This window comes from Leptopilina heterotoma, unplaced genomic scaffold (genome assembly GCF_015476425.1).
Source record: "Leptopilina heterotoma isolate Lh14 unplaced genomic scaffold, ASM1547642v1 Lhet_307, whole genome shotgun sequence".
Lineage (NCBI taxonomy): Eukaryota > Metazoa > Arthropoda > Insecta > Hymenoptera > Figitidae > Leptopilina > Leptopilina heterotoma.
In genome coordinates this window covers 429335-501423 of record NW_025111010.1, presented here as the reverse complement: position 1 = coordinate 501423, position 72089 = coordinate 429335, and positions in this window count along the sequence as shown.

Sequence of the window (72089 nt, the reverse complement as noted above, 5' to 3'; positions counted from 1 at the left end):
TTCTTAAGAAGGGGCAGGATCTCACTGGATTCAGCAGTGCGCTGACCACTGCCCTGGATGGAAAAGCAGAGGTCAAGACAGTAGTCTCGACGAGGTCACTAGAAATCGTAGACCTCGATGAGACTATAGTCGTGGCAGACGTACAGAAGGCAATACGGGGATGTCTGGGCAAGCCTGAGTTGGAAACGCCTTGCCAACTAGTCACCCGGTATGGAGGTACGCAGATGGCGATTCTGCGTCTGCCAGATGCGGACGCGGAGTTGCTATTAAAGACCGGAAAGGTCAGGATCGGCTGGGTCAATTGCAGGGTCCGAGTCAGGGTGGAAGTAGACAGGTGTTTCAGATGCCTGTGCTACGGCCACTTGGCACGGGGCTGCACTGGCCCAGACAGAAGAGATGCTTGTTGGAAGTGTGGTGGTCTGGACCACAAAAGCAGGTCATGTAAGGGTTCTGCTCGTTGCATGACTTGCTCCGATAAGGGGTCAAAGGAGACAAGCCACCTTCCGGGAAGCAGGGCTTGCCCAGTTTATTGGGGAATCCTCTCAGGTCTAAAAGACAAAATACGAGGTTCTCCAGGTTAACCTCGGAAGGGGAAGAGCCGCGCTGGACCTTCTGATGCAGACTGCTAGACAGAGGAAGGCTGATATACTGATCTTCAGTGAGCAGTGTAGAAAGCCAGAATTCTCTGTCTGGTTCCAGGACGCATCGGGAAGGTCCGGAATACAAGTGTGTAACCCGGACATCGCTATTGGTGATTTCCTGGAGACAGATAAGGGCTTTGTTTGGGTAGAGGTGGCGGGTGTTCGTATCTACAGCTGCTACTTCTCCCCAAACGACCCCCTTAAAAAGTTCGATGCCGAGATTCGCTCTCTTGAAGAAAGCATAAGAGCTTTCGACGGGGATGTCCTCATTGCGGGGGATTTCAATAGTAAGTCCCCCGAGTGGGGAGAGACCCGTCAGGACAGGACGGGAATCTTGGTCACCGATATGGTCTCTGCGAATGACCTGGTGGTGATGAACCGGGGAAAAGAGCTCACTTTTAGGCGGGGAGCGTCAGGGTCAATTCTTGACCTGACATTTGCAACTCCCCACCTGGCCCGTAGAATCAGAAATTGGAAGGTATTGGATCAGGTGACCATGAGCGACCACCCGTACATTGAGTTTTCAGTCTCTTAGGAGAATATGGGAGGGTACAATTGCCCACAAATGGACAAAAAGAAACCCTCCTGGAACCTTAGGAGACTCGATAGGGAGAAGTTGGCAAAGTCCTTAGTTGAGGCTCGCCTTATTAGGAGACTCAACTGGCATAGGCAGCCAACGTCTGTAAAGTGCATAGTGCGAGAGGCGAGGCAAATAATAGTGGGTGCTTGCAACCACTCTATGCCCCGCCGGCACCAAACAAAAGCTAGGAAGGGTGCTCTGTACTGGTGAAGCGATGAATTAGCCCGCTTAAGGAGAGAATGCAATGCAGCGAGAAGGAAATATACCCACTCGAAGGGAGACTTCACGCTGCAAGAAGATTGGCATAAAGCCAGGCGAATCTTCAAGCGGGCTATAAGGAGTAGCCAACGAAAGTGCTGGAAGGACCTAATCGGGAAGACCGAGAATGATCCATGGGGTTTGGCGTTTAAAATTGTTACTAAGAAATTAGTTTCAAGACAAAAAACCCTGGGTCTAGGCAATCCGATTTGGGTCCAAAAAATCATAAGAGCGCTGTTTCCCCATGTGGAACCGAGCCACAGGGAGGACTATACTTGCGTAGTACAGATGGAGGAGCTTTTCACGCTTGAAGAACTAAAAAAGGCGGCAAGGGCGTTGAAAAATGGCAAGGCGCCAGGCAGGGATGGAATACCAAGCGAGATCCTAAAAGAGGTCGTCGCGGTATACCCAGAGTTGCTTCTCAACGTCTTTAATGCGTGTTTAAAATCCGGAGAGTTCCTCAGTGACTGGAAAGTGCAAAAGTTGGTTCTCCTTAGGAAAGGCGATAAACCTCTGGATAAAGTCTCATCGTTCAGACCAATTTGTTTATTGGACACGATGGGCAAACTTCTAGAGGGGATGGTTCTAGAAAGACTTCAGGGAATCCTGGTAGGCGAGAATAGCCTATCAGAGAACCAGTTTGGCTTCCGGAAAGGCCGGTCAACAGTTGATGCAATACTCTCTGTTGTGAAACTGGCAAAGGAAGTCAATCAGGGGAAGAGGAAGGGTTTCTGTGCTCTTGTTTCCATCGACATCCGGAATGCGTTCAATTCCGCGAGATGGGACATCTGCATTGAGTCAATGAGACGCATGTATAGGTAAACTATCTAGGTTAATGCCCAACATTGGTGGTCCCAGGGAAAAGAAGCGGCGCTTGGTGGCGACCGTGGGTCTAGCAAAGCAGCTTTATGCTGCCCCTGTATGGGCTGATGCCCTTAAGACCCACGCCATCTTGGACAGATTGCTCTCTGTGCAGACAGGGAGCGCACGGAGAGTAATCTCAGCCAACAGGACGGTGTCTGATTGCGCTGCTCTAGTTCTTGCGAGTACACCGCCAACAGATTTGTTGGCAAAAGAAAGACAGGAAGTCTTTCGGCTCAATAAAGAACGAGTTGTCTCGCAGGAACAACAGAGCGGCGGTAACCTAAAGATGGCTATCCGCAAATCGGCAAGAATCAGACTAGTCGATAGTTGGCAGGCAAGATGGGATGGGGAATCCAAAGGAAGGTGGACATACCGCCTGATTCCCCACCTCGCCACCTGGTTAGAAAGAAAGCACGGTTAGGTTGGCTATTACCTTACGCAGGCGATGACTGGTCACGGCTGCTTCGGTCAGTACCTTCATAGATTTAAGATCAGAGAAGAGGCGAAATGTGTGTATTGCGGCGCTGAAATAGACGACGCCGAACACACTCTCTTCTCCTGCGGGCAATGGTGTGAGTTAAGACGGGCCATGTTTGACGCGGTGAAAACTCAATTCACCGCTGATGACATGGTCTCAACTATGCTCCAAAGCGCGGACTCTTGGCGCCACATCGAGTTCTTTATTACCTCGGTAATGAAGACAAAAGATGTGGACGGAAGAAGAGGTTAACCTGGAGTAATCACTGGGGACGATTCGCGGGAGGGGGAGGAGGAACTAATTCTCGTTCCTCCTCCCACTCCCGCGACTCCCCCCCGGTGGTTAATGGAAAGATTGTTTTTTAACAATGGACAGAGAGGAGTAAGAGAGAGGACTTCCACTTGCGAAGTAAAGCCATTAGGTAGTTCCGCAAGTGGAAATAGAGTCCTGGAAATAGGGAGTTGGTTTTAGTAGGTCGATAGAGCCTAAGCTAAACTTAGTTTAGCCTATGCTACATGCGGCTCAATGTTCAACCCTGCAAAACTCGTGGTCCGGGCCACGAGGGATCTGATGAACAGATTTCCAACTTCCTTCGTAAAACAAAAAAAAAAAAAATAATAATAATAATAATAATAATAATAATAATAATAATAATAATCCCCGCCGATGGTTGTCCACTACCGAACATCATCGATGTCTTCGACGTGCTGGGAGAAGCGGATCCACTGCCAAATGTCATTGATTTCTTTGATGTACTGGGAGAAGTGGACCCACTGCCAAACATCATTGATTTCTTTGATGGGCTGGGAGAAGTGGGTCCGCTGCCAGACATGATTGATTTCTTTGATGAGTTGGGAGAAGTGGGTTCGCTGCCAGACACGACTGGCATCTTGGATATGTTCGGTAGACCTTGCCGTGGTGGCGGGGCTTTTCACTAAAGGACAACCAACAGGGTGGTACCCTGATTCTAAAACCAAAAAAAAAAAAATGATTATGAATCATAATATAAATGAATTACCCCAAGGAGGAACCCCGAAAGGGGTTACTCCCGACGGTGTCTCTTCGAACACCGCCGCAGGCCCCACGGATTTTGGGGGGGGCCAAAACAATAATCAGCCGTTAATATATGAGACAAATGTCTCAGACCAGTTCGTGGCTATTCCGGGAATCTTCAAAAGCTTGCGCCAGGGATTCAAGCGCCAAAAGAACGTCAGTCGGGAAATCCAGGATGGCGTGACGGTTTTGGAAGGTGCGTTTGAGATAATCTGTAGGAATTTACGTTTTATCCCCAAGCCTTTCATAGACCAGGAACCGCAACACCCAACTGTGGTAGCTCCACAGCAGACGGAGAGCACTACTGCACCTCTGAACGGCGCAAAGACATGTCCTAATAAGGCAAAAGGCGTTAATAAACGCCCCAGGGAAGGTACAAGCCCAGATTCGAGTCCGCGACGGGCGACTCAAGGCGGGAAGAGAATTAAGCGAAAGGAGGCTCCACAGCTTGGTTCTGAGTCGCTGGTTGGAGCAAGAGAGGCGCCCTCAAACAGTCCTGGCAAGTCGTATGCTGAGACCGTCTTGAGGGACGGAGCGGACAATGGAGACGGTTTCAAGGTTGTTAAAAACAAGGAGAAACGGACTCCAAAAGAGAAACCCTTAGGTGAGAAAAAGGAGCTTCCGAAGCCCCCTTTGTTGCTAAGGAGCACGGAAGCTGTTAAAATTACGGCAAGCGACCCAAAGTTTTATGAGGGTATCTTGCCGCTAATAAAAGCAAAGGTAAACCCAGAAGATACGGGTACCGTGATCCGGAAAATCAGGAGAACTTTTAAACAGGAGGTTCTCGTGATAGTGAAAAAGGGCGGAGAGATCTTAAAATTTGCAGATGCACTGTCTTCGGCCCTGCATGGTAAAGCTGAGGTCACACCTCTAGTGAATAAAAGGTCTCTAGAGATTAAGGATTTGGACGAAGCCACCTCAGAGGATGAGGTAAATGCAGCACTAAGAGAAAAGCTGGGTAAACCTGACCTGAAGATGGAGTGTCGACTTTTGCCGCGCTACAGAGGAACTAAGGTTGCTCTAGTACGTCTGACAGAGGCAGAAAGTAATACTCTGCTAAAGCTTGGTAAAATAAAAATCGGATGGATAAATGCTCCAATTCGCGAGCATGTTGAAGTAGCTAGGTGCCAAAAGTGCCTAGCATACGGACACTTAACCCGAACCTGCAAAGGCCCCGACAGAAGTAAAAACTGTCGGAGATGCGGCGGAGAGGGACACCTCGCGAAGAGCTGTAAAGTTAAGCCGAAGTGCCTTACGTGCTTGGACCTGGGGAAGCCAGAGACGGATCACGATTCCGGAAAGAGAGCCTGCCCGGTTTACAGAGAAGAACTGCAAAAGATTAAAAGGGCAAATCCTTAAAATTTTTGCAGGTCAACCTGCATACACGTAAGGATGCACAGTTACTCCTAATGCAAACAGCAAGGGAAAATGAGGTCGATATCCTGTTCTGCAGTGAGCAGTATCAAGGAAGCGACCTCGCCCCTTGGTATCAGGATAAGGCGAAGAGAGCCGCCATAAAGCTGTGCAACCCAGAATTGCGGGTTGACAAGTTTCTGGAGACGAGCAGTGGGTTCGTGTGGATAGAAGTGGCTAATATACGTATGTATAGCTGCTACTTCTCACCCAACGACCCACTGACAAACTTCGAAGCCAATATCGAAGACCTAGAAGCGAGCCTCACAGAATCCAGGCTGGATGTCATCATCACTGGTGATTTTAACGCAAAGTCGCCAGAGTGGGGTGAGACAAGACTTGACAAGAGAGGAATTCGTATTGGAGAAATGATCTCCAGAAACGACTTATTGGCAGTAAACCGAGGCAATACATGGACTTTTAGACGAGGTTTTAGACGAGGTGCGCCACTCCCGTAAGAAAATCCTTGCACTGGTGGTCAGAGGAGCTAGCCTCCTTGAGAAAGGAATGCCTCAAAGCAAGAAGGACATATACCCGATCTAAGGGAGATCCCTTGCTGAAAGAGGCTTTCAAGGAGGCAAAAAAGAACCTCAAGAAAGAGATCCGGAAGTCGCGACGCCATAGCTGGAAGGACCTAATCGAGGAAGTCGATAAGGACCCATGGGGTCTGGCTTTTAAAATCGTAACTAAGAAATTAGTGACGAGGCAAAAGACCCCCGGCCTGGACAATCCCGATTGGGTCAGAAAGATAATAAGTTCTTTGTTTCCTCCTGCGGAGCCATACCTTAGAAGGGACTGGAGTTTTTGCAAAGTCGAAGAGGAAGAACTCTTCACACTTAGTGAACTGCAAAAAGCAGGCAAAAGATTGAAAACAGGCAAGGCGCCTGGAATCGATGGGATAAGTAACGAGATCCTAAAGTTGGTAATCGACACTTCACCCCAGATTCTGCTTCAATGCTTCAATCTTTGCCTTGAGAGAGGAGAGTTCTTCCGCGACTGGAAGCGACAGAGGTTAGTCCTCCTAAGGAAAGGTGAAAAACCTCTAGATAAGGTTTCATCGTACAGGCCTATATGCCTGCTAGATACGATGGGTAAACTTCTAGAGGATATGGTTCTGCAGAGAATGCAAAGCCACTTGACCGAAGAGAATCGTCTATCCGATCACCAATTTGGTTTCCGTAAAGGCAAGTCCACGGTTGATGCCATCCAGGCAGTTGTGGACATAGCCAAAGCAGGAAAAAACAAATTGGGACCTGGGAAAAAGAAGAGCTTCTGCGCGTTGGTAGCAATTGACATACGCAACGCGTTTAATTCCGCAAGATGGAAAGATCTCATCGAGTCGATGGAAAAGAAAAACATGCCGCCCTACTTGTTGCGGACAATGGATAATTATCTTAGCGACAGGTGGGTTATATATGAGGGAGACACCTGCACTCTCAAGGAAGAGATGCAGCGTGGGGCTCCTCAAGGCTCGAGGGTGGGTCCATTTGTATGGAATGTATCTTACGATGATTTTCTGCGAATGGATCTGCCCGAAGGTGCGGTGATCATCGGCTTTGCGGACGACGCATTATTCGTGTGCACTGCCGAAAGTGAGGAGGCTCTTGGGACATTGGTGAACGAATGTCTGCGACTAGCTAAAAGCTGGCTGGATACCAGAGGTCTTGAAATGGCCCTGGAAAAGACCGAGGCACTGCTGGTCACAGACAGACGTGGTTATGAGCTCCCACGAATCGTGATAGACGGATTCGAGGTCAAGTGGAGTAAGCAAATTAAATATCTTGGTGTGGAGTTAGATGGAAGGTTAAACTTCCACCACCACATGGCTACGGCGTCAAATAAGGCGATCGAGTGTGCGGCTAATCTTTCACGGCTAATGCCAAATGTTGGCGGACCCCGTGAACAAAAAAGAAGACTGGTGGCGAGTGTCGCCCACGCTAAAATGCTCTATGCAGCACCAGCCTGGGCCCCATCCCTGAGGAGTAAAAGATGTGTGACCATCTGTGAAAAGATACTGTCTGCGCAGAGATCGATAACAACGCGTATCATCTCTGCATATAAGACGGTATCTACGAGTTTTGTGCAGGTCCTTGCAAGTGTCCCGCCAGCAGATCTTTTGGCGAGGGAAAGGGAAGAAATGTTTCTCTTTTCTAAAGAAAGCAGTTCCTTGAATGAGGAATTAAGACCAAGCAAGGGCCTGATCCGCAAAGAAGCGAGGCACAGGCTCATAGAAAGATGGCAAGAAAGATGGGATGGTGAGGAAAAAGGTCGATGGACTTATCGCCTTATCCCGGCACTCGCCACCTGGATAAATAGGAAACACGGTCAGGTTTCCTATTACTTGACTCAGGCGTTCACAGGTCACGGGTGTTTTAACTCGTACCTGTGTCGCTTTAAATTACGCGAGAACGAGGTGTGTGCATATTGCCAGTTCCCTGAGGACAACGCGGAGCACACCCTCTTCTCATGCAAGAAATGGGACTTGGAGAGGCGGGCCATGTTCGAAGGTGTAAACAGTCAAGTTACACCGGAGAACATGGTATCGCTGATGACCCAGTCGGAAGAGAATTGGCGGCAAGTCGAGAACTTCATAATCTCGGTTATGTCGAGGAAGGATCTCGACGGCCGCCAAAAAGCGTAATTTAAACAGCTTTTAATATTGATCGTTTGTTTTTTATTAATTTATTTTGTGATTTATTTGTCCTTATACATTTTTTTTTAATTGTTTGTGTTTTTTTTATTCATCTTTGTACAGTTTTATGTTTTCAATATTTTATACGCGTTTATTTTTTCTTTTTTTTTATATATCCGTTTGCAATTTTATCTTTTGACTGTTTACACTTAATTAAACATTTGTTTTATTATTGTTGTGCTGTTAATTCCGCTTTTATATTGAAATAATTTTAAATTTTTAACTATTAACGCAGGATAACCGCAGAGAAAAGCAGAAAGTCGCATTAGCGACAGAGTTGGAGCGCCACCCTCGAAGGCTAAAGTCTTACGACAGTTCCGAGGGAGGGTAAAGGGCTCCAGAAGAAGGGTTACGGGTTTTAGTGGGTCGGGCTGGCAGTAGGTCGCCAGTTTATTAAATTTACTATTTTATTTATTTATTTTTCTTTTTTTTATCTCCTTTTGTTTTATCACACCAACCCCACATAACTTCGGAGTGCGGAATCCAAGGTATCTGTAATCAGATTTCCCAAAAGTCCCTAAGCAAAAAAAAAAAATAATAATAATAATAATAATAATAATAATAATAATAAGAATAATAATAATAATAATAATAATAATAATAATAATAATAATAATAATAATAATAATAATAATAATAATAATAATAATCCTCGCCGATGGTTGTCCACTACCGAACATCATCGATGTCTTTGATGTGCTGGGAGAAGTGGATGCTTATCCACTGCCAGACATGATTGACATCATGGATATGTTCGGTAGACCTTGCCGTGGTGGCGGGGCTTTTCACTAAAGGGCAACCAACAGGGTGGTTCCCTGATTCTAAAACCAAAAAAAATGAATTAAATGGATAAAGATTCAAATAAATTACTCCAAGCGGGTACCTCAAATGAGGGTAATCCCGTCACCGATTCTGATCGGGTTCAAGCCCCGGTAGTCGGTGCAGACGGCTCCAAGGATTTTGGAGGGAGCCAAATAAAAAATTCTGAGGATGTGGGACTTAGCAGATTCGAAGAAAATGTTTTAGAACAGGTCGATCTGATCCCAATAATACTGGATAGTATGTGGCGTGCTTGCAAAAAGCAAAAAAACATTAGCAAGGATGTTAAGGATGGAATGGTGGCAATGGAGAAGGTGCACGAGGTGCTTTGCAGAAACCTGCGATTTATACCTAAGCCCTTCATTAGCCCAAGCAAACCAAGGTCGAATCCTGAAACTCCTAGATCGATGTCGCACGCCACATCCAGCGAGAGCAAGTCCATGGACCCAAGGAAGCGCCCTAGAGAGTTTGAAGGTCCGGAGACTGATTCTTCTGTGACCACTCCCAAGGGTAAGAGGGTTAAGAGCAAGGAGACCAAGGCAAACCCTACTGTTATGGAGACGGAGGTGAGTAAGGCTGCTTCGGCCAGGGTTGCTTCTTATTCGGAGGCAACTGTGGCAAATAAGCCTGAAAACGAAAAAGACTTTGAAACTGTCTCCAATAGGAAACGGGAGGCCCGTAAGAAAAAGGCCTTGAAGAAAGCGGAGGAGAGGGAGCGACTTCAGAAGCGCCCCCCCAAAATTAGAACAACGGAGGCAATAAAAATTGTGGCCCGGAATCCAGAGACCTACCATGATCTCATAAAACTGGCAACAACTTCGGTAAAGCCAGAGGAAACTGGAACAGAGATTGTGAAAATTAGGAGAACTCTTAAAAAAGAGGTTCTTGTTGTTGTGAAAAAGGGGGGTGAAACTTCAAAGTTCGCTCAGAATCTTACCTCCGTTCTTCTGGACAAGGCCGAGGTTACGGCTCTTGTCAGTAAAAAGACCCTCGAAATTCGGGATCTTGTCGAAACAACTTTAGAGGAGGACGTTTTAACCGTCTTAAAGCAGAAGTTGCAAAAGCCCGAATTAGAGGTGACTTGCCGACTTCTGACACGTTTTGGTGGTACGAAAGTGGCACTAGTACGCTTGAATGAAACGGACAGCGAGAGTCTGCTTAAGCTGGGCAAAGTGCGTATTGGCTGGATAAATGCATCCATCCGAACGCACTTAGAAGTGACAAGATGTCAAAAGTGCCTAGCCTATGGACACGTGACCCGAATTTGCAAGGGCCCCGACAGAACAAAAAACTGTCGGAGATGCGGCGAAGCGGGACACTTCTCCAAAAAGTGTACTAATGACAAGCCAAAGTGCATAACGTGTACAGATTTGGGAAAAACGGAAGTCAACCATATCCCTGGAAGAATTTCCTGCCCGGTTTACAAGGAGGAACTGGAGAAACTTAAAAGGGCAAATCCTTAAAGCTCCTTCAAGTCAACCTGCATACAAGTAAGGATGCACAGGTGCTCCTGATGCAAACAGCTAGGGAAAATGAGGTGGATATCCTGTTCTGCAGTGAGCAGTATCAAGGAAGCGACCTCGCACCTTGGTATCAGGATAAGGCGAAGAGAGCCGCCATCAAGCTGTGCAACCCAGAATTGCGGGTTGACAAGTTCTTGGAGACAAGCAGCGGGTTTGTGTGGATAGAGGTGGCTAACATACGTATGTATAGCTGCTACTTCTCACCCAACGACCCGCTGACCACCTTCGAAGCCAATATAGAAGACCTAGAATCGAGCCTCATAGAATCCAAGCTGGATGTCATCATCACTGGCGATTTTAATGCAAAGTCGCCAGAGTGGGGTGAGACGAGGCTCGACAAGAGAGGAATTCTGATTGGAGAAATGATCTCCAAGAACGATTTATGAGTTGTAAACCGGGGAAAAACATGGACGTTTAGACGAGGTGCGATCGGATCGATAATAGATCTAACGATAGCATCGTCTAATATATTTAGCCGCATAAGCGACTGGCGGGTCTCTGAGGAATATACAGCAAGTGACCACCAGTACATTGAGTTCTCAGTCTCAATGGGAGACACACGAGGAGGAAAGAGACAGGAAGCTCCTAGTCGCAAAACCTTCTCGTGGAACATTAAGAAACTCGACAAGGAGAAGTTCAGCCGGTCCCTAAAAGAATCTATCTTAATTGAGGATTCTGGTTGGGTGAGGAGGCCGAAAAGTCTAAATGGAGAGGTGCGAGCGGTGCGAAATATAATCGTCACCGCTTGCAATGCGTCGATGCCACGTCGCAAAGGCGCCTTTCCAAGGAAAAAATCCTTGCACTGGTGGTCAGAAAAACTGTCCTCCTTGAGAAAGGAATGCCTCAAAGCAAGAAGGACATATACCCGTTCTAAGGGAGATCCCTTGCTGAAAGAGGCTTTCAAGGAGGCGAAAAAGGACCTCAAGAAAGAGATCCGCAAGTCGCGACGCCGTAGCTGGAAGGACCTAATCGAGGAGGTCGATAAGGACCCATGGGGTCTGGCTTTTAAAATCGTAACTAAGAAATTAGTGACGAGGCAAAAGACCCCCGGCCTGGACAAACCCGATTGGGTCAGAAAGATAATAAGTTCTTTGTTTCCTCCTGCAGAACCATACCTTAGAAGGGACTGGAGTTTTTGCAAAGTCGAAGAGGAAGAACTCTTCACACTTAGTGAACTGAAAAAAGCAGGCAAAAGATTAAAAACAGGCAAGGCGCCTGGAATCGATGGGATAAGTAACGAGATCCTAAAGTTGGTAATCGACACTTCACCCCAGATTCTGCTTCGATGCTTCAATCTTTGCCTTGAGAGAGGAGAGTTCTTCCGCGACTGGAAGCGACAGAGGTTAGTCCTCCTAAGGAAAGGTGAAAAACCTCTAGATAAGGTTTCATCGTACAGGCCTATATGCCTGCTAGATACGATGGGTAAACTTCTAGAGGATATGGTTCTCCAGAGAATGCAGGGCCACTTGACCGAAGAGAATCGTCTATCCGATTACCAATTTGGTTTCCGTAAAGGCAAGTCCACAGTTGATGCCATCCAGGCAGTTGTGGACATAGCCAAAGCAGGAAAAAACAAATTGGGACCTGGGAAAAAGAAGAGCTTCTGCGCGTTGGTAGCAATTGACATACGCAACGCGTTTAATTCCGCAAGATGGAAAGATCTCATCGAGTCGATGGAAAAGAAAAACATGCCGCCCTACTTGTTGCGGATAATGGATAATTATCTTAGCGACAGGTGGGTTATATATGAGGGAGACACCTGCACTCTCAGGGAAGAGATGCAGCGTGGGGCTCCTCAAGGCTCGAGGGTGGGTCCATTTGTATGGAATGTATCTTACGATGATTTTCTGCGAATGGATCTGCCCGAAGGTGCGATGATCATCGGCTTTGCGGACGACGCGTTGTTCGTGTGCACTGCCGAGAGTGAGGAGGCTCTTGGGACATTGGTGAACGAATGTCTGCGACTAGCAAAAAGCTGGCTGGATACCAGAGGTCTTGAAATGGCCCTGGAAAAGACCGAGGCACTGCTAGTCACAGACAGACGTGGTTATGAGCTCCCACGAATCATGATAGACGGATTCGAGGTCAAGTGGAGTAAACAAATTAAATACCTTGGTGTGGAGTTGGATGGAAGGTTAAACTTCCACCACCACATGGCTACGGCGTCGAATAAGGCGATCGAGTGTGCGGCTAATCTTTCACGGTTAATGCCAAATGTTGGCGGACCCCGTGAACAAAAAAGAAGACTGGTGGCGAGTGTCGCCCACGCTAAAATGCTCTATGCAGCACCAGCGTGGGCCCCATCCCTGAGGAGTAAAAGATGTGTTACCATCTGTGAATAGATACTGTCGGCGCAGAGATCGATAACAACGCGTATCATCTCTGCATATAAGACGGTATCTACGAGTGCTGTGCAGGTCCTTGCAAGTGTCCCGCCAGCAGATCTCTTGGCGAGGGAAAGGGAAGAAATGTTTCTCTTTTCTAAAGAAAGCAGTTCCTGGGATGAGGAATGAAGACCAAGCAAGGGCCTGATCCGCAAAGAAGCAAGGCACAGGCTCATAGAAAGATGGCAGGAAAGATGGGATGGTGAGGGAAAAGGTCGATGGACCTATCGCCTTATCCCGGCACTCGCCACCTGGATAAATAGGAAACACGGTCAGGTTTCCTATTATTTGACTCAGGCGCTCACAGGTCACGGGTGTTTTAACTCGTACCTGTGTCGCTTTAAATTACGCGAGAACGAGGTGTGTGCATATTGCCAGTTCCCTGAGGACAACGCGGAGCACACCCTCTTCTCATGCAAAAAATGGGACTTGGAGAGGCGGGCCATGTTCGAAGGTGTAAACAGTCAAGTTACACCGGAGAATATGGTATCGCTGATGACCCAGTCGGAAGAGAATTGGCGGCAAGTCGAGAACTTCATAATCTCGGTTATGTCGAGGAAGGATCTCGACGGCCGCCAAAAAGCGTAATTTAAACAGCTTTTAATTTGTTTGTTTGTTTTTTATTAATTTATTTTGTGATTTATTTGTCCCTATACATTTTTTTTAATTTGTTTTGTTTTTTTTATTCATCTTTGTACAATTTTATGTTTTCAATATTTTATACGCGTTTATTTTTATTTTTTTTTATATATCCGTTTATAATTTTATCTTTTGACTTTTTAAACTTCTTAAAATTTTTGTTTTTTATTGTTGTTGTGCTGTTAATTCCGCTTTTATATTGAAATAGTTTTAAATTCTTTAACTATTGACGCAGGAGAACCGCAGACACAGAACAAAGTCGCAGCAGCGATAGAGTTGGAGCGCCTCCCTCGAAGGCTAAAGTCTTACGACAGTTCCGAGGGAGGGTAAAGGGCTCCAAAAGAAGGGTTACGGGTTTTAGTGGGTCGGGCTGGTAGTAGGTCGCCAGTTTATTAAATTTATTATAACATTTATTTATTTATCCTTTTTTTTAAATTCCCTTTTTTTTATTTTACTAACCCCACATAACCTTGGAGTGCGGAATCCAAGGTATCTGTAAACAGATTTCCCAAAATTCCCTAAGCAAAAAAAATAATAATAATAATAATAATAATAATAATAATAATAATAATAATAATAATAATAATAATAATAATAAAACCAGAGGAATCTAGAAATGAGGTCCTTCAGATCAGGAGAACTTTTAATCAGGAGGCCCTGATCGTGGTAAAAAAAGGAAGAGAGATCTTGAAATTTGCAGGAGCTCTTGCTTCAGTTTTAAAAACTGAAGCCGAGGTTATGCCTCTTGTGAATAAAAGAACTCTCGAGATAAAAGGACTTGACGAAACAGCGACAAGTGAAGACGTTGTTTCTGCCGTGAGGACAAAGCTGGAAAAGCCTGACCTGGACATAGAGTGCAGACTTTTGCCACGTTTTAGTGGCACAAAAGTGGCGTTGGTCCGCCTGACTGAAGCAGAGAGCGATTCTCTGCTAAAAGTAAGCAAAATAAAAGTAGGATGGATAAATGCTGCAGTCAGAAAGCATTTAGAGGTAGCAAGATGCCAAAAGTGTCTTGTTTACGGACACGTGACTCGAAATTGCAAGGGCCCCGACAGAACTAAAAGCTGTCGGAGATGCGGCGGTGAGGGTCATATCGCAAAGAATTGCTCTGTCAAACAGCCTAAGTGTTTGACGTGCTCTGACTTGGCTAAGACAGACGTACTTCATGTCGCAGGAAAAGGTTCTTGTCCGGTTTACAGAGAGGAGTTGCAGAGACTTAAAAAGGCAAATCCTTAAAACTTCTGCAGGTTAACCTGCACACGTGCAGAGAGGCACAGGCCCTTCTGACGCAGACGGCCAGGGAAAAGGGTATCGACATTCTGTTCTGCAGCGAGCAATACAGAAAAATCGACCTAGGTTCCTGGTATCAAAATAAGTCGGGTAGGGCAGCTGTCCAGGTGTGCAATCCCGAACTGAGGGTTGACAGATACCTGGAGACGAGCAGTGGATTTGTCTGGGTGGAAGTTGGAGACATACGAATGTATAGCTGCTACTTTTCGCCTAATGATCCACTGACGGACTTCGAAGCCGACATGGAAGAACTCGAATCGAGCCTTAGAGAATCCAGGTTGGATGTACTTGTCACTGGCGATTTTAATGCTAAGTCGCCGGAGTGGGGCGTGTCAAGGTTCGATAAAAGAGGCAAAGTGATCGGAGAAATGGTCTCCAGAAACAGTTTAATTACTGTGAACCGGGGAGGAGCTTGGACGTTCAGGAGGGGTGCAATCGGATCCATCATTGATCTTACGATAGCATCAACTCCCTTATTCAAACGCATAAGCGACTGGCGAGTCTCTGAGGAGTATACCGCAAGTGACCATCAGTATATCGAGTTTTCGGTCTCAGTGGGAGACACAGGAGGAGGCAAAAGACAGGAAGTTCCGTGTCGAAAGTGCCCCTCATGGAATGTGAAGAAAATCGATAAGGAGAAATTTGTCCGTTCCCTAGAAGAAGCCCGCCTTATTAAGGAATCGGGATGGGTGAAGAGGCCGAATACCCTTGATGCAGAGGTGCGAGCGGTAAGGAAAGTCATCACCACAGCTTGCGATGCATCTATGCCGCGTCGTAAGCGAACCCCTTCACGAAAAAACTCGGTGCACTGGTGGTCTGATGCGCTGGCCTCCTTGCGGAAAGCGTGCTTCAAAGCTAAAAGGAATTATACCCGTTCTAAGGGAGATCCTTTGCTAAAGGAAGTATTTAAGGAGGCCAAAAAAAGACTGAAAAAAGAGATTCGAGCGTCACAACGCCGTTGCTGGAAAGACCTAATTGATGAAGTCGAGAAGGACCCATGGGGTCTGGCTTTTAAAATCGTTACTAAGAAATTAGGAACGAGGCAAAAGACCCCCGGCCTGGACAATCCCGATTGGGTCAGAAGGATTATAAGAGCTCTATTTCCTCCTGCAGAACAGTGGGTTAGGAAGGACTGGAGTACCTGCGAAGTCGGTGAGGAGGAACTCTTCACTCTTACAGAATTGAGAAATGCAGGTAGAAGATTGAAAACAGGCAAGGCGCCTGGAATCGATGGGATAAGTAACGAGATCCTAAAATTGGTTATCGACACTTCACCCCAGATTCTGCTCCGATGTTTCAATCTTTGCCTTGAAAAAGGAGAGTTCTTCCGCGACTGGAAGCGGCAGAGGCTAGTCCTCCTAAGAAAAGGTGAAAAACCTCTGGATAAAGTCTCGTCGTACAGGCCTATTTGCCTGTTAGATACGATGGGTAAACTTCTAGAGGATATGGTTCTGCAGAGAATGCAAACCCATTTGACCGGAGAGAATAGTCTATCCGATTACCAATTTGGTTTCCGCAAAGGCAGGTCCACGGTTGATGCCATTCAGGCAGTTGTGGACATAGCCAAAGCGGAAAAAAACAAATTGGGACCAAAGAAGAAGAAGGGCTTCTGTGCATTGGTGGCTATTGACATACGTAACGCGTTTAACTCCGCACGATGGAAAGATCTCATCCAGTCGATGATGGAGAAGAGAATACCGCCCTACTTGTTGCGGATAATGAATGATTATCTTAGCGACAGGTGGGTAATATATGAGGGGGACAACTGGACTCTGAAGAAAGAGATGCAAAGTGGTACCCCCCAAGGCTCGAGGGTGGGACCATTCGTGTGGAATGTATCCTATGATAACTTCCTGCGAATGGGTCTACCTGAAGGCGCGGTCATCATCGGCTTTGCGGACAATGCGTTGGTCGTGTGCTCAGCCGAAAGCGAGGAAGCCCTTGGGACATTGGTGAACGAATGTCTGCGGCGAGTTAAAAGCTGGTTGGATGCCAGAGGTCTTTAAATGGCCTTGGAAAAAACCGAAGCTCTGCTCGTCACAGACAGACGTGGTTATAGTTTCCCACGAATCGTGATAGACAAATTCGAGGTCAAGTGGAGTAAACATATTAAGTATTTAGGAGTGGAGCTCGATGGAAGGTTAAACTTCCATTACCATATAGCGACGGCCTTGAATAAGGCGATAAAGTGTGCGTCAGACTTGGCACGACTTATGCCAAACGTTCGCGGACCACGTGAAAGGAAAAGGAGACTGGTGGTTAGTGTTGCCCACGCTAAGCTGTTTTACGCAGCAGCAGCGTGGGCTCCCTCACTTAAAACAAGAAGCAAAACCATTTGCGATAATATGCTGTCTGCGCAGAGATGTGTTACTACCCGTATCGTCTCTGCGTATAAGACGGTCTCGACGAGTGCTGTGCAAGTCCTTGCAAGTGTCCCGCCGGCAGATCTTATGGCAAGGGAAAGGGAGGAAGTATTTCTTCTTTTTAAAAGAAGAAATAATCCCGAGTACCCAGAGGAAGAAAGACCTAGCAAGGACCGCATCCGCAAATACGCGAGAAACAGACTTATCGAGACATGGCAGGACAGATGGGATGGTGAGGAGAAAGGGCAGATGGACCTATCGTCTGATTCCAACACTCACCACCTGGATAAACCGAAAGCATGGGGAAGTCTCCTATTATCTGACTCAGGCGCTCACAGGTCACGGGTGTTTTAACTCGTACCTGTGCCGCTTTAAATTACGCGAGGACGAGGTGTGTGCATATTGCCAGTTCCCTGAGGACAACGCGGAGCACACCCTCTTCTCATGCAAGAAATGGGACTTGGAGAGGCAGGCCATGTTCGAAGGTGTAAACAGTCAAGTTACACCGGAGAACATGGTATCGCTGATGACCCAGTCAGAGGAGAATTGGCGGCAAGTCGAGAACTTCATAATCTCGGTTATGTCGAGGAGGGATCTCGACGGCCGCCAAAAAGCGTAATTTAAACAGCTTTTAATTTATTCGTTTGTTTTTTATTAATTTATTTTGTGATTTACTTGTCCTTCTACATTTTTTAATTTGTTTTATGTTTTCAATATTATATACGCGTTTTTTTTTCTTTTTTTTATATATCCGTTTGCAATTTTATCTTTTGACTGTCTACACTTAATTAAACATTTGTTTTTTTTATCACTGTTGTGCTGTTAATTCCGCTTTTATATTGAAATAGTTCTAAATTTTTAACTATGTACGCAGGAAAACCGCAGAGAGAAGAAGAAGGTCGCATTAGCGACAGAGTTGGAGCGCCACCCTCGATGGCTAAAGTCTTACGACAGTTCCGAGGGAGGGTAAAGGGCTCCAAAAGAAGGGTTACGGGTTTTAGTGGGTCGGGCTGGTGGTAGGTCGCCAGTTTGTTAAATTTATTATAACATTTATTTATTTTTCTTTTTTTATATTCCTTTTTGTTTGTTTTTATCATACCAACCCCACATAACCTTGGAGTGCGGAATCCAAGGTATCTGTAGGCAGATTTCCCAAAAGTCCCTAAGCAAAAAAAAATAATAATAATAATAATAATAATAATAATAATAATAATAGATCGAGTGTGCGGCTAATCTTTCACGGTTAATGCCAAATGTTGGCGGACCCCGTGAACAAAAACGAAGACTGGTGGCGAGTGTCGCCCATGCTAAAATGCTCTACGCAGCACCAGCATGGGCCCCATCCCTGAGGAGCAAAAGATGTGTTACCATCTGTGAAAAGATACTGTCGGCGCAGAGATCGATAACAACGCGTATCATCTCTGCATATAAGACGGTATCTACGAGTGCTGTGCAGGTCCTTGCAAGTGTCCCGCCAGCAGATCTTTTGGCGAGGGAAAGGGAAGAAATGTTTCTTTTTTCTAAAGAAAGAAGTTCCTTGGATGAGGAATTAAGACCAAGCAAGGGCATGATCCGCAAAGAAGCGAGGCACAGGCTCATAGAAAGATGGCAAGAAAGATGGGATGGTGAGGAGAAAGGTCGATGGACTTATCGCCTTATCCCGGCACTCGCCACCTGGATAAATAGGAAACACGGTCAGGTTTCCTATTACTTGACTCAGGCGTTCACAGGTCACGGGTGTTTTAACTCGTACCTGTGTCGCTTTAAATTACGCGAGAACGAGGTGTGTGCATATTGCCAGTTCCCTGAGGATAACGCGGAGCACACCCTCTTCTCATGCAAGAATTGGGACTTGGAGAGGCGGGCCATGTTCGAAGGTGTAAACAGTCAAGTTACACCGGAGAACATGGTATCGCTGATGACCCAGTTGGAAGAGAATTGGCGGCAAGTCGAGAACTTCATAATCTCGGTTATGTCGAGGAAGGATCTCGACGGCCGCCAAAAAGCGTAATTTAAACAGCTTTTAATTTTGTTCGTTTGCTTTTATTAATTTATTTTGTGATTTATTTGCCCTTATACAATTTTAATTTATTCCGTTTTATGTTTTTAATATTATATACGCGTTTATTATTTTTTTTTCTTTTTTTATATATCCGTTTGCAATTTTATCTTTTGACTGTTTACACTTGATTAAACATTTTTTTTATTATTGTTGTGCTGTTAATTCCGCTTTTATATTGAAATAGTTTTAAATTTTTAACTATTAACGCAGGATAACCGCAGAGAAAAGCAGAAAGTCGCATTAGCGACAGAGTTGGAGCGCCACCCTCGATGGCTAAAGTCTTACGACAGTTCCGAGGGAGGGTAAAGGGCTCCAAAAGAAGGGTTACGGGTTTTAGTGGGTCGGGCTGGTAGTAGGTCGCCAGTTTGTTAAATTTATTGTAACATTTATTTATTTTTCTTTTTTTATATTTCCTTTTATTTTTTTTTATCATACCAACCCCACATAACCTTGGAGTGCGTAATGCAAGGTATCTGTAGGCAGATTTCCCAAAAGTCCCTAAGCAAAAATAATAATAATAATAATAATAATAATAATAATAATAATAATAATAATAATAATAATAATAATAATAATAATAATAATAATAATAATAATAATTTGCTGAAAGAGGCTTTCAAGGAGGCGAAAAAGAACCTCAAGAAAGAGATCCGCAAGTCACGACGCCGTAGCTGGAAGGACCTAATCGAGGAAGTCGATAAGGACCCATGGGGTCTGGCTTTTAAAATCGTTACTAAGAAATTAGCGACGAGGCAAAAGACCCCCGGCCTGGACAATCCCGATTGGGTCAGAAAGATAATAAATTCTTTGTTTCCTCCTGCGGAACCTTACCTTAGAAGGGACTGGAGTTTTTGCAAAGTCGAAGAGGAAGAACTCTTCACACTTAGTGAACTGCAAAAAGCAGGCAAAAGATTGAAAACAGGCAAGGCGCCTGGAATCGATGGGATAAGTAACGAGATCCTAAAGTTGGTAATCGACACTTCACCCTAGATTCTGCTTCGATGCTTCAATCTTTGCCTTGAGAGAGGAGAGTTCTTCCGCGACTGGAAGCGACAGAGGTTAGTCCTCCTGAGGAAAGGTGAAAAACCTCTAGATAAAGTCTCATCATACAGGCCTATATGCCTGCTAGATACGATGGGTAAACTTCTAGAGGATATGGTTCTGCAGAGAATGCAAAGCCACTTGACCGGAGAGAATAGTCTATCGGATCACCAATTTGGTTTCCGTAAAGGCAAGTCCACAGTTGATGCCATCCAGGCAGTTGTGGACATAGCCAAAGCAGGAAAAAACAAATTGGGACCTGGGAAAAAGAAGAGCTTCTGCGCGTTGGTAGCAATTGACATACGCAACGCGTTTAATAATAATAACTTTATTGGAACTAACAGTCCATATACATAATTGTACAATATAATAATTATAATGTAATTATAACATTGATGATGGAGAAATCAAAATTAAGATGAATAGGAAAATTCGAAATAGCATATCCCGTACATTCAACAGAAAATGAAAACCGCAGAAGAAAAACAAAAACAGCAATAGAAAATTTAAGCATTTATAGACATACAGACCGTCATACATTCAACCAGGAACACGAACACTCAGCATTTCGTAAATCATTTTAACAAAATTTTTTATTGTCGTCGAATCTGAAGATGACAATATATTTTTCCAAAACAACCCATGGTCTTCAATCTTTATTAGTTCAGGGAAAAAAGTAAATTTGATTGTATTGTAAAACGGACAGTCCATCAAGAAGTGATGGAAGTCCTCATTCGTTTCCTCACAATGAGTACAATTTTCCGATGTTGGTAGATTAAATTTTGACTGATTAAAAACAAATTTGGAATAATATTTATTTATCAAACGAATCTGTGAAAAGGGTCTCCTCCAGATTAAACCAAGTCTGTTACTCAAGTAAGGTTGAGCCGAACTAATTAGGTCCAAATGGGGCCAAACCTGAAGACTACTTGAACGGGCCCGCAGTACCAAGTCCTTGTTTATCAAATTTTTTGAAAAATCGTACAGAATTAGTCCCGCGTTATTGACCAGGGATTCCAAGTCATTTGTGGGCCAATTTTGTTCTAAATCAAATCTCGAAAATAAATTTCTCAATCTTATTACCCAATTTAGGCTCTTGTTACTAGGATTCAATTCTGAATTATACATCAAGCGTAAAAGACACTGCCTTGGGTACCTTGAATTAGACATTCTGAAAATTTTTTCTAACCAAGCCAGTGTTCTTTTAAGCACCGCATAAGACAAAGGCAGTCTACCTGTCTCCAGTCGGACCGCATAGTTCGGTGTATTCTTAGGCAATTGGAGAAGACACTTAAAAAAATTTAATTGTACACGTTCCAGATAGTCGACCATATTTAATCCCCACGTTTCAACCCCATAAAAAAGAGTGCTACAAACCAGGCTCTCAAAAAGATTAGAATAAGTTGACCACGAGTCGGCTTTGGATCCATATATAATCCTTAACGTCGCGCCTATCGCAGCGTTTGCTGAGGCGATATTCTTTTTCGCGTTCTCCCAGAATGTGCAATTGCTTTGGAAAATTACTCCCAGATATAAATATTGATCCACAACCTCGATCTTACTATTTCCAAAGTTGAACGATTTAAAATGCTTAACTGAAGAATTATTGCCCTTGTGAAATATAACTATTTTTGTTTTTTTTATATTAACAGATAAGGAATTGCGCTGACAATACAAATTTAGAGCATCCAGCTTTCTAGATAATTCAATAGGTGTGTCGGACAATAAAACCAAGTCATCTGCGTATGCAAGCAAGAGTACTTCCAAGGCTGAATTTATAGAAATACCTCTGCAACCTTGCTGAATTAGAAAAAGTTCCAAATCGCTTATGAACAGCGAGAACAACTGAGGACTCAGCACTTCCTCCTGCAAGACACCTCGGGTGATCTTAACAAACTCTGTCTGCACATCATCGACCGATATGCACGCAGAGGCATGTTCGTAAAAGTTTTTAATAACGTTTAGAATTTTTGTGCTGACTCCTTTTTTTTTTAATTTTAACCATAGTAAGCTACGACAAATGGACGGAAAAGCACTTTTGAAATCGATAAAAGCCGCGTAAACGGCTTGTCTCGGAGTTCTAAGATGAATATGGATCAGAGATGTAAGGGTGAAAAGATTGTCTTGACAACCCCTGCCACCTCTGAAACCAGATTGGAATTCTGGGATTGCATCAGTTTCCTTAGTCCATTTTGTTAATCTCTCCGAAAGAATCTGAGTAAAGATTTTAGCGATGCAGTTAATCAATGCAATGGGTCTATAATTGTCAACTGAATTTACATCTCCCTTTTTGTGAAGCATATGAATAGTAATTTTTCCCCATGCTTTAGGAACCACCTCCTCGCGTAAAATTCTACAAAATAAATCCTCCAGAAAAACAACCCAATTTTCAGGAAGCCTTTTAAAAAATGCGTATCCTACCCCATCGCAACCAGGTGCTTTTCCGTCCTTACATTTTTTTAAACTATTAATAATTTCTCCCGAAGAAATATCACCATCAAGCAGGGGGTGAGTCACTACAATACCCGGATGAAAATTGTCAATACTTAGAGGAGGGAAGGCGTCTTGGAGATACTCTTGCCAAACCTCAATACTAATATTACAAAAAGCTCTTGAAGAGCGACGAAATCTATTAATTGTCGACCAAAATTCCGAGGAGTTTCTGGCAGCTGCCAATTCATCCGTTTTGCATTTCTCAAACTCTCTTTTATTTTTCATAATCATATCCCTGTAAGACTTTTCGGCGGACCTATAAGTCTCCCCTGCGTTAGTCTCATATCCCCCTGTAAACCCGAAATAAGCAACGTGCATTTTTTTTAATTTTCTACAGTCCGCGTCAAACCAGGGTTTATTCCTGGGAATAATACAAGAATTAAACTTAGAAGACTTTTTTAAATTTAATTGAACGGCCGTGTTTTTAATTGTAGAAATTAGGACATTATTCGAATCATTAATTTCCCCACTTACCATGGATACTTCGTTTCTCCATCTCAACAAATCTCTAAATTTTTCTGTCTCAGAATCTCTAAAAACAAACTTACAGGAAACGGGAAGTGAGACTTGATTGTTCAATGTCGAATTCACATCGCTGTTCGTAAACAAAAAAATTACAATAGGCAGGTGATCGGAGTAAGTGTCAATCTGTAAAATTTTAAAATCGCGGACAATGGATAAACAATTAAATGAACACCACACATGATCTATTATACTTTTCCCTAGTGGAGATACAAATGTTAATTGTGCTGGTAAATCACCAAATGAACGGCCGTTGCATACGAAGAAATCATTTATTTCCATAAAATCAGATAACACCTTTCCTTTTTTATTTTCAAAATTATCATTAGACATACGATTGGCGTAGAGAAATGCATTATCAGTAAATATATTTTCGTCAAGAGAATTAAAATTAGCTATCCTACAATTAAAATCTCCACCAATAAAAAAAGGTAAATTTGAGTAACACGATCTGATACCATTAACAATATCGAAAAAATCTTCCAGAAACAAATCAATGTCAATGTCAGGCGCTAAATATACCGCGCAGAGAATAAAAGATTGCTTAGAAGCATTTACCTGAATTATGATATACTCCTGTTTAATTATTAATTCCTTCACTGAGTATAGGCTCTTGCTGAGTATAATTGCTATTCCCCCACTTGCTCTACCCCTTCTCTCCTTCCTTACCGCTGGCGAATAGACAACTTGAAGATTCCTGGAGAATTTCGACGAAAATTCCTTGAAAGACTCCGCCCATGCTTCACACAGGCATAAAATATCTCCCTCTACAAATGTAGAATTAATGTCTTCCAGATTCGTAGCACCATGTACATTCCAAAAAATGATTCTTCTCAAATCTTCGGACTCCTTGCACAAACGATGATGGTTTTTCGGTACAGCATATGAACTAGCAAAATGTTAGGCTTTTGACGAGCGCAGGTCACGAGTTGACTTGGAATTCTTAGGAGTTTCGTTTGCATTCTTAAAAAATTGGTCCAGACGTTTATTTGGAGCTCCTTCAGTTAGTAGGTTTTTTCTGAGGCGACCTGGTTTGGTAGCACTCTTCAATGGTCCAACAACAGGATCTTTATCCTCTCCAGAAGTGGTACTTGACTTTTTAGGTTTTGGAACAGGATCAACTTCATCTTCCTTTAGACGAATGCCATCTACATATAAACTGGAGTTCTTCATTGTCACGTTGACACCTGCATTCTTCAAAATATGCATTCGATTTAACAGGGCTTTTCTTATTTCTCTTTCCTTTGGAGAGCGATCGTTTGCTATGGCAATGTTGAGATTGCGAAGTTGAGTCACCTTCATAAAGACAGCCTTGACCCAACGAGAAGCAATAAATTTTACCATAATCGGTCGGTTACCCATTGTTTTGCCTAGTCTGAATACTTCATTCAAGGCTAAATCCGGTATTTGTAAACCAACCTTCTCAAAGGTCGAGGAAACAGTTGCGAATAAATCGAAATTATTCTCTTGATTGTCAGTCAAATTGAAAATTAGTAAATTTTTCGATCTTTCCCATCTTTTCGATGCTTCATAATCCTTCTCAATAACTTTGAATTTATCCGAAAGAAGGCCCTACTTGTTGCGGATAATGGATAATTATCTTAGCGACAGGTGGGTTATATATGAGGGAGACACCTGCACTCTCAGGGAATAGATGCAGCGTGGGGCTCCTCAAGGCTCAAGGGTGGGTCCATTTGTATGGAATGTATCTTACGATGATTTTCTGCAAATGGATCTACCCGAAGGTGCGATGATCATCGGCTTTGCGGACGACGCGTTGTTCGTGTGCACTGCCGAGAGTGAGGAGGCTCTTGGGACATTGGTGAACGAATGTCTGCGACTAGCAAAAAGCTGGCTGGTTACCAGAGGTCTTGAAATGGCCCTGGAAAAGACCGAGGCACTGCTGGTCACAGACAGACGTGGTTATGAGCTCCCACGAATCGTGATAGACGGATTCGAGGTCAAGTGGAGTAAACAAATTAAATACCTTGGTGTGGAGTTGGATGGAAGGTTAAACTTCCACCACCACAGGCTACGGCGTCGAATAAGGCGATCGAGTGTGCGGCTAATCTTTTACGGTTAATGCCAAATGTTGGCGGACCCCGTGAACAAAAAAGAAGACTGGTGGCGAGTGTCGCCCATGCTAAAATGCTCTACGCAGCACCAGCATGGGCCCCATCCCTGAGGAGCAAAAGATGTGTGACCATCTGTGAAAAGATACTGTCGGCGCAGAGATCGATAACAACGCGTATCATCTCTGCATATAAGACGGTATCTACGAGTGCTGTGCAGGTCCTTGCAAGTGTCCCGCCAGCAGATCTTTTGGCGAGGGAAAGGGAAGAAATGTTTCTCTTTTCTAAAGAAAGAAGTTCCTTAGATGAGGAAATAAGACCAAGCAAGGGCCTGATCCGCAAAGAAGCGAGGCACAGGCTCATAGAAAGATGGCAAGAAAGATGGGATGGTGAGGAGAAAGGTCGATGGACTTATCGCCTTATCCCGGCGCTCGCCACCTGGATAAATAGGAAACACGGTCAGGTTTCCTATTATATGACACAGGCGCTCACAGGTCACGGGTGTTTTAACTCGTACCTGTGTCGCTTTAAATTACGCGAGGACGAGGTGTGTGCATATTGCCAGTTCCCTAAGGACAACGCGGAGCACACCCTCTTCTCATGCAAGAAATAGAACTTGGAGAGGCGGGCCATGTTCGAAGGTGTAAACAGTCAAGTTACACCGGAGAACATGGTATCGCTGATGACCCAGTCAGAAGAGAATTGGCGGCAAGTCGAGAACTTCATAATCTCGGTTATGTCGAGTAAGGATCTCGACGGCCGCCAAAAAGCGTAATTTAAACAGCTTTTAATTTGTTCATTTGTTTTTTATTAATTTATTTTGTGATTTATTTGTCCTTATACATTTTTTAATTGTTTGTGTTTTTTATTCATGTTTGTACAGTTTTGTTTTCAATCTTTTATACGCGTTTATTTTTCCTTTTTTTTATATATATCCGTTGATAATTTTATCTTTTGACTTTTTAAACTTCTTAAAAAATTTTGTTTTTTATTGTTGTTGTGCTGTTAATTCCGCTTTTGTATTGAAATGGTTTTAAATTTTTTAACTATTGACGCAGGAGAACCGCAAACACAGAACAAAGTCGCAGCAGCGATAGAGTTGGAGCGCCTCCTTTGAAGGCTAAAGTCTTACGACAGTTCCGAGGGAGGGTAAAGGGCCCCCAAAGAAGGGTAACGGGTTTTAGTGGGTCGGGCTGGTAGTAGGTCGCTAGTTTATTAAATTTATTATAACATTTATTTATTTATTTTTTTTTTAATATTCCCTTTTTTATTTATTTTACCAACCCCACATAACCTTGGAGAGCGGAATCCAAGGTATCTGTAGGCAGATTTCCCAAAAGTCCCTAAGCAAAAAAAAAAAATAATAATAATAATAATAATAATAATAATAATAATAATAGTATATTAGTTTATTCACTCTCCCTACAATAGGTAGGGTTCGAGACTCCCAAATACATACATAATAATCTTAACCTATATTTACAAAAATCCTTACAACTAAACATTCAACCGCGGCATCTCTGACGAGCTACTCTCCGCACAGGGTGGTTGTGCGCGGAGAGTGGTTTCAGCCTACAGAACAGTTTCAACGAGCGCTGCTTTAGTTCTTGCGAGTCTCCCGCCAGTGGACTTACTGGCGAGGGAAAGACAGGAAGTCTTTCAGCGTAACAAAGATCTAGTTACCTCGCAAGAGCAGAGTAGAAATCTCGCCAAAGCGGCTATCCGCAAAGAGGCGAGATGTAGACTCCTTGAACAATGGCAAGAGAGATGGGATGGGGATCTTAAAGGAAGGTGGACATATCGCCTGATCCCCAACCTCGCCACTTGGCTAGGAAGAAAGCACGGTGAAGTTGGCTACTACCTGATACAAGTGTTGTCAGGTCACGGATGTTTCCGACAGTACCTTCATAGGTTTAAGATTAAGAGAGTAGCAAAATGCGCCTACTGTGACGCTGCAGTAGATGACGCGGAGCATACTCTCTTTTATTGCGGGCACTGGAGCCGTGATAGAATGGCCATGTTTACGGCAGTTGGCTTTGAAATCAACGTCGACAACATGGTGTCTACCATGGTTCAGAACGTGGACTCGTGGAGGCATATTGAATCCTTCATTATTAAAGTAATGAAGGAAAAAGATAGAGACGGAAGACGAGGTTGACCGGAGGAATCCAGTGCTCAGCTGTGTGTGAGCGTGGGGGGGAGGAAGTCATTTAGTTTTCCTCCCACCCACGCTCCCACATGGCTTGAGTAGGTTAATGGCAAGTTAAGGAGCACGGTAAGGGGACCCCACTTGCGAAGTTTAAGGCCTGACTGTAGTTCCGCAGGTGGATTAAGAGTCCCAAATAAGACGGGAGTGGTTTTTAGTGGGTCGACCAGAAGAAGAGCGGTCATCCCCACATAACCTGGAATTCATTACTCAGGTATCTGAATTCGCAGATTTTCCACTTCCGACTACAAAAAAAAATAAAAAAAAAATAATAATAATAATAATAATAATAATAATAATAATAATAATAATAATAATAATTATAATAATAATTATAATTATAAAAAAATAATCCACAGTTCTAATCCGAGTCGGTGAAGGATTGACGTATGCTGACGTTCTGGGTAAGCTTCGCAAAGAGGTCAACCCAGAGGACAGCCATACGAGAATAGTAGCAGCAAAAGCTACAAACAAGGGGGACCTTCTGATTAAGTTCAGAGGAGACTCCGATAAGGACGCTTTCACCGCTGAGGTCACCAAGGCGGTTGGAAGCATGGGTAAGGTGCAGTCATTAGATCGAAGAGTTACACTCGAGATCCGTGATTTGGATTGCCTTACCCAAGAAGCTGAGGTGCAACAAGTGTTGTCTGAAGCAATGGGTAAGCCAGTAAACAGGAGAGTGACGGTCTTAGGACCCAACCGCCGAGGGATGAAGCTCGCGGTTGTGGTCACCAACCTGGAAGAGGCAAACAGGCTGGAGAAATTGGGACACGTAAAAAATGGTTTTATGTGTTGCCCAATCAAAAGAAGAGTAATGGTCGTCCGGTGTCATCGATGCCTGGGATACGGCCATATTGGAGCCAAATGCCAGAAGGAGGACAGATCGGTTGCGTGCTTTAAGTGCGGTGAGGCCGGTCACAGGTTCTCCAACTGTAAAAACAACTCAAGTTGCTTTTTGTGCAGGGAAAAGATTGGCAATAAGGTGTCAACCACCCATGTTGCAGGAAGTGGAGGATGCGGAGTCTTCAGGACGGCCCTTGAGGAGGCGAAGAAGACTCTCGCAAGGACTAAAAGTAAATAAGGAATATTAAAAGGAGCGAATAATTTTTAATTATTTATTTTATTTATTTAAATAGTTTTAAATTTTTAACTAAAGACGCAGGATAACCGCAGAGAAAGGCAGAAAGTCGCATTGGCGACAGAGTTGGAGCGCCACCCTCAAAGGCTAAAGTCTTACGACAGTTCCGAGGGAGGGTAAAGGGCTCCAGAAGAAGGGTTACGGGTTTTAGTGGGTCGGGCTGGCAGTAGGTCGCCAGTTTATTAAATTTTCTATTTTATATATTTTTTTTATATTTCCTTTTGTTTTATCACACCAACCCCACATAACCTTGGAGTGCGGAATCCAAGGTATCTGTAGGCAGATTTCCCAAAATTCCCTAAGCAAAAAAAAAAAATAATAATAATAATAATAATAATAATAATAATAATAATAATAATAATAATGAGGGTAAACTCTGTGAAGAGATACCAGGATGCACTCTCTTTGCGGAAACTTCCTGCTATCTTGGAGAGACACATCGACCTCCACGTCCGAACATACATGTTCACGTGCCCTTGGATATCATAGACGTCGCATCAATGCTCCAGCAATGCTATAACGTCTATGTAACTAACGGAGGCGGTTCAGGGTCCATCCTGGCCAGATAGTAGTACCCTGTTAAGGCCTGATTGTCCCTCGACACGGGACAAAGAATAAAAAAAATGAAATGGACAAAAATTTAGATATTATACTCCAAGCATGTACCTCAAATGAGGGTAATCCCGTCACCGATTCTAATCGGGTTGAAGCCCCGGTAGTCGTTGCAGACGGCTCTAAGGATTTTAGAGGGAGCCAAAGCAAAAATTCTGAGGATGTGGGACTTAGCAGATTCGAAGAAAATGTTTTAGAACAGGTCGATCTGATCCCAAAAATACTTGACAGCATGTGGCGTGCTTGCAGGAAACAAAGAAACATTAGCAAGGATGTTCAGGATGGAATGGTGGAATTGGGGAAGGTGCACGAGGTGCTTCGCAGTAACCTGCGTTTTATACCTAGGCCCTTCATTAGCCCAAGCAAACCAGAGTCGAATCCTGAAATTCCTAGATCGATGTCTCACGCCACATCTGGCGAGAGCAAGCCCATCGACCCAAAGAAGCGCCCTAGAGAGTATGGAGGTCCGGAGACTGATTCTACTGTGACCACTCCCAAGGGTAAGAGGGTTAAGAGCAAGGAGACCAAGCCAAACCCTACTGTTATGGAGACGGAGGTGAGTAAGGCTGCTTAGGCCAAGGTTGCTTCTTATTCGGAGGCAACTGTGGAAAATAAGCCTGAAAACGAAAAAGACTTTGAAACCGTCTCCAATAGGAAACGGGATGCCCGTAAGAGAAAGGCCTTGAAGAAAGCGGAGGAGAGGGAGCGACTTCAGAAGCGCCCCCCCAAAATTAGAACAACGGAGGCAATAAAAATTTCGGCCCGGAATCCAGAGACCTACTATGATCTTATAAAACTGGCAACAACTTCGGTAAAGCCAGAGGAAACTGGCACCGAGATTGTGAAAATTAGGAGAACTCTTAAAAAGGAGGTTCTTGTTGTGGTCAAAAAGGGGGGTGAAACTTCAAAGTAACTTTCAAAGTAACTTTCAAAGTGCGTATTGGTTGGATAAACGCATCCATCCGAACGCACTTAGAAGTGACAAGATGTCAAAAGTGCCTGGCCTATGGACACGTGACCCGAATTTGCAAGGGCCCCGACAGAACAAAAAACTGTCGGAGATGCGGCGAAGCGGGACATTTCGCCAAGAGTTGTACTGGCGACAAGCCAAAGTGCATTACGTGTACAGATTTGGGAAAAACGGAAGTCAACCATATCCATGGAAGAATTTCCTGCCCGGTTTACAAGGAGGAACTGGAGAAACTTAAAAGGGCAAATCCCTAAAGCTCCTTCAAGTCAACCTGCATACAAGTAAGGATGCACAGGTGCTCCTGATGCAAACAGCTAGGGAAAATGAGGTCGATATCCTGTTCTGCAGTGAGCAGTATCAAGGAAGCGACCTCGCACCTTGGTATCAGGATAAGGCGAAGAGAGCCGCCATCAAGCTGTGCAACCCAGAATTGCGGGTTGACAAGTTCTTGGAGACAAGCAGCGGGTTTGTGTGGATAGAGGTGGCTAATATACGTATGTATAGCTGCTACTTCTCACTCAACGACCCGCTGACCACCTTCGAAGCCAATATAGAAGACCTAGAATCGAGCCTCATAGAATCCAAGCTGGATGTCATCATCACTGGCGATTTTAATGCAAAGTCGCCAGAGTGGGGTGAGACGAGGCTCGACAAGAGAGGAATTCTGATTGGAGAAATGATCTCCAAGAACGATTTATTAGTTGTAAACCGGGGAAAAACATGGACGTTTAGACGAGGTGCGATCGGATCGATTATAGATCTAACGATCGCATCGTCTAATATATTTAGCCGCATAAGCGACTGGCGGGTCTCTGAGGAATATACCGCAAGTGAGGCCGAAAAGTCTAAATGGAGAGGTGCGAGCGGTGCGAAATATAATCTTCACCGCTTGCAATGCGTCGATGCCACGTCGCAAAGGAGCCTTTCCAAGGAAAAAATCCTTGCACTGGTGGTCAGAAAAGCTGGCCTCCTTGAGAAAGGAATGCCTCAAAGCAAGAAGGACATACACCCGATCTAAGGGAGATCCCTTGCTGAAAGAGGCTTTCAAGGAGGCGAAAAAGAACCTCAAGAAAGAGATCCGTAAGTCGCGACGCCGTAGCTGGAAGGACCTAATCGAGGAAGTCGATAAGGACCCATAGGGTCTGGCTTTTAAAATCGTGACTAAGAAATTAGTGACGAGGCAAAAGACCCCCGGCCTGGACAATCCCGATTGGGTCAGAAAGATAATAAGTTTTTTGTTTCCTCCTGCAGAACCATACCTTAGAAGGGACTGGAGTTCTTGCAAAGTCGGAGAGGAAGAACTCTTCACACTTAGCGAATTGCACAAAGCAGGCAAAAGATTGAAAACAGGCAAGGCGCCTGGAATCGATGGGATAAGTAACGAGATCCTAAAGTTGGTAATCGACACTTCACCCCTGATTCTGCTTCGATGCTTCAATCTTTGCCTTGAGAGAGGAGAGTTCTTCCGCGACTGGAAGCGACAGAGGTTAGTCCTCCTGAGAAAAGGCGAAAAACCTCTAGATAAAGTCTCATCATACAGGCCTATATGCCTGCTAGATACGATGGGTAAACTTCTAGAGGATATGGTTCTGCAGAGAATGCAAAGCCACTTGACCGAAGAGAATCGTCTATCAGATCACCAATTTGGTTTCCGTAAAGGCAAGTCCACAGTTGATGCTATCCAGGCAGTTGTGGACAAAGCCAAAGCAGGAAAAAACAAATTGGGACCTGGGAAAAAGAAGAGCTTCTGCGCGTTGGTAGCAATTGACATACGCAACGCGTTTAATTCCGCAAGATGGAAAGATCTCATCGAGTCGATGGAAAAGAAAAACATGCCGCCCTACTTGTTGCGGATAATGGATAATTATCTTAGCGACAGGTGGGTTATATATGATGAAGACACCTGCACTCTCAGGGAAGAGATGCAGCGTGGGGCTCCTCAAGGCTCGAGGGTGGGTCCATTTGTATGGAATGTATCTTACGATGATTTTCTGCGAATGGATCTGCCCGAAGGTGCGATGATCATCGGCTTTGCGGACGACGCGTTGTTCGTGTGCACTGCCGAGAGTGAGGAGGCTCTTGGGACATTGGTGAACGAATGTCTGCGACTAGCAAAAAGCTGGCTGGTTACCAGAGGTCTTAAAATGGCCCTGGAAAAGACCGAGGCACTGCTGGTCACAGACAGACGTGGTTATGAGCTCCCACGAATCGTGATAGACGGATTCGAGGTCAAGTGGAGTAAACAAATTAAATACCTTGGTGTGGAGTTGGATGGAAGGTTAAACTTCCACCACCACATGGCTACGGCGTCGAATAAGGCGATCGAGTGTGCGGATAATCTTTTACGGTTAATGCCAAATGTTGGCGGACCCCGTGAACAAAAAAGAAGACTGGTGGCGAGTGTCGCCCATGCTAAAATGCTCTACGCAGCACCAGCATGGGCCCCATCCCTGAGGAGCAAAAGATGTGTGACCATCTGTGAAAAGATACTGTCGGCGCAGAGATCGATAACAACGCGTATCATCTCTGCATATAAGACGGTATCTACGAGTGCTGTGCAGGTCCTTGCAAGTGTCCCGCCAGCAGATCTTTTGGCGAGGGAAAGGGAAGAAATGTTTCTCTTTTCTAAAGAAAGAAGTTCCTTAGATGAGGAAATAAGACCAAGCAAGGGCCTGATCCGCAAAGAAGCGAGGCACAGGCTCATAGAAAGATGGCAAGAAAGATGGGATGGTGAGGAGAAAGGTCGATGGACTTATCGCCTTATCCCGGCGCTCGCCACCTGGATAAATAGGAAACACGGTCAGGTTTCCTATTATATGACACAGGCGCTCACAGGTCACGGGTGTTTTAACTCGTACCTGTGTCGCTTTAAATTACGCGAGGACGAGGTGTGTGCATATTGCCAGTTCCCTGAAGACAACGCGGAGCACACCCTCTTCTCATGCAGAAAATGGGACTTGGAGAGGCGGGCCTTGTTCGAAGGTGTAAACAGTCAAGTTACACCGGAGAACATGGTATCGCTGATGACCCAGTCAGAAGAGAATTGGCGGCAAGTCGAGAACTTCATAATCTCGGTTATGTCGAGGAAGGATCTCGACGGCCGCCAAAAAGCGTAATTTAAACAGCTTTTAATTTATTCGTTTGTTTTTTATTAATTTATTTTGTGATTTATTTGTCCTTATACAATTTTAATTTATTCCGTTTTATGTTTTTAATATTATATACACGTTTATTATTTTTTTTTTCTTTTTTTTTATATATCCGTTTGCAATTTTATCTTTTGACTGTTTACACTTGATTAAACATTTTTTTTTATTATTGTTGTGCTGTTAATTCCGCTTTTATATTGAAATAGTTTTAAATTTTTAACTATTAACGCAGGATAACCGCAGAGAAAAGCAGAAAGTCGCATTAGCGACAGAGTCGGAGCGCCACCCTCGAAGGCTAAAGTCTTACGACAGTTCCGAGGGAGGGTAAAGGGCTCCAAAAGAAGGGTTACGGGTTTTAGTGGGTCGGGCTGGTAGTAGGTCGCCAGTTTGTTAAATTTATTATAACATTTATTTATTTTTCTTTTTTTTATATTTCTTTTTGTTTTTTTTATCATACCAACCCCACATAACCTTGGAGTGCGGAATCCAAGGTATCTGTAGGTAGATTTCCCAAAAGTCCCTAAGCAAAAAAAAATAATAATAATAATAATAATAATAATAATAATAATAATAATAAATAATAATAATAGTAATAATCATAATAAAAGAAATATAAAATAACAAAAATTGTTATTTACATATTATTATAAATAATAACTATAAATATTAATAATAAGCAATAATAATCAATAATAAATTGTAATAATAAATATTAAATAATGGAATTGTAACAACGACAGAATTGTAATAATAAATAATAACAAATTTAAACAATTATAATTTACTAATAACAAAGTTAAACAATTATAATTATAAATAACAAATTATAAACAATTAATAACAAAATTATAAAATAACATGAGTAATAGGGAATGTACACGTGCGATCTAATCGTGAGTCACCACAAGTGTTCCTATAACAAAGGGTTTCTCAAATGCATGGAAAAATGAAACGATTCTTCAAATGCATGGCAAAGTGAAACGATTCTTCAAATACATGGCAAAATGTACAGTTTCTAAAAATACACAGGGAAATTTGGGTATAAGAAGGACCAGACCATCAAACGATCTTCAGTCTAAAAAAAGTTCAGTCTAAGAAAGCAGTCTAGAAAAGCAGTCAAGAAAATGTAGTCGTCAATATTATAAGTCTCAAATTGAGAAGTGGTGCTCTGCACAAGTCAGTCTTAATATTTTATCTATAACAAGTGGTTCTTCACGACGCAGTGCTCTAAACCCAGTTTCAGTAGTTGTCCTTTACTCTACGTATATTTCAAAAGTGCATTTTGGAAAGTCTATCTGGAAGTCAAATTTGCCATTTGAAAAGAGTGTTCCTGTTTCTCGAGACACAATACTGCATCCACTTAGTCAACCGTTAACGGACTAGTGCTATTATACTTGAGCGACTAGCATCACCCTTTGTCCCAAGGTAAACAATCAAACCACTCTAAGACTCACATTAGAAAGCCTATGTCCATCTCTTATTTTCATCAATTTTATCTTATTTCATAAAATACACATAAATTTGTTCAACTAAAGTAATTTCTTGTTGTTTACTACCCCGTCCCTATTTTAATTAATTTAAAAATAAAATCGGGAAACATTAGGGAAATTATAATAATTAGGATCGTAACAGTATACTGAAATCTAATCATTTTCCTTACATTTTTCCTCACGTTTAAATATAAAAACATATACGAATGTAAAACTGTAGTCCACGAGGTCCAGTATTGTAACCACTAGGGAGGAGTACACACTTTTCTCACTGAGAACACTATAAAGATTAACTCCAATTATTTTCACTATATTTTTTCTGAAATCTACACTTTCACTAAATTGTCAAAAATTTCTAACTTTTTTCTGAAAACACCATAATAAAGATCTACACTACTTAGTTTTGCCATATGTATTTTCAAAAATCTACACATGAAAACACATAAAAATATATATATTTTTATGTGTTTTCATGTTCCAATCAAGTTGGCTATAATATTTTTTAAAATCTACGCGTGAAAATATATATTTTTACCAATTTTAATTCTCTTGGTGAAAAATGTAAGCGCTGGGGGGGTACATGATCATCTTTGTAACAGTTTTAATAGGGTTTCTACCGGGTACGGAATCATAATAACAAGATTTGAAATAAAGCAAGAGGATCCAAAAATCATATAAGATGAATAAATAGGGGCAAAGAAAGATTAGAAAAGGACTTAAGAAAACGTAACGAGGATGCGAAGGGTATTTAACAGGACCTAGAATCTATGAAAGACAGAAAATACAAACTTTTATTATATTACCATACCTACGATTATATGTTTTCTAGGAGGACATCCACAATACCCACAAGTTGAAAATTTTCCTTCTTTCATTTCATACAAATCGCATTCTTCGCACGAACATCTTCCTCTTAACACACCTCTGGGATCCAAATTACTGCTCATTTTGGATCTCTCTTTTAATTAGTATTAATTATTGATTTGTAAATATTTAGTTAAATGTAAGATTTTAAAAGACTAAAGTTTTTGGAACCATTGTAGAGGACTATCAAGTAGTACGTTTTAAAAATTGATTGCTGTAAAATAGATTAATCCTTTTCATAAATAGTACAAATCCTAACGCATTTAAAATAGTTTTAGAAAATTTAAATAATTTCATAATATGACTGTGTAAATTAACTTACTTTTAATGTAAGTCAGCTATACATTGTTTTATAATAATAAAATTCCTTCCGTTTAATTTGTGGTTGTGGTAGACGTTATGTGCAATAATATTTTTAGGTGTGTAACAGGCATAAATTTCGGATCTTTCTATTTCATAGGACATTAACCTTAAATCGTGGCAAATAGTAGAAACCTTTTTGCAGACAAAGATGGGTAAATCATCAGTTAAGACAATCGCAATTAATTCCGAAAAAATTTGAAGATATTGTGAACTGTAGTCAACTGGAATATAACATTTTCTAGAGACGTATTTCGTCCCTTCATAATTGATCCACGGAACTATTTCTAATGCTAGATCGTTTGGAAACAATTAGGCAAAGTCTACTTTATCAATGGCAGTTAATTTCTTTGGACCGTGAGTAACGCTTTTCACAAGTGGTGATTGAAAAATCCAGGCCTGATACAACTGATGACGTTCCGATAATGTAAGTGGTAGATTTTTATAGTTACGCATGGATTGCACTATTCTTTTAAAAAAACTGGTGTTTGGCCTCCATCCGCATACACCAGAATCCATAAAGTGGGACAAAATTACGCACGTTTCGAAGATGATGTAAAGCGTAATGATGCTTTGGAATTAAGTTCCTTAATTCAGAAACATTGTTTTCCAAGTCATCTACTTTATACAAATTTCGAAAAGATTCTAAATATTCTGCAGTTATATCTTCCAAGTACTCAAGCATTCCTGTACTAATAGATTGTCCAAATATTATTGAAATCATTTCCAATAATTGTAAATAATTTTGAAAATAAGGAAAATTTTCTTTAATGGCCAACAAATACATTTGACTTGCATTCTGATGCATACCATTGCCAAGAACAAGATGCTGTGATTTAATTACTGATGGTTTGGATGATAGTTCGCTGTATCCATAATCAAAGTTTTGAACTCTGTCACTAATTGTTTTAACAGTCAATTTACAGAGTACGGCTTTTTGCATTAAAAGTTGTAAATTGAGGACGAGTGATCCAAGCAAATGGTTATGTACAATATCATGAGGAGCACTACGCATTGGATTGAAATCAATAAGTTGCGTTAAGTCGCATCTTCTGTGTATTCCATATTGTTTCGTTAAACGCTCTTTTTCTTTTCCTTGTGCTTCTTCTATCTCTGCAACTTGTTCCTCGTATTGTTCAGGATTTCTTAAGGGGTTATATACAGTCAGGCGGTCGGAAAAATGCAGTTTTTCAGGATTTTTTTTAAAAAGAAATATTAACTTGTTAACCCCTTGACTGTGGATGACGTGTATACACGTCATGAAAAAAACTGGCCCAAACAGTGGATGACGTGTATACACGTCATGGCCCGAACAAGAAAACATCTTAACGTATATTCGCAAAAATTTTTACTCGGGGGTTTTTGGGGTCGCTGATCACGATTCTGAAGTCAGATTTTCAAAATAAATCATTTTTCATCCAAAATGGCCGACAAAAATTTTGAAAAATTTCAAAAAAGGATAAATTCTTTTAGAAATTCTTGCTCGGGGGTTTTTGGGGTCGCTGATCACGATTCTGAAGTCAGATTTTCAAAATAAATCATTTTTCATCCAAAATGGCCGCCAAAAATTTTGAAAAATTTCAAAAGTGGATAAATTCTTTTAAAAATTTTTACTCGGAGGTTTTTGGGGTCGCTGATCACGAATCTGAAGTAAGATTTTAAAAACAAATAATTTTTCATCCAAAATGGTCGCCAAAAATTTTGAAAAATTTTAAAAGTGGATAAATTCTTTTAATTATTCTTACCATTTAAACTTTGAAAAGCTAATAACAGATTCGTAATCAGCGACCCCGAAAACCCCCGAATAACGAATTTTAAGCGTATTCAATGAATTTTTCAAAATCGTGTCCGCCATTTTGGATCCGCCATTTTGAATTTTAAAAAACTAATGTCAGATTCGTAATCAACGATCCAAGAAAATCCCCGAGTAACGATTTTTAAGCGAATCCAATGAATTTTTCAAAATCGTGTCCGCCATTTTGGATCCGCCATTTTGAATTTTTGAAAACTAACACCGGAATCGTAATCAGCGACCCCAAAAACCCCTTAGTACCTATTGTCATGAAAATTTATTTACAAGAAGGTCTTACACATTTTGGGACCATTTTGTTATATTTTAGCTACACACTGAAGGGGTTAAAGCGAAAGTTTTCCTATAATGTTTTACATCTTTTAAAGTTTAAAAAAATATATTTTATTTGTAAAAATATTATTTTTTTGGCCTCTGTAGATTATCTCCCAAAGATCCACGAAAAAAAAGTGCCCCGCGGTGAACAAGATAACAATTGATAGAATCATCTGAGATTAAAAAGTGAAATAGATTCTGTTAGTGCATGAGAAAATGTAGTCCTTGATCGTTGGAATTAAAAAAATATCAATTTTTGACAAAATGGCAGCCAAAGAAAAAAAAGTTCATTTTTATGAAGAAAAAAATCGTCTTCAAATGTTGATTAAAATTATAATTTTAATTTTATTTAAAAAACCAACGATCAAGGACAGTAAAAAGTAGTTGTTGAGCTTGTGTGAAAATTATAGCTAAATCGGTTCAGCGGTTTTTGAGAGATCGTGTTCACCGACTTGAAAACATAGTTTTGAGAAAAGCGAGTTTAAAGACGCTGCACCTGCTGTGCACCCCATGGCGCGCCTTTCTAGTTTTGTCTGCAACTTCGAAAATATTTCTCGAATCTAAATAAAAATTTTTTTCACAACAGGCAAATATATATACTTTAAGAAAATGCAAAAAAATCGATTTTTTAAAAATCGTGACTGTATATAACCCCTTAACAAGCTATCATTCTCCTGTGTCATTTCAGAGACTTCTTTAAGGCTGGCTGTACAATCACGACAAGGATGATTTGTAGTGAACCCTTCCTTAAAACCACATATCATATGGATGCCTAAATTATCACCTTGAATCGCAAACAACGTTCCGTAAATTTTTTCCCCATTAGAAAGATCAATTCCTTTCTCTAATTTTTTAAATTCATTTATGAGTGGCTCCAAAACCTTATTCACGCCATATTTCTTAATATCAGGATATTTACTTATAGCGGCTAAATTTATAAATTTCAATTCTGACCGATATTTGGGATGAATATTCCCAATAGCAAAATAAAACATTCCTAATTTTTGATCCCCAGAACTTTTTGATCCTAATCCATCGCACATGTCACACTCATCATAGTAGAGAAAAATTCGTAAAGCATCAGGTTTATCTTTAAAATATTGATAATTTATATAGTGAAAACCATCTTTATATGATGAATAGACATTTTCCTTTGGAACATGGTTATACAATAATAATTGAGTGTACGCTTCATTAGTTACCCATTGTTGTATGACAGATGTCATAGGAACATACATCATTTGATCCTGTTTACTTTTAATTATACGATCTCCACCACAATCGGCGCCACCATACTTTACAAATTTCGTTCCTAAGGTATACCTTATTGGTTTCACGATGCCAAATTCTTTTTCCAAATATTTCTTTCTCCTTCGAAGACTGTTCAAACCATAAATGCAGTCTATAGTATCTACATTTTGTTCAATGTTTATAAAATTTGTTAAATGAATACCGGTTTTTTCTATAATTATATTATTTGCCTCAAGTAGTGATTTGCGTACATGTACTTGAACACATCTTTTAAATTTAATAGAACAGAATTTATGTCACTTTCAGATAATGTTGATATTGCTCTTAATTGTAATAAAAACTTTCCTATTGACTTCTTTTTTTCATTATTATCAACGTCAGCTTCATTTAAATTGTCATTATCAATACTATCTTCCTCTTCGCTATCTTCATCACTACTTTCATCATCATAATCTTCAACTCCATTTTCACTACCTGCACTCATTTCTACGTCTTCATTTCTAACGTTTTCCAAGTTATCTACTATTTCTTCCATATTATGAACATTCTCAAAAATATCATTTTGATGATCTGCGTCCATATTTTCAGGTACAAAAACATTATCCATTTGACGAACTCCCCTTAATTTGTGCAATCTTGATATGTGAGAACGTAGAGAAGAATAATTACGGAAACGAGATTGACAAGAAGCACACTCTATTTCGAAATCCGGCTCATTTAAATGTAAATGGACAAGATGTCTATTTAGGTCCTCAATAGAATGAAATTCTTCCCTACAAAATTGACATCTCTTGAATATATTTACATACATTTTTAAAAATCTGTAATTGATGTTGAGATGTAAATTATAAAGCTGAAAATAACCTCGTTTTTTATATTTTAAGAGACATTATTTGATTAAAGTGTTCCAGGTGTGAAAAGCAAAGTACAGGCGAAGTCAAATAAACCTTGGGGCAAGTCTATCAACTGTAGAAAAAATATAGCAAATCATTGCTTATGAGCGTTTCCATTGCTTTGAAATTAACCTTTAGTGTATCGGAGTTTGATCAACTTATTTAGACATTTGTGACGCTTCACGAAAGGGACCTTAAGCGAATAGAAAATTAGGCTCAGTCCTCTGCGCTTAGTACATAAAAAATAAGCCTTATGTTTCTGTCGTATATGATTCCTTTCACCGTGGAGTATCATACATTATATCCACAAATATTATGACAATATGTAATGTATATCTTGTGTTATGATTCAAACTTATGTAAACCCTATATTTAGGCTTTTCAATTGTTAAAATTTTTTCCTTGAAAATTAATCAAAATTGCTTGACATTGGTTAAATTCAGAGGTTTTCGGGGTTGCTGATAACGAATCTGACATCAAATTTAAAAAATTCTCGAATAGATAATTTTAAGTAATTTTTATCGATCTTTTAAAAATAATTGATCATTTTGGAAAATTGGTTTTATTTTTTAGGAACATTATTTTAAAGTGTCAATTGTGGATTTGAATTTTTCAAGTTTAGGATTTTTTTCATTTCGACATTACATTTTAAGACTCGGCATTGTTGCACCAAAGACTGTTACACTACCACTATGCCATCCTAGACTCAATTTACAGTTTTGAGAAACTCATATTTCATTTTCATACCCATTTGAGGAAAAATATTTTCTTGGAACAAGAACACTGAATTATTTGTGTTAAGCAAAAAAAAGTTTCAATGCGAATGAATAAGATGATATATGATTTAACCTTCGCGCTCCAAAGCGGTCACCTATGGAGTGACAAAACAGTGAATAATGTTGTAAATTTTCTTAACTTTTGCACCAATAGAATGACAATTTTAAGTCACTAAACAAAATTTTATCTACTTTCAGAAAATAAAAAAATTATAATTTTTTTTCATTTCATTTTGTTTATTTATAATAATTATAAAAGTTTGTAAGTGACTAATAAAAATTGAACGTGTGCTTATTTTGTATATTGCAAAAAAATAAAATCATCATAGTTTTACAGTAAAATTGTTTTTTGTCAATAAATACAACATATTTTGATGTTACAATAAATTTTTTATTTGTTTAAACAAATTATTGTTGTTATTTACCAACTTTTTACAGAATGCACCTAGAAAGTTGCAGTTTTTTCTATTTTTGCAATTTATTCAACTCTATATAATTATAGATAAAGAAAAAATATTTAATTATTATTTAAACAATTTATAAACAAATTATTGTTGTTATTTACCAACTTTTTACAGAATGCACCTTAAAAGTTGCAGTTTTTTTTTATTTTTGCAATTTATTAAACTCTATATAATTATAGATAAAGAAAAAATATTTAATTATTATTTAAACAATTTATAAACAAATTATTCATCTTTACTTATTTTATTTTAATTTTAAAAACTAATACAATATTTTACAAATTATTAATTTTTTCTTAAGTATTATACATGTCCAAGTTGCGCACAGTACAACTGTGCAAGTGAACAACTGATGTCATTGATAGGAAAATTTGTAAAAAATGTTAACAATGAAATTTGTTTGCATAACAGTAAATTTTATAATTTCGCCTAATAATTAATTGTCACGTCATATTCTTTAGAAAACAATTGCAACTAGTATTGTCAACACTACTAATCTATTTCGTCTAACACGACGGAAATTTCTACAACAATGATTTGTTTATAAATTGTTTAAATAATAATTAAATTTTTATTCTTTATCTATAATTATATAGATTTCAGTAAATTGCAAAAATAGGAAAAAAAACTGTAACTTTCTAGGTGTGTTCTGTAAAAAGTTGGTAAATAACAACAATAATTTGTTTATAAATTGTTTAAATGGTAATTAAATATGTTTTCTTTATCTATAATGATATAAAGTTTAGTAAATTGCAAAATTAAGAAAAAACTGCAACTTTTTAGGTGCATTCTGTAAAAAGTTGGTAAATAACAATAGTTTGTTTATAAATTGTTTAAATAATAATTAAATTTTTATTCTTTATCTATAATTATATAGAGTTAAGTAAATTGCAAAAATAGAAAAAAACTGCAACTTTTTAAGTACATTCTGTAAAAAGTTTGTAAGTTTGAGTTAAAACTAAATTTTTGTTGATTCCTTCGTTTTTGTTGTAATGGTTTAATTATTTATAAGGTGTGTAACGGAGGGTTAAAGTCGTACCTTTATAATTTCTTCCTTTTCTTTTTCAGCAAGTATGTTTTTTATATTTTTTATTATATGAAATCAGTAGATATACAAATAAGGTAAAGAGAGACATTCTGATGTTATTTTCCTTCAAAAGAGGAAGAAAGCAATACCGTTACCTGAAGAGAGATAGTTTTATAATGTTTTCAATGAATGAAAGAGAGATAGGTATGCGTTAACTTTTCTGCGTTATAAACAGAGAGCGATTTATGTTTAGTTACTAGAAAGAGGGAGACAGAAAGAAATTTTCACTAAATGGTATATTGAATATTATATATATATATATATATATATATATATGTCGTAGGCAAATAGAAGAATCCGTCATTTAGCTAAACGCCTAGGCAGTTAGCTAATCGGCGCCGAATAGACGAACGAGCTTCAATATTACTATTATTCGTTTATTCGCCTGAAGGGATCAGGCAATTCCCAGATAGCAAAGTGCGCGCACTGTGCCAGACACAGTGCTGGCATGCGTGCGAAATAATTCGCACCGCGTGCTATCACTGGACCACACAGATGCGTCCTCATATGCGTCGCATATGAGTCGCACGTCATGATGGTCGCATATTACTTGCATGACAAGATAGTACAGCGAGTAGCTAACCTATAATAACAATCAAAGTACCTTTAAAAAAATAATTAATAATGTTAATATTATAAATTAATGCTGCGGAAGCCTAATGCAGGACTAAACAAGACTGTTTTCACTATTCTAAAATTTACGCGTTGCTCGCGTTCATTCAATATAATATAAATTTATGAATTGTTAATAATTATAATAATAAATATTATTGATTGTTATTATTTTAAATATTATATTATTTTCATGTCAACAATAAATTACTAACAATATAAATGTCATTTATAATAGTAATTTTAAAAAATAACTTTAGTAAAAAAAGATAATTTGTGTTAATGTGGTACATTTTTTAACAGATTTTTAATATTATTTACAAATATTTTCAGAAGTTTTTATTCGCAACAATTATAATTTATACAGATTAAATAATAATTTTATTATACGCATACCGGAAGCATATAACGCAACGCATTTAAACCGCACGGCCACTGATGGCTGAATGAGAACTCTTCTAATCTATTATATCAATGCTAGTGCTGCACGCGGTGCGAATTATGTCGCACGCATGCTAGCACTGTGTCTGGCACAGTGCGCGCACTTTGATATTTGGGGGATTTTATTACTAATAAAGCAACATAAAACATCTTGCATTTAAAAATGTGTAAATTGATTCAAGTTTGAATCAAGAAAATCTATTTTTGATTGATAACATTACAGATTCATGAAATTTAAAACTAATTTTAAAAATTATAGGTAAATTAATAGGGTCAAAATTCGTGGAATTTTGACTAAAAATAAAAAAAATTTTTTTAATCGAAATGTTGTAAAACATTTCTACTTGGCCTTAAATATTTTTAGTATTTATTGTAAAATAAGCATCTAAAGAAAACTCATTCACTTTGCAAGTGTAAAAAAATTATTGGAATTTAATAAGAATGACTTAGTTTATTTTTATAAATTGATGGAAACAATTATTAATAAAAACTATTAAATTAAAAATGATTTTAATGTTCAATTGACAAATAACCTAATTTTGCCATATTCATTAACTAAATGCGAGAAAGAAACATCATTAACTTAAATAAAACTTTATCAAATCATGAAGTACCTGCGATTAACTGTTACTTCTTCTTATCACTTTCATTCTTTTTTTTAAGTGTGAAAGAATAAGCAATTAAAATTAACACTTTGCATATTTTCACGATTTTAAAATGTAAATAACTTTCTTTCAGAAAAATGAATCATGGTTTCCACAACATATAAATATAAAATTCCAAGCTTTTTCCATGTTTTTCCAGGTGAATACTTATATGAAATTCCAGTTCAAAATTTAAATAATTTCTAGCTTGATAACAAAGCTTTGGCTCTTAAAATTTTTAAAAAAATCCAAATACAAAAAATTTAATAATAATTACGATCTAAAATTTTTTTCTTTAGTAAAGATTTTTATATGACGATAAGACAAAACATTTTTCAATTTTAAATTAAAGTTTTGGTAAAAATCTTGAAAAACAGTCAAAATTCCAGAAATTTTTTTAAATTCCATACTATTTCCAGATTTTTCATAGCCTTTTCTAAATTCCATACCTTTTTCAGGTTTTCCAGGCTCTGTGGCAACCATAAAAATTTAATATTTTTAAATAAAAGAAAGAGTGACAGTTATTACGACCTCATATATATTTTAGATACTTATTTTACAATAAATACTAAAAATATTTTTAAAAAATCCGTTTTGTTTAATCCCAGTAAAAAAAAACTAATTCAAATGAATTGAAACGAATTAACATTTTTGGTAGGCTCCAATTCGTATTTGTCACAAAGCGGGATTCACTTAAGCTCTTTGTATATTCAATTGAATTTAATTCAATATGTACCAATTTGTCCAAACGAATTCGCATTCGAAAGAAATGGCCAAGGAATGCATTGAATTCGTGCTAAGGAATTGAAAAAAATTAAAGGCTCAAAACTTGTCCAGTGAATTGGTACGGATAGAAGGTTCGGAAGTTCAATACAGTTTCACGAATTCAGGAAAATTGCATCATGGCTCCAATTCGTATTTGTCACAAAGCGGGATTCACGAAAGCTCTTTGTGAATTCTTTTTAATTCATTTCAATTTGTTTTCGTTTACTGGGATGATCCTAATTCCTTTAAGCTATTTCTCCGACTGCTACTGTTGAAAACATTGATTTTCAATACATTTTCTTCAAATTTTGAGAAAATGTTTCTCCGAGTGCCCTTTAAATATGGTAGAAATTTGAAAACCCTCTGCCATGTCAAAAAACGAGATATTGTGGTTGAAATTTTTTATTTTCAACATAATCCCATGTAAAAGATAAAATTTGCACTTGAATAACTCAAAATTTAGCATCGCAAAGGGTTTTTAAATTTTTACCACATTTAAAGGGCACCCGAAGAAACATTTTCTCAAAATTTGAAGAAAATCTATCGAAAATCAATTTTTTCAAGAGTAGCAGCCGGAGACATACCTTAAGGTTATGTTATTCAGTGGCCACGTGCCCCATGTACTTTACTATGGAAAAACGTTACACTGAATAACATGCCCTTAAAATCATTCTTGCAAAATATATTTTTTTAATTAGTCGGCATTAATGGAATGATTCAATAGCTAATTAGTTTTTAAGAAAAAGAAAAAAATTATTAATGACATTTTTTGAGACGTTTAATTACTTTACTAAATTTTGACTTTTGGATTTTGAAGTAAATTTTTAATTTTTTGAATATTACAAAATTTAAAACTACATATTTTCCAAAATTTTTGAAGTCTGAAAAATTTCAATTTCATTTTTTATACACGAACTTTAAGATCAACATTTTAACTAACAATATAAAAGACTCAAGGCGATTTTTTAAATAAGACTTAAAAATATTTTGTCATAATCCGCATATATACTACTCATATGACTCGCACTTATGTTCTCATCAGTGATGACTGTCATGTGCGAACGCATCGTGCGATAGAGTGTGCTACAAGCATACCGTGATGCTCAGGTGCGACTCATATTACTCTCACCAGTGACTGCATCACAGGTGACTGCTAAATTGCACGCAAAATGCTATCACCAGTGCGAATCGCATGTGGTGCGAGAAACGTGCGACGCACGATTGTTATCTGGGATTAGCTAAGTGGCTATGCATTTAGCTATTCGACAATCGCAGTTTAGGCCAATAGAAGAAAAAGAACACTTTATTTACAAGTTTTTCCATTGTTATAGGGTCAGACCAGCTCAACTGTGTTAAAAAAATTTTATTGATTTTCTAAAATATTAAAACTTTTATAAAAGTCTGTAGTTCACATCAACAACAAAAAAACACTTTCAACCGTTTTTTGAAATTTAAAATTTTTGTTATTTTTTTTATTAACAAAATATTACAACATTTAAAAAAAATTAACTCAATAGCCGATTACAATAAATTAATGAAACTTACACTGATTACACAAAATTGTTCACTCTTTTAAAAGAAAATATTTGAATGATTATTAATTTAAAAATTGCGTTTGTGGTCGTTTTTATTTATTACATTTCCTAAATCCCTGCCCTACACTGATAGACTGTTTTGCTGCTGCTTACAGTTATAATTAATTTAATTAGGAATAATAATAATTAGAAAGAATAGTAACAGAAAAATAATAATAATATAAATAATTTTAATAATAGTAATTGTCTTAAATTATAATCAATAAGTATTTTAATTTTATAGCAATGGAAAAACTTGTAAATAAAGCGTTCCAATATTCCAATAAATGAAAATTTTTATTAAATATATAATTTTCTTCTATTGGCCTAAACTGCGTTTGTCGAATAGCTAAATGCCTAGCCAGATAGCTAATTGCCTGACCTCTTCAGGCGAATAGACGAATAATAGTAATATTGAAGCTCGTTCGTCTATTCGGCGCCGATTAGCTAACTGTCTAGGCGTTTAGCTAAATGACGGATTCTTCTATTTGCCTACGACATATATACAGGGTGTCCCAGTCGAGAGCGAACATACTTAAGTATTGTATTATTGGTGAAAATCTAAGAAAAAAAGTCCTTTACACTTTTTGAAAATATTGAGTTGTATTTGAGTTATTAAATAAACAAAGCGCCCAATAAAATGCAGCGCGCTAGTATATTTTATTTTAATATATTATTTATTATTATTTATTATTATTATTGTCACTAATATTAAACACTATAATAAAATTTGACACATGACTTATTTTTGTTGGCACACATAATAACTTTCATTTTTTTTAATCTTTTGAGTGAAGTTATATTACACCCTGAAAAGCGTTAAAATGAGACAAAGAATCGGATTCAAAATGAAGATTTTTGAAGAGTATTAATTTTCGGTTGTCATTTTTGTTGCTCCTCATTTTAACCCTATGAAATGAACTCAAAATTATGTCCCTTGATTTACTGTGTGGGGGGTTGAAATTTCAGCTTAAACTCGAACATGCGTTTTTTAAACATTTGTAGTTTGTACTTAAATTATTCGAATAAAAAAAGTAAGTAGTGTTTTAGAAAGGTTTTTTGTGTACTTTTAAAATATTTGTTAAGTTTACATTTAAATGCACACGGAAAAAAATTAATCTCTAAATTAGAGATTAAGTCTGAGATTTAGGCATAAACTATCACTGGAATCGGACGTAAGATGTAAGCAGATCACTAAAACTGAAATTTGGTATTATATCTAATCCGAATATTAGTATTGTGAAGAGCACGTATTTCTTATGCCTAAAAATGATATTAGGAATCTCAAATTTTATGACATGGAACATATGTTCTAAACTATCAACTTACTTGAATAAATTCAAATCTAATATATTTTTTTTTTTATTGTTTATACTCCTGCCCTATTGGCCTTACGCACTTCGACAAGAGTCCCCGAGAAATACTTTTTTGGATTAAGCATAACCATTCTACTTTAGAAATTTTTTCTATATATTAACCTAATTTTGCGTCTACAGCCGACTTTATTAGGAGTACTCGCATTACGCCTGGACCACCCGTCAATGGGTTTTCTCGCCAGAGAAGAGGGAAACTGTAGAAAACCTCTCTGAGTACAACCAGTTTATCGACAGTCGAGTTCTAATGGTGTGTACCGGACAATAATCGACGGTGCACATCATTATACCTCGACGTCAAACCTCCCGCTCAGATTGTCTCACGTGCCGGAAAAATACCAAGCCAAGTGGGCGCGAACCAAGGGTACTTATACCCTTGGTCCTTAAACGACCACCAACGCCAGGCATCTATCCGACTGAGCCAATCTGTCGGTTAAATCTAATATATTATTTGAATAAACAATATTAAAAATCTTAGTCGTATATTTATATAATTCGTATTTTTGTAATAACTCGATGTAATAAGAATTTATAATTTATCACAATTTAGAGTGAGAATTATTCACAAAATATTTATATTGTTTTCCCTGTATGAACTATACATTGACAAGTATAAAAAAGTAGTTGGATATTTTTAAAACACAATACGAATTTTATATTTTTACTAGCTGTCGTACCCGTCTTCGACGGGTTTTAGTTTCTACTAATATATTTGAACAGGTGTCTACCAATTGGGAATTTAATTTGACTGGGAAAAACTAATAATTAGTTACCATTAACTATTTCATTATCAAAATATTACCATTTGAATCAGTAAATGACTTTTTCTATCAAATACTATTTTCAACTAATTCAGATTTACAGAACAGTATTTGTCAATTTGTAGTACTTTATGCGTTCGTAGTATTTTAATTAATGCATTAATAATTATTACTAATTTTCCACCAGCTTTTGGAGTTATATAAGAGTCTAATTCGAACTAATTGTATCGCAAGTAGGCCCCACGTTACGACTACTGAAATCAAAAATAAGACCTATATTGTAATCTGAAAGTAGGTCTTAAATTTTGACAAATAAAAATATTACATCAATAGAAATTAAAGCAAAAACAATTTTTTAAAAATGAATTAATATAATAAAACTTTTTTTAATTAGATAAGAAAATTCCCGATTTTTCTAGTCGAATTAAATTCCCGGCTATTTCTCGGGATACCTTTCCGATTAATAGACACTCTGTTAAATGTATTAGTAGAAATTATAACACGCTTTTGATTCCCACATGGGAAATCTACATGGGATCTACTTTTATAAAGGAAACCATATTGATTCCTATGTAAAACCGTATGGTATAATTTTTCCATATCCCTATTAAAAATTTCCACATGGGATTTTACATTTTACCCGTTTTTGCGTAATGCCCGGATAGAATTTTGGAAAGCAACACCATACCCCAAACATTTCTAAAATTCAAGAAGAACAATTTTAATTCATAAATAGGAATTTGTTATTTATTTTCAAAGTCATTTCTAAAACATTTCTTGAATTCAAAAAAAGAAAATTTTGATTCATAAATCCCAATTCATAAATCTTAAGGACTTTCTGTGTCCCAGTGCCCGCTGAAGTCAAATTTCAGTATTATTGATACTTTTACTGTATACCCTTTATATTGAACATAAATATTTTATTTTCTACGTTAAATATGATAATACATACTATAAAATTTTCAAACTTAAAACCTGAAAATATCAATATAGAAATTGTTTGCAAACTCTCACGTTAATTGATTTTAGAAAATTTGTAATCGGCATCAAATTCATGACTCTAAACTTTTTAATAAAATAAATGTAATGAATGTAATTAAAAATTTAAAAACATCAATCGATATCACTACCAACTTAATAAAAAATTAAACAATATTCAACAAAAAAAATTAATTAAAAATTTTGTCGAAAATCAAAAATATGATTTTGACTTAAAATTTCGGATTAATTATTTATATTTCATTTTTATAGTAAAAATTAGTTGTATTTACATTAAAAAGTAGCTACAAAAAGTGTCACATCAATTTGACAAAAATTTAAAAAATTTGCATTTTTTTGATTTTTTGAATTTTGTGAAAAAAGCTATAACTTTCATTCAGCTTAATATTTTTCAATCGGATATGGCTATAAATTTAAGTTAGACTCAGACCAAAGAGACTGTAAAGTTTCGTTTTAATCGGTCAAGTAGTCTTTGTGTTTATCCCGGACAAAATATTGCGTACAGACATACATACATACATACATAATTTTTTTATTGTCATTTTTGGAATTCTTACTACTCGAATAGAAAAACTAAACATGAAATTTCAAATTCTATGCAATGTACAGACAAAAGTCTGATCTTATTTATAAAGATTTCATTTTTTTGTTTTAATCAAATCAAATTTATTATAAGTTTAACAAATACAGGGAAGTACTCTATTAAATTCCACATCAGCCATTGAGATACATTACGGCGTTGGAAGGTCTGTAAAATTTGTAGGTTACAATTATCGCCCGACAAAATGTGGCACTGACTGATTTAAATAACGTGAAATAGGTAAATAAACATTTTTCAACCACTTTTTCTCTAAACACAGACACTTTTTACAAAATAGGCCAACATACAACGAGTAGGAATCTTCTTAATTACCTAAATTCAAAAGATTGTTTAAATTCATGCAGAAACGCGGTTGTAAAATGCAAAATTGGAAAGTGATGTAATGCTAAGAATATAACAGCTGGACCATTGTGCTCTCTGCATGCTTCTGCCCTCTTCTGGCGACTGGCAGTAAACCGCTTCTTGTTGTCTGTCATTATTTACATTACTTTCCAATCATTTCCAATTTTACATTTTACAACCGCGTTTCTGCATGAATTTAAACAATCTTTTGAATTTAGGTTATTAAGAAGATTCTTACCCGTTGTATGTTGGCCTGTTTTGTAAAAAGTGTCTGTGTTTAGAGAAAAAATGGTTGAAAAATGTTTATTTATCTATTTCACGTCATTTAAATCAGTCAGTGCCGTATTTTGTCGGGCGATAATTGTAACCTTAAAACACAGACCTTCCAACGCCGATAAGTCTAATAAATAAAAATATATGTTCCACGTGATGACGCGAAAAACATTCATAAAATACGGAAAATGAAAACTGTAATTGTATGTAACTCATATAAAAAAAGTTGTGAAATTAACAAATCTCTAAATCAGAGATGTGAATTTATGGCGTTTTCTGGTATAAAGTTTGACAGAATCAAACACAATTTATCACAGTAATTGTGACTATAATGCTTAATTTAAATACAATTATATTTCATTGGATTTGAAATTAATATTATTTCAAGTTTAGAGATTAATTTTTTTCTGTGCATATAAATAAATATATTTTGTCTGTGAAAAAAGAACAAAGTTAAATATTTGTTAACTTATAATGTTTATTAAAATTAAATGAATCATTTAATGTATTCCCATTTCATTAAGGAGTTCTGTTTTATGATAGTAAATATAAAAAAGGAAAAAATTTTGTTCGATGAAAAAAGCTACTTATTTGTTTAAAAATGAAAAATTTGTTTATAACAAATGGAATTGTTTAAGCTAATAAATTTTTTAAGTTTTTGAAAGAATGTACATATGATATAAATATTTAAGGTTTAATAAATGACGAAAATGTTTACAAATACAAAAGGAAGTTAATTATTGTTTATAAATAATTGTTAATATTAATGATAATTTTTAACATTAAAATAATTTTTTACTAAATTAGACAAACTTGTCTGCAAAAAAACCAATTTTTTTTATGAAGAAGGTCCGAAGTAATCTATTTGTTAATTAACATTGTTTGCAACAATTTAAATAAATTGTATTATGCTTTATTAATTGTCCGGTGGTGATACCAGACTAATTTAAATTGATTTCGATCATGTGCAATGGAAAAATAAAAAAATAAACATGATTTTTTCTAAAAATATTGTAATTTGTCAAATTTTTGAGTAACAAGAAAAAAATAAACAATTAAAAATTCAAAAATCGACTTTGATGAATCTCTTAGTAATTTTAAATCAAGAACATAGTAAGTTGAAAAAATCCCACTGTTCATCGCGTTGGAGTGCGCGAGCGGACTGACAAATTTTACTTATTACACTATATCTTTGGCAAATTTTTTCGGCACATTTTCAGACTTATATCTTGTTTTAGGGGAAATCCCAAGCTTTTATTTAAGATTGTTAAAAAGAAAATAAAAACTGTCGAACTTGCACAAAATTGCAAAAAACTATTTATTTTTAAAAATTTTTGCAAACAAATTTTTTTTTTATATAAATTAGAGATGAAATACTATCAATCTATCCAAGTCGTATCTATGTTATCTAGTATCTATGTTGTCGCGATACATAAACGTGATTTTAAACATCAATTTGATTGGGATAATGTTTTGGTATTAGATAATGAACCTGTTTGGCGAAAAAGACTAATTTCCGAGATGATCCATATTGGATTACAGATAAAACCCCTCAATAAAAAAGAGGATACAAAAAATCTAAGTCAAATTTATAAAAACTTTTTTTCTTCAAAATTATTTTATAGGAATTTAATTTAATTGAGTAAATTTACACAATTTAGAATTTAGATTTATATTCATTAATATATAAACACAATAATTACACCTGTCATAGGTTCATCGACCTTTTTTCAATAACATATTTATTTCTATATATTTATATTAATGGATTTTGTAATTGTTTAGTTAGTCTTCGTCTGGCAATGTACACATTCATTTGATTGAACAAAATTTTATATCAACTTTTTTTTCGGTAAATGTTAATTATTAAATATTTTTTTTATATGTATAAATAATTTTTTTTATCTTATTATTATAATAAATTTTAGTTTCTGAAGAGGACGATTGTATCGTCGAAACGTTAAAACGGAGTGTTTTTATTTTAACCTGACTTGGATAGATTGATAGTATTTCATCTCTAATTTATACAATTTTTAACCAAGTGATAAATTCAACATCATTATAATTACCGACCATGAATCTACAACGGTCATATACATCTATGGATATACAAAATATCTTTTCATTTGCCAACAATGGAGACCAAAGGAGTCTTCTCAAAATTTGGATTAACACAAAGAACAAGTACAACATATGTTCTTCCCAACATCGTTTTTTACTACATTGCCGGACATATGATTTGATTCCAAAACATATTGACACCATTTCTTCAGGTTTGAGACATTTTTCTTTTCATAGTAGGACAGGAAACCGGACAATGAATAAATTCATAAAGTATATTAAAATAAAACTATTGAATGTGTTCATTGAGGATAATTGTATCCACCTGGATTTTTTAAGCAAAAAATTAAATGAATTGAACAATCTACTTAGGCAAATATTTTCGAACGAAATTTTAACTCAGATTTATTCAATTAATGATAATTACAATTTTAATTCTGTAACTAAATTAAATTTAAAATATGATAAAAAAATTGAACTACTTAAGAATAGAACTACCAACATTGGAATTGTTACTCAACCAAAATGGTTTAAGAATATCTCTGAATGCGAAATTCCGAATGACATTATAACTATTGCGTCTTTAGGTGAAAAATTTAATTTTGATAGTGAAATTTCAACTAAATTGTTAATTGACTATATAAAACCTATTGAACACTTTTTTATAACCAACGAATATGATAATGATATTACTAATGATTTTCGAAAAAAATTACTACACATTTTTTCACTAGGCCACAAAAAAGCCTCACACGAACATCTAAGCATAGATCATAGAATATTATTAAAAAAATTGGATGATGCAAAAAGTTTTCTTGGTAAAAATAAAAATCTAATGTTTATGCCTGCGGACAAAGGTAATACGACAGTCGCAATGAAAAAAACAGATTATATTGAAAAAGTGGAGAGTTTACTATCTGATAATGAAACATATGTGAATATTAATGCTAATCCGCTAACTAAATTAAGATCCGATTGTTATAAATTACTACAACACTTAAATAATAATGAATATTTGGACAGAGTATATAATAACAAAGAATTAACACAAACAAAATACTTGTTTGTCAAAATTTTATGGACTTCCAAAAATTCATAAAGAGGGATTTCCTATGAGGCCAGTAGTATCTACTATTGGTTCTCCAACATATATATTAGCTAAATGGTTTCACAAAATATTAAAAAATTTGATTAAATATCCCATCTCACATATTAAAAATAGTTTTACTTTTATTGATAAAATTAAAGATTTAAGTATTCCGGATAACTATGTATTAATAAGTCTTGATGTAAAGTCTTTATTTACTAATGTTTCATGTAGTTTAGTTCTGAGGAGTATCGAAAAAAGATATGCTTCTATGTCCTAAAGAGATTGTTATTCCACTTGATGAATTACAAAATATTGTTCGTTTTCTTTTTGACAACACTTTTTTTCAATTTTGTGGGAGGTTTTATAAGCAAACCTATGGAACCCCCATGGGTTCACCTATCTCGGGTTTGTTTGCAGACTTTGTCATGATAGATTTGGAGGAAGTATGTTTTCAAAAATTATCCTTTTTACCGTTGTTTTTCTTTCGTTATGTGGATGACATTATTACATGTATTCCTTTTGATAAAATTGACGAGATCTTGAATGTTTTTAACTCTTATGATGAACGCTTACAATTTACATGTGAAGTTGAAAATGATAATTTTATAAATTTTCTTGACGTACTTATTATAAAGCAAAACAATCTTTTAATAACTGACTGGTTTATGAAACCTACCTTTTCTGGACGCTTTTTAAATTTTTATTCACATAATCCGATTTCTCAAAAAATTGGTATTGTTTATAACCTCATTGACAGAGCGATAAAATTATCACATAAAAAATTCCACGAAAAAAATATCAAAATTGCCAAAAATCTTCTTTTAGACAATGGCTATCCTTCAGATTTTATTGATAAGTTTATAAGAAAACGACTTCACATGATCAATATGAATGAAAGACCGGTGGACAAACATATTTTTTACCGTAATGTCAAAAAAATTGTTTTACCCTACTCAGAACATATTTATTATAAAGCTGCAAAATTGTTACATGAAAATAATATTTTCACAATTTCAAAAATAAATAACAATAATAAACTTATTAAAAAAGGCAAAGATATAACTCAAAAAAACAATAAAACAAATTGTGTCTATAAAATTAATTGTAGGGATTGTTCATCTTGTTATGTTGGTGAAACAAAAAGAATGTTGAGTGTAAGAGTGGATGAACATAAAATGTCGAAAACTAATGTTGTCGCGATACATAAACGTGATTTTAAACATCAATTTGATTGGGATAATGTTTTGGTATTAGATAATGAACCTGTTTGGCGAAAAAGACTAATTTCCGAGATGATCCATATTGGATTACAGATAAAACCCCTCAATAAAAAAGAGGATACAAAAAATCTAAGTCAAATTTATAAAAACTTTTTTTCTTCAAAATTATTTTATAGGAATTTAATTTAATTGAGTAAATTTACACAATTTAGAATTTAGATTTATATTCATTAATATATAAACACAATAATTACACCTGTCATAGGTTCATCGACCTTTTTTCAATAACATATTTATTTCTATATATTTATATTAATGGATTTTGTAATTGTTTAGTTAGTCTTCGTCTGGCAATGTACACGTTCATTTGATTGAACAAAATTTTATATCAACTTTTTTTTCGGTAAATGTTAATTATTAAATATTTTTTTATATGTATAAATAATTTTTTTTATCTTATTATTATAATAAATTTTAGTTTCTGAAGAGGACGATTGTATCGTCGAAACGTTAAAACGGAGTGTTTTTATTTTAACCTGACTTGGATAGATTGATAGTATTTCATCTCTAATTTATACAATTTTTAACCAAGTGATAAATTCAACATCATTATAAATTTTTTTTTTATTACATAAATAAAATATTTTAAAAGTACACAAAAAACCTTCCTAAAACACTACTTACTTTTAATAATCGAATAATTTAAGTACAAACTACAAATGTTTAAAAAACGCATGTTCGAGTTTAAGCTGAAATTTCAACCCCCCACCCTTTTGATAGGGGTGGGGGGTTGGACCTGTAAATTGATGTAGTAACTTGTTCCTACTACACTGAAAGAATTTTGGGCAGGCTGCAGGCTTTACATGAGTGCCGCTAGAGCTCGCTGCCTCAAGCTCGCAGTTAACCTCAAAAAGGCGAGAATCTACTCCCGAAAGGTAAGCAGCAACTCCTTAGGGGCATCTGCTCACCTTTCTGGAGTAGATGCTCGCTTTTTTGAGGTGAGCTGCGAGCCCTGCGCAAGGGGCACTAATTTCGGACATGAAAAGCCAGCAGCCTGCCTAAAATTCTTTCAGTGTAGGGTAACATATTTTCAAAGTATAAAGAAAATCCAAGAACTTTTTTTTATTTTTGGGACAGTTCAGGAATAATGCCTCATATGCGCAACTTAAAAAAGGTGATTAAAAACTTCTTAAATGTTCCTCAAACCGGTTACTCGGGGGTTTTCGAGGTCGCTGATTACGAATATGACATTCGTTTTCTAAAATTCAAAATGGCGGATCCAATATGGCGGACAACAAAATAAAAAACCGCTGCCAAGTTGTATATTTTTTTTTATAATTTTGGTGCTCATTTCATGAACACTTTACTTCCTCATGGAGATAAAAATAATAGAAATATATGAATAACTTTTTATAAATATGCTAAAAGTGATTAAATTTTGAGTCAATTAATGTATTTTTAAATACCCTACAAAATAGTTACAATAATTTAATAGTTAAATAAAAATTTTCAAACAAAAAAGTTGAGAAAATGCCATTTTTCACAATTTCTGGTTTTTAAAATACCAATAATTTCAAAATTTATTATCGAATTAGGTACAAAAATAGGTCAATCGAAGCGTTTTTAATGCTCTACAAGTTGATAACGATAATTTTAAAGTTACTTCTACGTTTTTCACCAAAATCTTAAAAAAAGTCTTATTTTTCAAAATTTTTGATTTTTAAATGTTTAATAACTCCGGTTAATATGGACGAAAAATGTTCAATTAGGGCTCAAAAGATGCGTCTAACAAAACTCTACAAAATTATGGAAAAACATTTATAGGTGTCCTAACATTTTTTTAAAGTTATGAGCAGAAAACGTTTTTTTGCAAAATTAAAAAAAAATTAGTTAAACTTTATTAAAATATCAGAAAGTACTCTCACTTTATGTCCGCAGGTGAGATCTGCAATTTAAAAACAATCATCTCAAAAGCTCTTCATGATTTCGAGATATTTATGAAAATGTGATGTTTACACACACATACAAATGACATTTTTTAAAAATGTCATTTTTGAACTCCTGAGGTCAAATAACATAAAGATATGTCAAAAAATCGAACTCGAAAAATTTTGGTAATTACAATACTTCCTCTATGAGGAAGTAAAATTGATCAGATTGACTTGAAACTTGTTACTCGGGGGTTTTAAGGGTCGCTGATTACGAATCTAACATTAGTTTTCCAAAATTCAAAATGGCGGATCCAATATGGCGGACAACGAAATAAAAAATTGATCAGATTTGCTTGAAACTAAATACTCGGGGGTTTTTAGGGTCGCTGATTACGAATCTATCATTATTTTTTCAGGGTATTTATGGAAATTTGATTTTACAAAAAATTATCATATTGATGTCAGATTACCCAGTTACAAAAAAATTAGTAAATTTTAAAAAATTTTCCGCCATATTGAACCAGATATTTTGAATTTTGAAAAACTGATTTCAGATTCGTAATCAGCGACCCTGAAAATCTCCAAGTATTCAGTTTCAAGCCAATCTGATTGTTACTGATGAAATAAGAAGTTAAATTAATTTTGAGTTAATTGTAAATTGTTTAATTAATTATTGTTAATTATTAATTTGTAATTTAATTTTCGTTATAATCTTGTTAAATATTATTTGTTCGTTTTTTGTATTTCGATAGAAAAATAAATGTATTGAAGTTGTCATAAAATTTTATTGCTTGAAACCCGGAAAGGTTCGACTACCTGAGACTGTATATATATATATATATATATATTTATATATATATATATATTATAGTCATTACAAGTATTAAAAGAGGGGATAGGATAATTCTAATGAAAAAGGTCAGTATTAGTTTTGACCTGTGAGCGAGCAGATTGTCTGAAGGTATTTCTTGTGTGCTTTCGGAAGAAAAATCAAGAAGTCTTCCCTTTTTTGGAGTTTATTGGAGAGCAGCCGAATTGGAGGAGCGAACTGCTAATTAGTGAGTAGAAATCTTAGATAATGTTTATTAAGTAATTAGGTCGACTTGACAAAGACAAGAACGTTTTGGTTTTGTTTGTCAAATGAATAAATCGAGCGTAATCTGATTTGAAAGAACGAATACCTTCGTAATAAGGTGACATTTCTTTGCTTTAAAACTGACTTGAATAGTTTTAAAGAAAAGGGAATAATAAAAGAGAACGGATACTCTTGTCGAAGAGTGACATTTTTATCTCTTAAATCGAAAAGTAGTGAAAATTAAAATTGAATACTCTCAGGCGAGAGTGACTTTGTTTATCGAAAAACAAAATTGAATACTCTCAGGCGAGAGTGACCTTTTGTTTATTTGACTTACTTGCGCATTTTTTAAGGTAATTGTAATTAATTTAAAACATCGTCTTATGGGCGACAATATGTTGCTTCTCGGTTTAGTGTTTATAATATTAGTGGAAGTGCGACGTGATGTACTTAGTTTTCGGTCTATTTAAAAATTATAGTGAGTGCAAATAGTCAAAATTTGAAATTGTGAACGCGTTATATACTCAGTGATTTCGAGTAAAAATTGTGAAGTGGTTTTAATACACCGTATTAAATGTATCAAATGTATCAAATGTTGTTAATAAATAAATTATATTAATATTTTATTATCAATAAATTATATTATGAATAAAATAAATAAAAAAGGATTGTGTATTGCCCCTTATCCCTACTCTTGTCTCAAACGATTTTTCGAATACGTAAATTCCTTTCTATTAACTTTGATGTACACGTCTGGTTAACGAAAATATAAAAAATCCCGGTTTTTGAAGTAACACTGATCAATTTTTTATTTCGTTGTCCGCCATATTGGATCCGCCATTTTGAATTTTGGAAAACTAATGTTAGATTCGTAATCAGTGACCCTTTAAACACCCGAGTAACAAGTTTTAAGCAAATTCGACGAATTTAAAAAAAAATTCCGCCATCTTGGATCCGCCATTTTGAATTTCGAAAAACTGATGTCAGATTCGTAATCAGCGACCCCAAAAACCTTAGGGTTCCAAGTTTCATAAAAATCCATTAAACATTTTTTGAACACACTTTTGGCCCAATTGGAAATCTTGTTGACACTTTGACAGCGAAGGGGTCAATTAGATCTGATTAGATTAGAATTAGAATATTAAAAATTCAATATTAGAATATTGAAGATTATTTAAAATAGATTATGTTTGATAAAAAATATGATTAAGAAAAATTGGTTTCCTCTTCGATTGAAACAGGTAAAGAAATTATAAATTAAGATAATATTTAAGTGATTCGTATGGATGTGAAATACAAAAGATTAACAAAGAAAAAAACAGAATAAATTTGGATAACAAAGTTAAGATAAATAGAGATTAATTAAATTTTGAATTAAGAATGTATTAATAAGGATTGAATGGATTGTATCATAATTGGTTTGGATAACATTCTTGAGATTTATTTGTATACAAATTTATGTGGATGAAAAAAAGGATACATATGGGCAATTCCACGTGAGATTTAAGTCGACCTCTTAAAATCGGCAAAAAATATTTTTTTTTCTATTCTGTATCGAAAAAAACAGATACGTATTTTTTTATTTATGTTTAATTGTCCAAATTTTCGAGTTATGAATTTTCGAAAATTTGAACGTTTAATTGTAGACCTATATTCAGTAGCTTATAAGTCCGAAAATATTGAGTTTAGGAAAAAGTTGTCAAAGAACGAAAGTTTTAGTTTTCTTTCGACTTTTAAGTAATGTAAACAAAAAAATTTTTTTTATAAACAAATTAATTTTTTTTAACTTTGGGCCGGATTTTTTTTTATTTTTTTTTATTTTCTTGTACCTTATAATATAGAGAAGATTTTCCAAAAAGTCCCGAAATGGGCCTGATGTGTTAAATGAGTTTTAAAAAATTTTCAAAAATCACTTGCAAGCATCACAGTGGGATTTTTTTTACATTTAACTTTTTAAAACTGTTTACAGCATAGACCCTTTTATTTAAAACAAAAAACACTCAAATATATTAAAAATTATACGCTGTAGACAGTTTTAGAAAGTTAATTGTAAAAAAATCCCACTGTGATGCTTGCAATTGATTTTTGAAAATATTTTAAAACTCATTTAACACATCAGGCCCATTTCGGGACTTTTTGAAAAATCTTCTCTATATTATAAGGTACAAAAAATAAAAAAAAATCCGGCCCAAAGTTAAAAAAATTAATTTGTTTAAAAAAAAAAATTTCTTCAATAAAAAATTTAAAAAAAAATTTTTTTGTTTACATTTCTTAAAAGTCGAAAGAAAACTAAAACTTTCATTCCGTGACAACTTTTTCCTAAACTTAATATTTTTGGACTTATAAGCTACTGAATGTACACGGAGAAAAAGGAATAGTTGACACATCCAGATACATGGATATCACAGCCATATTATATTGAAAAATACGGGATATCCATAGTTAAGGTTGCTGCATCCATATTCTATGGCTGGCTGTATATTGTTAAAGCAGCAAAAGATCTATGGTTGGGTGATCCATAGTAATGGAAATGGGAAACAAAAAAATTTGAATGACTCAATTAATTAAATTCCATGTCACTTGAGATATTTCATACACATTTTTGTTAATTAATACACACCACTTATTGAATAACCGCATATTTACGAAATAAATTATTAACCGATGGGGGAGACACGAACCCTAGACCTAACGCATACTAAACACTAACGCTATCCACTACACTATACACGCAACTACAATATTTGAGCATATAATATTCCTTATATACTCTACACATATTTCATGAAAATGAATTTACATAAACACAAATAGACAATAACGATAATAAATAATAAACAATTGTAACACTATTTATACACAATAAACTCACAACGCGATTATATAGACGTGACAGGAAACCGACGCGACGGACAAATTGAGACGACCATTTTTAAATGGATGCCATGATAATGGATTGCGCGCATGTATCGAAATTTTGAACTAACTATGGATCTCCCAACCAAAGTTTATATGGATGAGGCAGCCATATGAAAATCCATAGCATGAATTGTAAGCCCAACCATGCCTATGAATGTCACATCCATATTTGATTCAACAATATAATATGGCTCCCTCATCCATTGAATATGGAATGTGTTTCCATTCTGAAAGTTGTCTCTTCCATTGAATTGGATAACACAACAATATTCTGCTCAGCAATATTTTTATGGATATCTCTTCCAGACCTTTTCTTTCCGTGTACTCTCTAAATTTGAATCAGCGAAAAGTCGCTGATTCACCAGCCCAGAGTATGCAGCTGATGAAATAGCGTATATACACTGATGAAACAGCGTATATGCACTGATTTTCCAGCGTATATATACGCTGTTTCATCAGCTGCATACTCTGCATACTCTGGGCTGGTGAATCAGCGACTTTTCGCTGATTCAAATTTAGAGAGTAGGTCTACAATTAAAAGTACAAATTTTCGAAAATTCATAACTTGAAAATTTGGACAATTAAACATAAATAAAAAAATACGTATCTGTTTTTTTTCGATACAGAATAGAAAAAAAATATTTTTGGCCGATTTTAAGAGGTCGACTTAAATCTCACGTGGAATTGCCCATATGGATTGTCATGGATAACTATAGAATAAAACAGGAATGACACAAATAAAATAAGATAGAAATAATCTATCTTTATTATTCTTTTGGATTAAAAAATATTAAATTGGATAGAATTTGCATCCATATACTCACAACAGGGTTATTACATAGAAAAAATTGGAGGACAAAAAAAAACCCCCATGTCTACTTCAGTACTTGTTCTACTATCTTTGAATAAGCGATATCCCAAACTCCAGCTAAGGATACTTTTTTCCAAGATCGAATCCACAATAATTTTTATACTTCACTGAACCTTTTTTCATTACCCTGCAAATGTTAACTTTTCTTTCTATATTACGTTGTGCTTCTGCACAAGCACACTTGTGTCTACTGAATTTGTTCTTAAACATTAAGCAAATGTGCTTTTCATGCGTGAATGCTACATTTTTTGAAATTGAATAACTTTTTACATTTTCATATTGGTCCACGTTTTTAAAATCTTCTCTTTCCTTATTTTCTGACTGAATTTTCTGAATTACATTATAGCAGTAGGGGAGCGTGGGGTAATAGGAGCTTGTGGGTAATGGGAGCTTTTAAATTTCACGCACTTAAAATCCTTCAAATTCGCTGCAATGTCTAGAAAATCTTCTACAACCTTTGTTTATATCATTCCAAAACAAACGATTACATTCTTGACAAATTTTTAGTAAAGACAAGGGAAAATGTATTTTTTGAGTTTTTGTTGTAAAATGCAAAATATTTCTAAACATCACTATAAGTAGTTAAAACCGTATTATTTAGTTCTGTTTTTTCATTATATTATAGGTGAATATGTGCACGGAGAAAAAGGAATAGTTGACACATCCAGATACATGGATATTACAACCATATTATATTGAAAAATACGGGATATCCATAGTTAAGGTTGCTGCTTCCATATTCTATGGCTGGCTGTATATTGTTGGAGCAGCAAAAGATCTATGGTTGGGTGATCCATTGTAATGGAAATGGGAAACAAAAAAATTTGAATCACTTAATTAATTAAATTCTATGTCACTTGAGATATTTTATACACATTTTTGTTAATTAATACACACCACTTATTGGATGACCGCATATTAACGAAATAAATTATTAACCGATGGGGGGAGACACGAACCCTAGACCTAACGCATACTAAACACTAACGCTATCCACTACACTATACACACAACTACAATATTTAAGCATATAATATTCCTTATATACTCTACACATATTTCATGAAAATTAATTTACATAATTTTAAACACTAATGAACAATAACGATAATAAATAATAAACAATTATAACACTATTTATACACAATAAACTCACAACGCGATTATATAGACGTGACAGGAAACCGACGCGACGGACAAATTGAGACGACCATTTTTAAATGGATGCCATGATAATGAATTGCGCGCAACATGTATCGAAATTTTGAACTAACTATGGATCTCCCAACCAAAGACCAAACACAACAATATTCTGCTCAACAATATTTTCATGGATATCTCTTCCAGACCTTTTCTTTCCGTGTGTAGATATGTATACTTGTATAAAAATCGAAATAATAATAAAATTTGTTTGTTTTTATTTTTTTATTCAAATTTTGGCCTGTAAAAATTCTGTGGGGTAATGGGAGTATTAGTGTCAGACCAAAGAATTTTCGTTACTATGTTGCGTCTTTCGCTATTTCTTTGAAAATTGTAAAAGATATCACCTTATGAAAAAACTTTTAATTAAAAAATAATTTTTGGTGGGAAGAATAAAAAATTTAATTTTTTTTCAAAAATTTTTATTCAATTATAATTTAGGAAAAAATTTATTCTAAGTCTAAAGTTTCGGCTTCATTGTAAGTATTAACACTTTTTTCTATTAGAAAACAAAAAATATTTCTAAAATATAGAAATTTTTTAATTTTAAGTGAAAGCTCCCATTACCCCACAAATTGGGTGATCGCAAAAAAAGTATTTTTTTTTAAATTTTTTTTTTCCAATTTACTTTCTCTTTTTAAGTTTCTAATTAAACATAATTAAAGATAAATAACGAAATGAGTAGGAAATAACGAAAACCATGTATTATTATAAAGATAAGTTGGTTTTTAAAATAACTAGAACCAAAAGGGCGCGCGTTGCGCGCCCACTTCTAGTCATTTGCTACAAAATAAAACCTCTTTATTTAACTCCCCTGGCATTAACTCCCCAATGGGTGCGACTTTTATAGAATCCCCTGGGGAGTTAAAATTTAACTCTCTTCTTTTACAGTGTAGTTACAGTTTATTAACAGATTTTTGCAGCATATAATACAGAAAAAAAAGTGCAATGTGAAGAACACTTTTTTTCTATTTTCAAAATTAAAAAAAATAAGACGAAAAAAATTTTTGTGATTAAAAATAAGGATAAGGAGGTAAGTTTTTAAAAATTGTGTAAAATACTACTTTTTAATGATATAAAATGATTTTTCTTTTTTGTAATTAAGAAATGCAAGTAATAAATTAACAACTTTCCCGTCTAAGTCAGTAACATTATCTACTTTTTCAACAATTAAACTTGTAAAGAAATTTAAATAACTTTCTAGAATCATTTTAAAAATGCTTGATCTCGTCCTTGAGTTTGCCTTGTTTTATTAAAAAATTAATATAATTTCAGAAATACTTTACATGGTTTAATATTTTTTTAACAAATCTTAAACAAGTACCCAGTTTTTTATTATAAAAAAGTTTATGTTGTCTTAAACAAAAAAAGAATATTTTTTATTTCAGTTCAAAATTAGAGTCTTGAAGGTAATAAACAGGTGCCATAATAATATGGTGCCAGTTTCAGAATCATGTTTTTGACTTATTTTAAAAGTAATTTTGATTAGTGATTTTTAACTTTAAATTCTTAAAAATTAGTAAAAATTTAAAGCTTAGAGTGACCATCTGTACTGTTAATTTTAAAGTATTTTTATAATAGTATTTAATGTTAAAATACTTAAATAAAAATAAAAATTACTTAAGGGAGAAAACCACATTAGACGTCTGAAAAAATCGATTTTTTCTTTTTTGCATAAATTGTTCGTTAAGGTATTCAAAAATAGGCTAACAAAGTTTTTAGAGCGAAATTCGAAGTCCTCGCTGTACTAGCGATGAACGGAGCGCGCTCTAGGTTACCGTAGATTAGTAGAATAAGCGTAGCACTTTTGAGACTAAGGAGAGCAGAAAGTCACGAAAAGAGGAATTATTACCCAGTGAGAAATTGCCAATAGACTTTAATCGGTCCAATATCGGTCCAATATTGGTTGCCGTGCTGGGCGCCGATTGACTCCCAATATTGGACCAATATGGGCTGATGCTTGGGATGTAACGGCATCGTCAATCATCGGTTGTCAATATTGGTCCAATATTGGCCGAATATTGGCAACCAAGAGAAAAAAATTTTTTTAAATAAATTTTTTTTAATTAAATAATAATAATAAAAAATTAATGTTTATAATTTTTGTTTAATATATTTATTTGTTTAATTATTTATTTTTAATAATTCATGTAAATAATAAATAATTTATTATTTATAAATTATAATTATTTAAAAATGCAGCAGCTATTAGAAAATAGCATTCTGCAAAAAAATTCTATCATTGAAAAATCAATGATAGGCGAGAGAAATCCGCGTCTTTAAATAGATTCGCAGATGATAGACAAGAGATATCCGCGTCATTAAACGGATTCGCAGATATACTCTGGTCTCGCGACGAATCTCTCGATACTTATATACACTAGAGTCGCCGTGTCAGTTGCGAGAACGGTTACAGCGTCCCTCTTGCGGCAGAGATAAGAATTGTCACGTAAACTGCAGGTATAATAAGGCGGTCGGTAAAGCGATTTAGCAGTTTACGTGACAATTCTTATCTCCGCCGAAAGAGGGACGCTGTAACCGTTCTCGCAACTGACACGGCGACTCCAGTGTATATAAGTATCGAGAGATTCGTCGCGAGACCAGAGTATATCTGCGAATCCGTTTAATGACGCGGATATCTCTTGTCTATCATCTGCGAATCAATTTAAAGACGCGGATTTCTCTCGCCTATCATTGATTTTTCAATGATAGAATTTTTTTGCAGAATGCTATTTTCTAATAGCTGCTGCATTTTTAAATAATTATAATTTATAAATAATAAATTATTTATTATTTACATGAATTATTTAAAATAAATAATTAAACAAATAAATATATTAAACAAAAATTATAAACATTAATTTTTTATTATTATTATTTAATTAAAAAAAATTTATTTAAAAAAATTTTTTTCTCTTGGTTGCCAATATTCGGCCAATATTGGACCAATATTGACAACCGATGATTGGCGATGCCGTTACATCCCAAGCATCAGCCCATATTGGTCCAATATTGGGAGCCTTTATTGGACCGATGATCGGTCTCTTGGCTCCCAATATTGGACCGATATTGGACCGGTGAGAAATTTCTCACTGGGTAGACTTACATGCTACTTATGAAGCACATGAAAGGATATATGAGGCATTTTACGTGAAATATCCTAAGTTGAAATATCAACTTCTTGAAGAAAATTGAAACTCGAGGAATTTGTTGTTCTATCAAGTAGAAATGTGACCCAAAAAATATTTTTGATTTTTTCGAAAAATTGGAGGGGGTAGAATTTTTTCTGAACATACCTGTAATAGGAAAAATTTTTTAGAATATGTTTCTGAAAGGTTTTTTCGCCCTCTTTCCACTGAGCCGCGTGGTAACCGGCGTGAGACGAGGCGCCCGGGACGCAATTTATTCTTTGAAATTTAATAACTCAAAAACAAAAAAAGGGCATTCTGAAAATTTACATGCCGATAGGAAAAAACCTCAGCTTTCGTTTGCAATAATTTATTTTCAAAAAAAAACGGACCGATTTTTGTGAAATTGAAAATTAATTAATAATTATCAAAAATTAGGGTAAATTTTTAAAATATTAAAAAATAAAATACACCATTGGAAAGAGGACGAAAAAACCTTTCAGAAATATATTCTAAAAAATTTTTCCCATTACAAGTATGTTCAGAAAAAATTCACAAAGTAGCCGGTGTTGGCAAAATTGGTCAAATTGAACCCCCTCTACCCCCTCCAATTTTTTGAAAAAATCAAAAATATTTTTTGGGTCAGATTTCTACTTGATAGAACAACAAATTCCTTGAGTTTCAATTTTTTTCAAGAAGTTAAAATTTCAACTTAGGACATTTCACGTAAAATGCCTCATATATAGTGTTGGAATTGCCGATTAAAGTGTAATCACTTAAAAAAAAATTTTTTGTATAAATATCAATTTTTGATACTATTTCTTTAAATGCGTTTTTCTCAAAACAGGATTTTTAAAATTGCCGTGTAGTGTAGCTCAAAAAGTTATTGACCGATTTTAAAATGAAAAATTGGAAATTGTTCGTTATTAAATTTCTTATTAAGTGAACTAAACTTGAAAAGAAAAAAAATTTTTAGTACCTTTTTTAAAATAAAAAAAAATTCGCGAAAAACGGCAAAAAAACAGCGTTCTAATGTGGTTTCCCCCCTTAACTGACTAATATTCAATTTTTTTTTATTTTATAAAATTTTTGTATTTTCTTATAAATTTAAATTTAAAAATAAATTAATATAAATAATATAATTTTTTAATTTTTAAACTTTATTATAAAAATGTTTTTTGTGTAAAAAAATTAGGTAGGATAGTGTTGTATTATTATGATTACTATGAGTAAAAATGAAAAATTTAAAAAAATTTTATATTGTAAATGTTTTTGTTTTCTAAAATACATTTTCCAAAATGAAAAAATTATTTATAGTACTAAAATGTAGCATTTACATAATTTTTGCAGATAGTGTACAATTAATTAAAATTGATTTAATAAATGGTAATAAATCATTAATTAGAGAATAATTTAATCCCAACAAAAACATCTTTGATGTTTTAACCCTTATTCCGCACACTTCCGAATCCATCCATAAACCGCACACTGGGTGTGCGACACCCGGGGACTTTAAAGTGTGTTCTCCAAGCTGGAAAAGGATATTATGGTTCAAAAAAATTATCTTATGTAGCTCAGTACATCTATTTTGAAGGAAAATAAGTTTCATAATGATTTATTTAATCTTAATAATTAAAAAAATGTTTTTTAAAACTATTGAAATCACCTTAAACCGAAAACTGGGTATCAGCCACCCAGAAATTTTTCGCTGTTTTGTACCGATTCGGATCCCAAAATTCAACCGGTGTTGAACAGATTAGGCTCAGAATTTTTGATCCGCCTTTCTACTTTCGTCAGTACTGGCGTGGTACTGGATTTGTTCCGCCTGCGGATTTCATTCTTCTACGGGCGTCGGAAGAATGATGGATGTTAGGTCTGTACTGGCTCGGTGCTGGGGCGGATCCGACTGCGGATCTCGTCATTTATTGTTATAGTTCACATTATCAGTATAATCATAAATTTATTTTATTATATATGTCATAGCTAATTAATTATTACAATAACTAATTGCATTTATTATAATATTATTATTATTATTATTATTATTAATATTTAACCAATAAATAAATTAATTGTATTGATGCAAAGGAAGAATATAAGAAACTTAATTTTTTCATTATATTTATAAAAATCCAACTTTATTAATGTGCAATTAAATAAATAATTTTTAATAAATAATAATATTAACTTGAAAGAAAATGTGTTCAATATATAATAATACCTACAATAAATAACACATTGAATAAATATATAAAAAACAGATTATTAATTAATTTATTTATTGTTAATTAATTAATAATCTCTTTTTAATTTAAACAATATATTAAGTAATTATTTATTGACACTTTTCTGCAAATTAAATAATTTAAAAAATGTGTTGTGCATTCAAATTTCATTCAATTATTAATAATTACGTAATAAAATATTAAAAAATATAATAATAAAATAACAATTTTAACAAGTTCCTTTTTAAACGAAATATTAAAATATTCATAAATACCGGTATAACATCAGTCCGTATTTGAAAATTGTTTATTGCCGCGTAGTAATTTTACAATTTTCATTTTAGCTAGTGAGACTTGAAAGCATTTAAGATTTGAGAGTTCCATGCGAGCGTAGCATAGTGGTTAGCGTGCGTGATTTCGGTGCGTAAATATTCGGTTAGGCGTAGGTTCGTACCCCCAAGCGTTAGGATTTTTCAAATGTGAATATAAAAAAATACCGTTAAGTGTATAACGAAATGTGTAAAGTGAACTATCAATGAATTGTTATCAGTATTTATCTTTTGCAATATATTATTATTTTTTTATTGATATTTGTTGAAATTATCATTTTGATCCGAGCCGGTTGTCAGGCGGTAGAATGCCAGCATTGCCAGCGCACATCTGGCTAGGAAATGAAAGATCCGCAGTCGGTACAGTGCCGGGTCCCAGCCGGTTGAATTATACACGGAACGGCTCTTCGCGGCCGGTTACCGGGCGGTAGAATGCCAGTTCCGAGACGGATGGCCAGCCAGCTCCTGGCCAAGTCATCTTTTGGTAGAATACCAGTTCTCGGGCGGTAGGCAGGCGGTTCCCAGCCAGTACCACTACTCCGGCGTCGGTACAGGCGAGGATCCGCGCCGGTTGAAAATTTCCCACTGGGTGGGAGACTAATGTCCCTCACGGAACATAAAGTTAAGTACAAAATGTGTCATTCAATAGCGACACATGTTCAATTTTTACGACTTTAAACGAAATATTAGAGTAAAAAGCTAGAATATGGGTGTCGCACACCCAGGGTGCGGTTTAAGGGTTAATATAATGGGTTTTGACCCAATAAGGGAAACTTTTTCAAAAAAAAATTTTATTATTAAAGTAATTTGGTGTTAAAGTTTTAGATCATTTTATTTTCATGTTATTATTACTTTCAAACAAATAAAGAAACCGCTGCCAAGTTGTATATTTTTTTATAATTTTGGTGCGCTCATTTCATGAACACTTTGCTTCCTCATAGAGATAATAATAATAATAGGAAAATATATGAATAACTTTTTATAAATATGGTAAAAGTGATTGAATCTTGGGTCAATCAATGTATTTTTAAATACTCTACAATATAGTTATAATAGTTTAATAGTTAAACAAAAAATTTCAAACAAAAAAGTTGAGAAAATGTCATTTTCCACAATTTTTGGTTTTTAAAATACCAATAATTTCGAAATTTATTATCGAATTAGGTTTAAAAATAGTTCAATCGAATCGTTTTATAATGCTCTACAAGTTGGTAACAATAATTTTAAGATTACTTCTACATTTTTTAATAAAATTTCCAAAAAAATATTTTTTCCAAAATTTATGATTTTTAAAAGTTTAATATCTCCGGTTAATATGGACGAAAAATGTTCAATTAGGACTCAAAAGATGCGTTTAAAAAAACTCTACAAAATTATTGAAAAACATTTATAGGTGTCCTAACATTTTTTTAAAGTTATGGGCAAAAACGTGTTTTTGGAAAATTATAAATCCAAAAAAAAATTAGTTAAACTTTATTAATCTATGACAAAGTACTCTCACTTTATGTCCGCAACTCCTGAGGTCAAATAACATAAATGGGTGACTTCAAATAAAAGGGAATTCTGCCTCCGTGGAATGTTGGAATCACAATTTTCAATTAAGGGGTTGTCAATATTATTTTCGGGTTATTTATATATTTAAAATTACGGAAATAATATTCACTGAGCATAACATGACAATAACTTTGTAAAAAAAATGATTTTCTGGCAGAAAACCGTCAATTTTCTGCCTATTTTTACCTTGACAAATTAACCTTTATTGAGAATCTATAATCTTGAATATTACAAAATAATTATTCATCATATTTTAAAGATATGAGCAGACAATAATTTCACAGATTTTTTATGTGTATGCAAGTAGAAAAGTACAAAAGCAGACAGAAATTGACTCTAAAACTTCAGATTCTGCTTTCAAAATTCTGCTAGAGTATTAAAATCCACACTTTTCTAATCAAAACTACATGATAACTCTTCAATAACCTCCCACTAGACGTAACAAAACAAACTTTTCCTTTTTTCCAGTAAAATTTTTCATCACGAGGGCAAAAATCATCAACTGAACCGAGGGACAGTAATGACATTTGGATATGAACTATGTTAAATTAAAGCAAACGAGTATTATAGAATTTATTTTATTGTAATTAACATTAATTTAAAATAAAAAATAACAAATCAGACATAAACAATTAAGAAATATTTTGCTTTCAGAAAAGAAATTTAAATTTGACGCATGTTTTTGAGAACTTTATCGTAATTTTTAAGAGAGAACAAATTGTTCTTTTTCAACTTTGTCGGTTTTGATACTGCACAAATAATGTCGTCTTCAAATATTGACGTATAATTGTTGATAGATATCCACATACACACATAAATTCGAACACATGCGTATAGATATCACATTCTGAAGTCATTACGCAATTAATTTCTCTCAAACTCTATAAATTATACTAAAAATGGGGGACAGTAATGACAGGGACAGCAATGACATTCTGCCGAAAATTAAATTTTATTCATTAAATATGTGTTTTAAAATATTTCTGTCAATGGTATTCGAAAATGCTTGCAAATCCACCTGAAAATTCGTTATTCCTAACTATTTTTCATCATTTCCTGAATTTTGGGCAGACGGGACAGCAATGACAAAAAAAGTCGAAATATTCTGCCGATTTTTCTGCCCGTCTGTCAAATTATAACAGTAAACCGAAGGGAGCCAATTTTTTTTTATTTTCGAGATTATAAATCAATATTTTAGAAAATTTAACTCTGAAACCAATACGTGAGATTAAAAAATTGTAAAGAGACTTCAAAGGTAAGCATATTTTTTCCAAGATGAAATTTAAAAAGCGAGGGACATCTGTTCGGGATTTTTATTTGCGTACAAAAATTAAAAAATTTTGTCAAAATGCTTCGAATTATCAGACTAGAGGGTAGACAAAGCCATCAGAATTTTTTTTCAAGTTTCAGTGAACATGTGAGAACAGTATGAACGTTTGAAACTTACAGAAGTAGCCCAGGGACAGGGACAGTAATGACATTTCTGCCTATTTTTGCCTGTTTCTAATGGGTTATCTCGTTTTCTATTT